This window comes from Microtus oregoni, unplaced genomic scaffold, assembly GCF_018167655.1.
Source record: "Microtus oregoni isolate MIOR12 unplaced genomic scaffold, Mior012 000026F_ref0000081, whole genome shotgun sequence".
NCBI classification, from domain to species: domain Eukaryota; kingdom Metazoa; phylum Chordata; class Mammalia; order Rodentia; family Cricetidae; genus Microtus; species Microtus oregoni.
The window spans coordinates 2361697-2433785 of NW_024543085.1; the positions used below are offsets into that span (position 1 = coordinate 2361697).

Sequence of the window (72089 nt, forward strand, 5' to 3'; positions counted from 1 at the left end):
GGCGTGTTACATGCCTGGAAAAGGAGCGCAGTCAATGCAGGGCTCCTCTGGCTACTACTCTGTACCATTCTGGTCACGTTCCACAATGAAAAATTAAAAGAAACAAAACTTGCTGGTTATCACCTGTATGAGTCTAATTATTGTAGTGGTGTTTCCAGCACACCAACAGAATGTCTCCTACCATCATCAAGGATGCAAACCCTGCTCAGGCAGAGGTTTCATTTACTTAGCATGAAAGAGTGACTTCTGAGGACAACACATTTATGTTCAGAGGAAAACAAAACAATTTCCCGTAAAAGCTACAGCACATGGAACATAGCACAGAAAATGCATTCCTGGTAAACACGGGAAATAAATCCTAGTACCAAGAATGGGGACACTGTGGCTCACTAAGGAAGACGGGATCATAGACCCAAATAAAATGGGCATTGAGATTGATGAAAGGAAACCAGTGCCCATCTCTCTCTTCGATTTTCTTGACTATAATCAGCTTTCATTCTTCATGAGACCAGGAGATGGAAGCTGCAGCTGAGTAAACCTCCGCATTGGGCTTAGTTACCCATCTGTGGTAAGGAGGGCTTCACTGAGAACGCAGTTCTGCTTTTGCCTTACAAGTACTCCAAGCAAGCAAGAGAGCGCCCTAAACCTACCTGCCTCTGCTTCTCTCCTAAGTGTGAAGGCACAGGCACCTGAGTCAGAGGAAGAATGTGAAGACACTGAGAAAGGCAGGCATGTGTTAATTCATTTGTGGAATCTAGAGAACTTGAGCGAAGCTGAGTAAAGAACTGTTATTGTGATGGAATTTTCTTCAGCAGCCACATCAAAAGTTTGCTTCATTCCCGTGGCGAGACAGCTTGTCTTTTCTCACATGATTCTTAACTCCCCTGTGCTTCCTGCCAGTTTCGTAGGTCCCCAGACATTCAGAGTCCTCAGTCTATATCCTTACAAGTGTGGTTTATTCCCCCCACTCTCGATAGAGTTGACTTTCATGAAGGGAGACAGCTTCGGACAAGCATTGGCATCTTTAATCAGTTTTCATGTCTCCTTCTTGGTACCACTTTCTTCCCTCTGGGTCATTTCAATGAAATTAGACCTTACCATGCCATTCTAAATGAAGGGCAGGGGGAGGGAAAGACTATGAATTAATGAAATTTAGGTAATGTAATTCTTTTAATGAAATTCAGGTTTATTGCTTTAAAGAACCAATGGTAATTAAAACTCGACTGAGAAGTGCTTCATTGAGATTCAGATTTAATAAGTAACGAGGGAAGATTTGCAATTAGAACATCATAGCTGGGCACGATCACAGAGGCTACCAACATCTGTGAATCTTATATTTTTTATTCATCTGTTCCATTCTTTCCTTCAACATCAACTTGTTGAACAGATACGATTTACCAGGCAGTATGCTCAATGCTCAGGGTATTATTGTTAACCAGACAGAATTAGCTCTTCACCTACTTGTTTTCTGTCTACTTGGAAACACTTTTCCTCCCATTAATCTTTGCCCTTATGATCCCATTGATATTACTCAGTGTGCTCACATAATCACAAATTCACTACTAAATCAGAATTAGTGAGTCTTTATTTACTTCTTTTCTGCCCTTTTGAAGAAACTGATCAACAACGCTTCTCTCTTTCTGCGGCTGTGCACTGAAGATAGGAAGCTGTCTAAGCTTCTGTCCTTTTCTCTTGACAACCTGAGTGAAATGGATGCCTCTTGACCAGGACGAACACAGACGTTCAATCTCTATTTCTGTTATGCCAGTTATTACAAGAGGGTAACCAACAGGAAGTTAGAGTAATACTGTAAAGAAAATACAGCACTGCTGTAAATATGCATATAAATATATGCAAATATGATATGCATATTTGCATATATTTATATGCAGATATGCATATAAATATATATATATATATATATGAGAAAGAAACTTGAAAAGAAAGAGTTTAAAATCACTAGCAATGCATAGCGACATAGTTGTCATGGGCGACAAGGTGACTGGCAGCTTAAGCAAACAAAAATAAGGCTTACAGTTCTTAGAAGAATGTATGGACACTTTCCCACAATATGTGAACCTTAAATGGCTCAGAGTACTCAAAGGAGAAATTAGTCGGATGGCCCCAGAAGTCAGTCTATCATGTCTAAAAGATATGGCTTACTCAACAGCTCTGGTTTGAAAGTGAAAACTCCTCAGGTTGTTAGCTATGCTGAAACTCATGGTATAAGTGGACCCTTCTCCCAAATGACGGATGACCTCAGCCAAAGGAATCTACCTTCTTTGTCTCTAGAATTACAATAAAGCCAGGAAATGAATTCCAAATAAAACACTTTTTAAAAACTGTCCCGAATGTCGCCTGTCCCCCTCGTGCATACTTTTCTTTTGGGGGAGGGGTCATCTGAGGAGAATGTGAGCCCATATTTACCCTCACCCTCAGTACTTCAAAGTTAGATCTTATTTGAAGATAGGTTTACAATTTAAAATTGGGTAGTTTGGGTGGACTGTAAGGCAATCTTAGTGTCTTTATAAAACAAGGAAGTTTGTGTACAGACTGATGTGAGCAGGGGGTATAGAAGACAGATGCCCTGTGCCAACTTGAGAGCCTAAGAATAGCCTCATCCCCACCCTGGCCCTTGGTAGAGTGCTCAGGAAGACCACGAGTGTACCAACACCTGGGGGTTAGAATTCCACCCTCTACAAGGGTGAGACCATGCATTTGTCTTGTTTAAGCCTACAGGTGTATGACACTTGGTTCGGGCAGCCCTAGCAAACTAGCATACCCAGTGAGTTAGTTTCAAGAAAGATGGGGTAGGTGGTGGCACAGATGAACTTATCTCTACCAAACACTAAAAAGCAGGGGCTTGAATCCTGAATTCACTACGTCTTCTAACCAGATGGTACGCTTCCCTTCCATGATTCCTTTGCCCAAGTCTTCCTCTTCCCACAGCAGCATACAGCATATTTTAACTATAGGCAAATAGGACAATTCTATGGAGAAAACTGAAGTCTTCCTTGTCCACGTTTCTCTGCCACCCCTTCTCCCCCCCAGTATATTCTTCTCTGTGGCTGTGCATCGTAGCCGCAGCCCCTTTTAGGCAGACTAGCTATCCGGATATATAGAGTCAGCAGCTGGAGTCTCTGAGACATTCTGAAGAAGAAACGGTGCTCCACGTAGATTGATATCAGCGCACAACAGGATGAGGAGATAAGGTGGGAGAGGCCGAGAGGGAATAATTACTGTAACAACTGAAGAAAGCAAAATGACCAAGTAATCAGTGGGCATACCGGCTCAGAGCTTCATAAACATCAGTTAGAATCAGACTCCATTAAACCTCAGGTCACTGAGTCTAACTCCGAAATCTCATTTTGATGTGTCTTGGGTTAGGTCCAGAATGGATAAGAATACTATCTTGATGATAAACAACCACACAAAGTTCTCTCTTATTGGGGGATTTTATAAATGAGAAACTGAGGCCTCAGATTCAAACCATGCATGAATCAGTGTCCTCAAATGTGGCTACCATCTTTACTTCAAAGTCTAAGAGATGTCTTTCCTGTTCTTCCTGTTGAGAAGCCCTGACTTATAATTTGCAAAGCCTTTCCACCTGGTTTTAAAAAAACAATTGATCAATTCCCAGGCGATGTGTGTAGGCTGATAAAACATTGCTCCTGATTCACAGATGATGCAGGCGATACTGCGCAGGGATCCTACCCTTCTCTCATCTCTGTTCTTGCCAGGACTTTCGTAATTTGTCAAAAGATTAATAACCTAGCTGCAGAAGCTACCACTTAACTCACAGAATTGGAGCAATAGGACACTGATCATTACATTTCCACAACCAATTTAAAGCAAGGCTCCACACAGAGTCAGTTAAAGACAGCCGATCAGAACTAACAGACTGCTCTCCATGATAAATGATGGGTTCGTCTGAATATCTATCGGATGGGAGTGATCAAACGTGCTTCTCTTCCTGTGTTCTTAAAATTCTCCTTATACACAGCAGCCTCACATGACAGGGTCAGCAGATAGTTCCTTACAAAATGAGGGTAAAAGACTTTCTCTTTTCTGATTTTCTTCAAGTTCAGGGCAAGAAAAGTACTGAGAGCTGTAGTTTCTATTAAATTGAGAAGACAGATGTGTCATAGGGAAAGAATTCTGTTCAACAATAGCAGCAGTGCCACATAGCTGACCAGCTGGAACCCTGCCTGGCCATAGCTCCACAGACCTCCCTTCCAAGATGAAGCCAGCGTGGCTCAAGAGGCTCCTCCCAGAGGAAGCTGGTGCTCAGCCTCCAAACCAGGACCATTCCTTGCAGGCATCTGAAAAACTCCCTCCCTCCCATTTCTAACTCCTCTTCCTGAATCTCCTCCTTCCCTCTTTTCCCCAGCTTCAAAATAGTAGCGAGTTAGTTCCACTCACACTATCCTCAGAAATTAAATTATTTTATTCAATCAATGGGGATAACTTTTACACTTTATGTGGGGGGGGAGGATATGAGGAGAGCAGGAGGGGGGTGAGAAGGGAAGATGGGAAAAGCAGGAGAGGGAGCAGGAGAGGGAAGGTAGGAGGAGAGCAGAAGAGGGGGAGCAGGAGAAGGGGGAACAGGAGAGGGGGGATCAGGAAAGGGGGAGCAGGGGAAGGGGGAGCAGGAGAAGGGGAGCAGGAAAGGGGGAGCAGGAAAGGAGGAGAAGAAGGGGGAGCAGGAGAGGGGGAACAGGAGAGAGGGGAGCAGGAGGAGGGGAAGCAAGAGAGGGGGAGCAGGAGAGGAGGAGTAGGAGAGAGAGCAGGAGAGAGGGAGAAGGAGGGGAGTAGGAGGGGGAGCAGGGAGAGGGAAAGAGGGGGGGAGCGAAGCCTGGTTTGCCATTCTACTCTCTCTTCCTGAGTACTATTTAAAGCACTGTTTCAGACCTGGAGAAAATGTAATCTATAGTTCCTCGGTGTGTTTAGTAAAGGACCTCATGAATCTTGTGGATTTCTCCACAACCTAAGTGGTTATTATGCTGACCTGAGGGTGTGCCATTCGGTGAACACTTCATCTTTGTGTCCCTGTTTATTTGTAGCAAGCAAGGTCAGTTCTGTAAGACACTGATTAGAGGGGCCATGGAAGTTGTTATCTGCTGTGAGTGCATAGGGCTTAGCTGCCCAATTGCTCACATAATTGAATGTGTGGACCTTCCTGGCTTACAGGTGACTTCTGGTTTGGGGTCTTCAGTTCTACCTCATTTTCTTTGTATGGCCACCACTTGCAAGTTTCCTTTCCGAAAACAACTCACAAATGGCTCTTCTTGAAGCTCGCAAAGCTCTTGCTGCCTGCTTTTCTCAACTCCATCTTGTGTTTGGCTATCCCAAAGCTTCTGCCTTTGTTTACACCAGATTTGAACTTTGCAGGGAACCTTAGTAAGTGGAAGGAGTCCTGGGGGATGGGACGGGAGATGGGCGAGTCACTTGGAGCACCTCAGAGCTGAGTGTGAGGCAGATGCTGAACTTTCTCACAGCTGTTACATATCAAGAAGAGACAGGCTCATGTAACCCTTTCTTTCCCTGCACCTCCCAGATAAACGCCAGGCACTCGCTTGGTTTTATAAAGATTTTCTTATGAAAACATACACACAGCGTAATTCTATGCAGTAATCCATATGTAGAAGCGATCAGTGCAGTGTGGTACTGTCTTGAATTATCACAACTAAGTGTGAGCACACAGAAGCGACACACTCTAGTTGTCCCTCGTCTTCCACATGGCATCACCACCTGCTTCCCTTGGAGAGAAAGCAACCATCCTCTCAAGAAGTGTAAGGAAACAAAACAAGATTCTGAAAAGCCGGAAAAAAAAAATAGCCCAGGGTTGCGTACAATCTATTTAAAGTTCTTCTCTGAAGGGTTAAATGTTGAGCACCTCCCAGGAAATGACAAATGGTCCCTCAGCCAAAGTTCTGCCCACTTCCCTGCCCCCATTTCCAGTCCAGACAGCAAATACTTAGAAACTGTTTGGTTTGAAATGATTCCTGAGATACAGACTCACAGACCACATTCTTTTTACCCTCCTCCCCCAGCCTAGCGCAGAGAGAGAAAGAGGTGGGGTGGGGGCGGGGTAATGCGCCTGAAATTCTAAAGATAGATTCTCTTAAAATTGTCCACGTTGCTTGCTAGAGGGATGTGGGTAGGGAGAGAAAAGAGGGGTGGTAGAGAAAAAAGAAGGGGAGGGAAAAGGAGAGAGAGAAAGAAAAGAGGAAGGAGAAAAGAAAACTCTATATCAAGTGATGGCTCAAAATGGTGTGTTTCAGTTGGAGGGATTTGTCTCCAGTTTGGTTTTTTTGCATCTTGAATTCTTGCCGTAGCTTTCATTTTATGATTTTCTGCTCCAACAATTAATTTCATTTTATCCCCATGGAGTTTTGTGAAGTCTGTGGTCCTTAGGTATCCATAACCCAGGAAGCCATTTTTATCATGCACACTCTCGAGTCCACACTTCAAAATTCTCATTGTGGGAGCTGAAGAGATGAGTCAGTAGTTAAGAGCACTTGTTCTTGCAGAAGACCCAGTTCCCAGAATCCACATAATGCTACACTGACATCCAGAACTCCAGTTTCAGGGAGTCTGACACCCTTGTTTGTAGTCTCATGGACACTGTAAACACAGATGTTGTACAAGCATACCTGCAGGCAAAACACTCATACACATAAAATTAAAAAATTAGCATATATTTTTAAATACATTCTGTAACTCTACTTTGGAAGTGTGGGAAGTTAATGCAGAGCAGGATTTTGCATTGTACACACACACACACACACACACAAAACTCCCCTTAGTGACATCATTAGAGAAGAATATTTAATACTGGAAGGTCTGTGTATAGGCCTTAGGGACCTAGCTCAATGTTAGAAGACTTGCTTAGAATGCACGATTCCTTCAATTCCTTCATGCCTTCAATCTCCAGCACCATAAAATGTTAAATAAATAAATAAGCAACTAGTTGTGTTTGTAAGTCTACTGTAGAGATGCTCAATTTCACTTTATTGCTAAACTCTTGAAAAAAGTGATCCTACTGCTCCCACTTCCTGAACTCACAGCTAATTCACGGTGAATGTCATCTGGCTTCCTTCCAATGACTCCTCTCTCAGTAAGTCAATGGTATCTTAATGCTTGTAATTTCAAGTTCTCTGTCAGTTCTTCTTCAGCATACAACATTTGAGGCTGTTTTCTATCTTGAAGCCTCATTCCTCTCTGAATCGTGGAAAGAAACCTGTATCTCTGTACCCATTCCTCTCTCTCTTTTCTGAAAGCCCCCAACTACCTTCTCATCAAATCTATCTTCAACTAATTTTAAATTCATCTTTACAAATTCCATTCTAGACTATTTATTCAGCCTCACAGCTTCAATGAGAATTTACCCCCCAACAAACCAGCAAACTCCAGATCACTATGTCTCTCCCCTACCTTCTCCCACATCCCATTTCTCTTCCCTTACTACTTGTAAGATTCCTGTAGGTATCTTCCCATCACAGCTCCAGAGAATCGTGTTCTAAGGGGACTTAGTCTTCCCTCTGAACCAAATTGCTCATCTGATGTTTCTTAATTCTACAAATGGTACAGCTATGGACAGCAAAGTGACCATGTCAACTCTGTTTATGCTGCTGGCATTCACTACATAAAACAGATATTCAAAGCTGTGAATTCGTCCACACGGATACTTCAACTCAGTCTTTATCTTTCTATTCCCACTACCAAACTAAAAAATGGCACTATCTTTCAAAAACAATGGAAAAAAATTTTAAACTAGAGAATCCACCAAAGAATTTAAAATACTCAGTGTGAAACTCGACTATCGGTGAGTGTTAGGATGGAGTCTGGTGGAAAAATAAAAATGACTATAGTCCAGATGTAGCACAGGTGAGTGCGATGAAAATTCATTTCCGTACAGTCAAGTGTGTTTATTAATCTTCAAAGGGCACTCGGTAATGAAGCATGCCTCCAGGTAATCTACTCTATAACCTGTCTTCTTGTATCTCAGTCAGCATTGTGTGTGTGTGTGTCCTTATCACAGGATACAATGGAAGTGATGATATCAAATTTCGAAGGCTAGGACTTCAGTCTTGCAATATTCGCTTTTCTTTCTTAAAGATTCTCTCTGGAAACCAAAGGTGGAGAGCTCATTTTTGTCTCAGAGCCAGATGCAAACATTTCAGTCAACGGTTCAGCTGAGCCTAGTCTTCTAGTTAGCCTTATGTCAGACATGTAAACAATCCATCTTGGATGCTTCCTCCCAGACCGGTTGCCAGATGATCCCCAGTGACCACAGCAAATGCAAGGTAAAGCAGAATAATGATCCGTCTAAGCCCTGTTTGAATTCCAGGGCCATAAACTAAAAGATATGATAATACTTCTTTTGTAAACCTCTTAATTTTAGCATAGTTCCTCTGCAGCAATAGATAATATAAAGCATTTTATTTAGTAGAAAATATGTATAGGCACATATGCTGATTCTAATTTCTATAGATACTCTCTACAATGTCAAGCAAAGAGACTCTTCTTGCTGATGTAGGACATAAGGAGCCAGTGAAAGTCTGTGAGCAAGACAATTACAACTGAAACACCGTTTGGCAGAAATGCATAAAGGGAATAGATGAATGATGAGGCCTTGGTAATTTGATTTGGAAGACATAGGGCATCAAGTTGGCTGCTTGCTGCTATTGACAAAATTGTCAAGCATATCCCAAAGGAACATTGTCGTGGCTAAATGGATAATGTATAGGACATGCTTTGAAAGATCATTCTAAACACTATGTAAAGTAAACACTTATCAAACGCCAAGGCAGTAATAAAAGTGGCAAGAGTAGCTCGGACGTTGGAGTGCCAGTTTTTGTGTGGTGCAATGCATTCCTATCATGGAGTGCTGATCTGCTTCTGTTGGAGCCTCATTTTCTGCAACTTTCCCTTACACACTTTCTACTCAAGCTGTGGTAACTGTGCGTGGAGGCTTCCTTTGCCACACAGGCCCTTTCCCTCTTTCACCCCCCCCCCCGCTTTCTTCTCTGCCACCCCATTCCTAGCCATCATTATTACTTAACTGGAGCTTTGCTTTTCATGTAAACTTTTCCTTTACTTCCATGACTTCAGTTGGTTCATCTTTCATTAGGACAGCCACTGTCTATCAGTTTGTCATTTTGCTTTCTTATTTGTCCTTTTGATAGTATTATACTTGATCACTTTTAAATATCTGATACATTATTGTGTCCTAATAAAATTTTTCTTTCCTGTTTAGTAACGATAGAGGTGGAATAACAAGGGTGAAACAAGAATTCATAAATAGAAACAAAATTATTTAATAACTGGAACTAAGACTCTAGAAGAATTGGAAGTGAGGTTTCACATGAGTGCCTCTAGAAAAACATAAATGTATTAAAAGTCCCAGAAAGGGCTGGAGAGATGGCTCAGAGGTTAAGAGAACTGACTGCTGTTCCAGAGGTCCTGAGTTCAATTCCCAGCAACCACATGAAGGCTCACACCCATCTATAATGAGATCTGGTCTCCAGAACAATATATACATAATAAATAAATAAATAAAACTTTAAAGAAAAATAAAAAAAAATAAAAGTCCCAGAAAAAAGAACAAGGACTATGAGTATTATGAAAGAATTTTGGAAAGTTAACATGTGAATATCAAGAAAGTGATGTAAACACAAATAATAATGAACAGGGATAATTCTGTATATCAGGCCAGCACTGATGGCCTGCCTTCTAGCCGTGGGAAATTACATGCAAGTATTTCTAACAAAATATGCCGCAAAGACAAGATTGTTTTTTTCAAATCCCTATATCTTCTTTTCCACCAGGATTCTTTGTTTTAAAAATGTTACCACAACAAGGCAGAAACCGAGAAGTCAATTCTGATTCATTCTCTGTCCTGATTCTCACATCCTAAGGCTAGTTAGTGTTCTTCATCCATTCCCACTCTGCAAGTCAGTCGGGAAGAGGTCCCTTCCTGGGGACCAAACCCATTGGCGCCTTGATCTTAGGCTTCTCAGAAACAACAACAGAGAAAAGGAACTGTCTGTTGTTTTAAGCTACCTGGTGTGTGGTATATTGTGCTAGCAGGCCAGCTAACTGAGATGCCACTGAGTTTGTCATTTCCTTATCTATCTTCTTTGTGTGCCATGCCTATGTCGTGTGTCCCATACCATCGTGCATCCTTACTGAAGGACAGTTCATCAGCATTTACTGCCCAGGCTGTTCAATGTCTGGTTTGTCTGTAGACTATGAGGTCATAAGGACAGGAACATTCTGACTAGATTCTCAATGCTTGCCACAATGTCTGAGACATAAAAAGCATACTTAATGAAAGAATGAGAGAATAATTTGATTGGAGCATATTACTGTGCTTTTTAATTTTCTTGATTATTTCCTAGATTGCAAACCCAGCAGATTGTGGCCTATCAAGATTTATCCTCATCCCTTGCGGAATGACCTTAACTCTCTGGACTAGTCTTATTTCTGTTTTCCCACGCAAAGACCATTAATACTAATCTCTACATGTTGCTTATTTGTTACACACTCACAATTATGAATAACTTGAAGGCAGTTCTCATCAACATATTCGCTATTCTATCAGTGCCTATGTTTCAATACATGCTTTGCTAGAGAAGAGAATGAATGTTTCATTCATTGGAAAACTAGGCTTGTATCTATTCTTTTTCTAAGCGATAGAGCTATCCTAACTATTCAGTGCTTCTAGGCTTTTGTTACTATAAATGAAAGGTTTATAAACATATAAAAATCAACATTTTTGTTTTTAAAAGAAGAACAGAAAATAAAAGCATAAATATTATCGCTCTGCATTGGGGATTTGTCTTCAACGGATTGTGGCACCACTCTGCCCTTCCTATTATCGTGCTGACCTCTCTCTCTCTCTCTCTCTCTCTCTCTCTCTCTTTTCTTTTTTCACTGTGTGTGCTGGGGATCTGAACTCAGGTTACACTATACTTTACAAGCTGAGCCATTTCTGCAGCCTCCTCCATTCCTTGTTTTTTTTTTTAAAAAAATAAGTTAGATATTTGAGAATTCTTATATTTTTCAAGATTAAAGTAACATTAAAGGAAATTTCAGTGATATCTTAACTTTGCACTTCTTATTTTTTTAATATTTTTTTAAAATTCTGTAATCTTACTTATTGCTGTCATAATTTGCCTTTGTTTTCTTAGGGATCTTGATCTTGGGGATCAAGGCTATCAACGGAGCAGATTCGAGTTCCAAGGCCTGGTGAACCTGCCTATTTAAGAGTTCAGCCATTGACTAGTCGCATGGCATTGATGGACTCACTTATGTCTCAAGAATAACTCCATTATGCCTCACATGAAGTGTAGCAATCAGCACCATAAAAATAGAGAAAATGGTTTCTTAACTCACTTCTCTCTCCGGCTCCTGCCAAGGCTTTCATTGTTGCTGGAGCTTTCTTCAGATAATTTCTCGGATTGAAGAGCACTGTCTATTACCAGAGACAATTAGAGATTGTCGCCATTGATTCGCTGCATTTTTCACTTGTCTTTCTCATCAGATCGAGTGCTTCCTGCAATAATAAAAGGAGAGGTGTGTTTACCTGAAATTCCAAATTTTTTTTTGTTATGTGAATTAACTATCTTAAACTATGAGAGAGTTACTTTAACATGTGAAATTCTGTGTTCTCTAATATATTCACAGTGTATGCTATCACAACCCCCATCTAGAGCCAGAATATTTTACCATTGTCAAGAGAAGTCTAATGTCCATTAAAAAATCATTCTCCGTTGTTCTTCTTCCTTGGCTCCTGCCCACTGTTAATGGTTTCTATATCTATAGATTTATCTATTCTGTATATTTCATATAAGTATGTCATTAAGTATCTTACCTTTTATAAATAATTTTCATCATTTGGCATGTTTTCAAGAGTTTGGTTCCTTATATAGTATGTATTTACTTCATTCTTTCCAATGACTCCATAGACTCTCTTTTACCAACACACTACATTTAGTTTATCCAGTAACCTGTCAATGGACAGGAGCTGTTTCCACCTTTGTCTATTGTGACAAGACTATGGACGTGGTGGCATTTTAAGAACTAGGATTATTTATATTGATATCCTCAAAGCTTAGTTAATGGACTAACCAAATGTCTATTGAGTGTGGGGACCTAAATTAATGCTTCAATAAATGTTCAAAAACAAATTCATAAACACAAACATACAAACCCTGATTTTCTTCCTGTCTTTTTCATCCTATATAATAATACCAATACCTAAGTCAAAAACCTCATCCTATATCCCATATTGAACTGATCACCAAGTCCCATCAATTCTAACTCCTTGCCATGTGTTCCCATAGGTTCTCTTTTCTCTGTCTCCACTGCTGACCTTAGGCCATGTTCTCTCTGGTGTCATTGTTAGCTTTAACTGTCAACTTGCCACATACCTCAGTCGGTAGAGCATGAGACTCTTAATCTCAGGATCATGGGATTGAGCCCTATGTCGGGCACCAAATGCAGCATGATTAATTAAAACTCAGAGACAGATATTAGGGTTCAACCTGAAGGTCAGAAAAGCAAAGCAGTCAATCCACTAGAGAACTTTTACCTCTAAGAAATCCTCAGACTGAAAGAGCCAGTTCCTTTCTCATCCTGATTTATAATCCTCTCATGCTGGGAATAAAGAAGTGCACCACTACGGCTTGGTTTATATGGTGATGGCTACTGGGATTAAAGGTGTGTGTCACCATTGTCTTGTCTGCATGGCTGACTAGTGTGGCTGTTTTGCTCTCTAATCTTCAGGCAAGAACTATTAAAATACAAATGAAATATTACTACACAGTCCAAGTCAACTAAAAAAGGAATCTCGACTGCGAAACTGCATTTATCAGGTTGGTATATGGTCATGGCTGTGAGAGATTTTTTTGATTGTTAATTGATGTTGGAGGACCATCTCTAAGTAGGTGATTCTAAACTATATAAGAGAGTGAAGTTGATGGAGGCAGAAAATGATTCCGCATACAACCTTTCTCAATGATTTCTGCTTCAAGATTCTGCCTGGGGTTCTTGCTTTGACTACCCTCATTGATAAACTGACCCGGAAGTGTAAGCCAAATACACCCTTTCCTCCCAAAGTTGCTTTTGGTCACAGCAAAAGAAAAGTAACAAGATCAGACAGTGGTGGTACATGCCTTTGATCTTAGCACTTGGGAGGCAGAGACAGGTGGATCTCTTGAGTTCGAGGCCATCTTGAAAGCAAGTTCCAGAACAGCCAAGGCTACATAGAAAGATCCTGTGACAAAAAGAGAGAAAGAGTGGGGGGGGGGGATGGAGGGAGGGAAAGAAAGAGAGAGAAGTAATTAGACTACCTTGCCTACAGAATCATAGTCCCTTACTAAGTAAATGCTTTGTCTTACGCTGAGAGCTCCTGTTCTAGTGGGAGATCATTCTAACAGTGGTGCTGAGAAGAGAGCAGTGGGCTCCTCCGTTGCTGCCTTGTTGCTTGCTAAAGCATAAGCCAGGTAGTCATAGTCTCCTGCACAAAACCCTCCAGTGGCTTTTCAGGGACTGACTAGACATCAGAGGATCCTTGAATGTGCCACAAGATGCCCTTCCTGATCTCTCTCTGTCTCGGTAACCACTTGATTTTTCCAAATACCCTTTCCTTAGGCCTCAACTTCTAATTCTAAATTTCTATTTTCTCCGATCTCTTAAAAAATGTCACCCGAGTGTCAACAATTATTCCAAACCTGACAGATGGCATAGACACAGTCAGGAATGACCCAGGCGAGGTCCCAGCCCTCAGAGTCTTCCTTCCCTGTGTCACTGCTGACGTGAATGGAGAAAGCTCTGTATCATTTCCCTCTGTGTACTAAAGGATGCTGAGCAGCATCCTGGCTTTTTACCCTGGATCCCACACTCCTGCTCGTACCCATGTACATCAGTAATGACTCCAAAGATTGCCAAAAGCTACCCATGGAACAAAATCACCATAAGCTGCGAGCCACTGTTGAGTGGGAAATCATCATAACAGTGGTTAGGTGTGCGTTATGAGAAACACCACCTCCTTCTACATGCGTTGTGCCATCTCCCTAGGAATATTACCCTTCCACCTCTTGAAGTCTTCTAACACTCACTTCCAGTACTTCCTCCTCCTAGAAGCTTCCTCCACGTTTTCAAAAAGCATCAGTTACTTCTCACTCTCCTTTCTCCTTACGAACTCCTTTGAGCCTTGGGAATACATTACTCACTACATAAACACAAAATCTCTGTGCTTTGAAATAGGAATGCATTGTTTTCTTGGGCTAGGCAAATTAATCTGTCCCCATTAGTGAATTACCTTCACTCTGGATTTTAGGGAACAAGGGACTTCAATAAAGGTAAATTTAGTTTTGTGTGCTTTCTCCCAGCCACAAGAAATTTCACTCCAATATATAAGAAGTATGAGTCCCTCCTGATGGGGATAATTAGAAAAAGGAAACTGGATGTTGGGATTAAAAACATAGAGTAAAGCAGATGGCAGGGCAGTAAGAGGGGGTTTTTGCCTCTAGGCTTTAGGAAATAAGGGAGTCAGAGGAAATGTAAACTGAGACCTGAAAATGGCACTCCCATAGCTGCTGAAGCAGAGAGAAGCAGTATTTGTGTAAGAAAGGCCTGATGGTGTGAGCTTTGGGGAGTTATCTGTGGGACTGAGCATGCAGGAGCTAACAATTCCAAATCATGAAATCTGAAAGGCATTGCACTCTTGGGGGAGGGGAGGCCAGATACTGGCAAGATGTTTTCACATGCATATTGTCTTCAGTAAAACAAAGCAAATTTATGGGCATTTCATTGTGAAATGGCAGGGAAGAAAGAGCCGGAGAAATAGTGAAGGAAAGGTCAAGCACCACAGCCATTGCTAGTGGTGGAAGGCACGAAGGGTGCCGGCTATGCGTTCTTTGATATGCTGTCTTGAACATTCTATCTCAGACACAGAACAATGAAGGATGATAAGAGTTTGCATTAATCCCTTCCTACCTTTATTACCTCTTAAAATCTTCAACAAGATTTTCCTTATCCTCAAAACTGGAGAAAATCTACTATGCAAGTGATAGTTTCCTGAGATTGGAAATTCCATCTTATCTCTCTGTCTCCACCTCCATTCCTGCCACACAACAAGACCTCCACAGTTGTTGTTGAACATACAGTTCAAACAAGGTATGGGGGAAACTGCCATAACTCATCCCCTTCTTCTCAGATGGAGATTCTGAGAGGAAACTGGAGATTGGGATTGGGATGAACAGAAATAAAGAGCTTCAGCAAGCAGCTGAAGTTAGAAGCAGGGAACGCATAGAGACCGCATACCAGGGCTATCATCAAAGAGGTCCTGCAAGGAGAAGGTGTTAGAACATACCCCTGAGCAGAGAGTCCTAGGGAAGCACTGTAGGTGACCCAGGCAGCAAATCCACAACAACCAGGGGTATGACACAGCATGACACTGAGTTCTAGGGGATTCCAACTCCCTGGATAAAAAGAAGCTGAAAGATTGGGAGAACTGCCAAGAGCATGTGTCAGTCCCAGTAATCCACACTGTGTCTTGCACAGACTTATCAGACATGGAGAAACCAGGCACACCACACACACACAAAAGGGGGGAGGGGAAGAAACTTAGCTATAACAACATGAGTTAGAAGATTTACATACAGTAAACTGTAAAACTGGGTGAATCATTTAGCTTAAACACGAGAAAGAGATCCAAAGAAACCTCTACCACACACGTGCGCACACATGCACACACACAGACACCTTTTTTAAGGTTCTGAAGTACTGGTTTTATTCAATTATTGAAACATGGCACAGAAATAACAGATTGAAGACATGCGTCTGTGAAGTATGGGCCTTGAGGGCATCCTGTGCAGTAAGTAATGGGTTTGTAGTGAGCCAGGAGTCTTCCTTACCTTACCTGACCTACTTAGTAAGGAGCAATGACACCCATGGTCCACAGTGTGCTGTAACGTGAGGTACACTGTACTAGGGAGGAGTCAGAAGGTCTGTGGAATTGCCGAGGCTGTCACCAGACTCAATAGCTCCAACTTCAGTATCTGCTCCAGTCAGTCAACCTGCTTGAAGTGGGAAAGTATGTCCTTAGGCACCCATTTCCTCACAGAAGCCACCTTCTCCAAATAATTCCAAACAGGTTTAAAATCAACAAGAAAAGTGTCTTCTTTTCACATTGAAAATTGAAATCCAGTAAGAAGCAATTAATAGCATATCCCGAAACTTAGCTTTTAATCTACATAAACAAAGAGAACCGAGCGGAATCAAATGGTGAAGGAGGACAGGAGACTAGAAAAACATTATCCAAGAGTAGAAAGTTTCGATAAAGAGGCATCAGCGTGGTGGCTGAAATTATATATTTGTATTTTAAAGTGTGTTACATATTTTAAAATAACTAAAAGAGAAGATTTGAAATGTTTTACATGTGACTGCATGGTGCTTATGTACTAATGTGTATACAGATATATGTGTGTGTAAAACCATGTTGAAACCAGAGAACAACATGTTCTTTAGATATCAAAGAACTTTTTTTTTCTTTCTTCTTTTTATGAGACTGGATCTCTCATTGACCTAGAACTGGCCAAGTAGAGTAAACTGGCTGGCCAGTGAGCCTTGGGATATGACTGTGCCACCCCAGCACAGGGCTTACAATTGCCACCACGCCCTGAGCTTCCTATGTGAGTTCACTTAGAAAATGTAGCAATCTGTGTAACTACTAGATGACTTCTTCATTACAGACTCTTGTTAGAAATATGGCAGAAACAAATCTTGACTCCATCTTTTGTACCGACAGTGATTTGGAAGTTGTTGAAATTATCTTCCAAAAGCTTCAAGCGTCTCCATTTGACTTAACAAAATAAAAGGTTGATAAAATATTAGGAAATAATAAGATGTTACTTTTCAGTGAACTAGCTTGACTGGCCCTCCATCAATATATTTTATTAATGTGTGGATTAAATAGTTTTAAAAAAAATCACTGACAAAAACAGCTAGTATTTATATTTAATGCCATATCCTCCAATTGTGTTATTTCAAGTCATTCTTCATTATTGAATAATTGTTAGTTGAATATCTTTAACTTAGCAGATACTTTGCTAGATCTAAGAATAGGTGAGTGCATTAAATAAGCAATTTCTGTGTAACAAAAGAAGCCACTAATGAATAATTTATCCTTTCAATTAATCAATCAAGTAGGCTTGTCGTAGATAGTAAGTATTAAATGTTAGGAGAATAAGGATGCTTAGAAGTGTGTGGCGCTGTGGGGAGCTGGCCCATTGTGGCATATCAAGAAAGTCTAAGTCTCAGTATTTTCCTTCTAAAATTGGAAATAAGAAAACATGCTCCACCAAGATTTAGATAATGATTGCTGGTGATTTGAGATAATTTAAAGTTTCTACCTTGATGCAGCACTTAGCATGAAGTATAATAGGTAGTTGTGTTGCTCATTATTAATTAGAATTTTTTATTAAAAAATTCCGCCTTCTCCCCGCCTCCCTTTTCCCTCCCCCTCCCTCCACTCCCCTCCCCCTCCCTCTCCAGTCCAAAGAGCAGTCAGGGTTCCCTGCCCTGTGGGAAGTCCAAGGTCCTCCCCCCCTCCATCCAGGTCTAGGAAGGTGAGCATCCAAATAGGCTAGGCTCCCACAAAGCCAGTACACGCAGTAGGATCAAAACCCAGTGCCATTGTCCTTGGCTTCTCATCAGCCCTCATTGTTCGCCATGTTCAGAGAGTCCGGTTTTATCCCATGCTTTTTCAGTCCCAGTCCAGCTGGCCTTGGTGAGCTCCCAATAGATCAGCCCCACTGTCTCAGTGGGTGGATGCACCCCTTGTGGTCCTGACTTCCTGGCTCATGTTCTCCCTCCTTCTGCTCCTCATTTGGACCATAGGAGCTCAGTCCAGTGCTCCATTGTGGGTCTCTGTCTCTATCTCCGTCTATCGCCAGATGAAGGTTCTATGGTGATATGCAAGATATTCATTAGTATGGCTATAGGATCGGGCCATTTCAGGCTCTCTCTCCGCTGGAGAGGATGTGGAGTAAGGGTACACTCATCCATTGCTCTTGGGAATGCAAACTTGTGCAAGCACTTTGGAAAGCAGTATGGCGGTTTCTCAGGAAATTTGGGATCAACCTACCCCAGCACCCAGCAATACTACTCTTGGGAATATACCCAAGAGATGCCCTATCATACTACAAAAGTATTTGTTCAACTATGTTCATAGCAGCATTATTTGTAATAGCCAGAACCTGGAAACAACCTAGATGTCCTTCAATGGAAGAATGGATGAAGAAAGTGTGGAATATATATTGCATGTGGAATATTAGAATACTACTCAGCGGTAAAAAACAATGACATCTTGAATTTCGCATGCAAATGGATGGAAATAGAAACACTATCCTGAGTGAGGTAACCCAGACCCCAAAAGATGAACATGGGATGTACTCACTCATAATTGATTTTTAGCCATAAATAAAGGACATTGAGCCTATAATTCACAATCCTAGAGAAGCTAAATAAGAAGGTGAACCCAAAGAAAAACTTATAGTTATCCTCCTGGATATTGGAAGTAGACAAGATTGCTAAGCAAAAATTGGGAACTGGGGGTAGGGTGGGATGGGGGAAAGGGGAGATGGGGAGAGAAAAGTTAGAAGGGGAGGATGGGGAGAGCTTGGGGGAATGGGATGATTGGGATAAAGGAAGAGTGGATATGGGAGCAGGGAAGTATATATCTCAATTAAGGGAGTCATTTTAGGGTTGGTAAGAGTCTTGACTCTAGAGGGGTTCCCAGGGGTCCAGAGAGATGTCCCCAGTTAGGTCCTTAATTGGAACTTTTAGATATTTAAAAAACTTGTTGGTACTACTGTTTAATCTGCTAGTTATTTTCAATAAAATGTGATTATATGACTACTAAATGTGTGATACCACATAAATTAAATCCTTGTCATTTTTCTATGTGTAATATATTAACCACAGAACATATGTCTTTACTCAACTTCATGTTTTGATCAATCATTAATATCTAGACTCTTTCTTGCAATTGCAATAGAAGTCTCATTTTCTTCCCCAGCCACTTGAAAAGAATTTTAGAATTAAGAGTCTGAAAATCAAGTCAACCAAAGTTCTTATAAGTCAGAGAGGACATCCAGAATGCATCAGCATTCTGGGACTCTTCAGCTGAAGGATGGCTCAGGCACTGCCTAAAGAAAGGCAATCAGTACCTCGTCTTCAAAAGAGGTAGACTTAATCGAAAGTTAAAATTTGTGAGTCCAAGTGCATCCTTCTGAGTTATGGGGCTGAGTATAGTCAATAACAAGATACCGCAAAACACCTATTTCCATGCAGCCTCTACAGAAGCACACGCAGATGTCAGCGTAAACAAGGGGTGGTGTCTACTCCATATTTCTAAGCTTGGAAAATGGAAACACTGCCGATGAAAACAGAATTCATAAGAGGTGGGATGAATTGTCTGTCTACTCGTTTGGAAGAGACTTCACAAGAAACACTTGATTATTCATTCAGTACCAACTTGGGAAGAAAATCCATATGCACTTGAATGTCCCTTGCCTCAATGACAGAAAGTAAATGCGATTATGTGAAGAAGCTGAAGGTTTCTCAAGTGGGGTTTAGCATCAGAATTACACAGCTACTCCTGGTGATTTTATTCTAAGTGAGGATAATCCCCAAGCACTTTAATCCAGCCTTACCCTCAACCTACACCTGGCTCTCCCCCAGCCATGATGGAGCTAAAGTCCTGTAAAGCCCTTGGTCTGTTTCCTCACTCCTCTCTCGCTCACCTTCCCCACACAACTCTCACTCCAGGAAAGCTCCTTCACCAATACCCTCCAAGGTGATGGTCTAGATATTTTCTTAACCTTGATTTTCCTCCCACACAAATAGGAAACTTGTCAGCCCTGCAAAACCTTTGCTCTTTCTCTCCTCAACAACCTGTGCCCTGTAACCTCGGTGGCAGAGATGTTCTGGGTCTCCTCCATCCAGGGCAGGGAGAGCTCGCCTCCCTCTTCATTCTCATCCTCACATGCTGGCGCTCACCGTTGTACTGTGCTTTCCATACACACATGCAACCTACAGGGTTTCATGGCATGATATCAGGAATCCCATGACTCTTTTCCCCATAAATCAAGACCAACACGAAGTGTGGACCTCAGACACTATCCATTTGCATAGCCCATACCTGGCTGAGTCTCCTCGTTTCCCTCCCTCTAATCATCCTCTTCTCAAATGTTCCCAATTGAATGGACCCTCGCGTCAGTCAGTTTCACCACCTGAAGCTGGCTGGTGCTTCTGGCACCCTCCCTCCCGCTCTGTTTCCACAATTGAGCATCAAAGCAGCGTTCTTCCTCCTGTAAAGTATTCCTGTGGTTCAGTCTCTGCTCTCAATTCTCACAGCACTGCGCTAGCCCAGGCTCCTCCAGAGCCCTTCAGATTGCCCCTCACCGCTTCCCCATCTCTGCTGTTTCTGGGCAGGATCTTGCTATATATCCCAGGCTGGCCTTGAACTTGAGACCCTCCTCCCTCAGCCTTCCAAGTATTCAGATCATAGGGGTTAACTTCAATGCTGGTTCTCCATTTTCCTTATAAAACATTTTTATGTGGAGACTTGATAAGACACTGCAGCTCCAGAGAAGCCTGCCTCGATCCTACCACCTAGATCTGGAGCTCCCATAAACTCAGAATGCTTCACTGCACTTTTTCTCTCCTCCAGCAAACCATAAGCCCCCCCCCACACACACACACACAGAGGGCAGTGCCTAGTCATTCGGTTTCTAGTGCTTCCAACTTGTCCAGTGCCCAGCACAATCCTAGACACTGCTTGAGGGACTGCAGCTCTGGTTCTCCTTAGACATCCAATGAAAGCTGAATACCCTGCTGGACATGATATACAAAGCTGCCGTCAGGCCTACTCAGCTCCAACCACCTGCTGAAAGCTCTCTCTCCTCGGAAAACGACACAGGGCTTTGAACATGGGAGTCAGTGTTCTAGCAGCAAAGCCATGCAAGGCTTTGATTATCCCCGGCTCCTTAGCCCGGTTACTCCATTTTTGTTCCTTCCCTCTCCCTACATATCATCTGGACCTGGACAGTCAGTTCAGTTCAATTGTTTGCTTCAGCTCTCCCAGTTCCCTCAGCAACCACCCCCACCCCTCAACTACAACAACAAAGAACTCACTAAAAACATTTGTTATTTTAATACACAGAATATTTAGACAGTATCTAGAGGCCAACATTAGAGAACAGTAGCGTGTCTCCTGATAGACAAAGACCGGGTCAAGGATGATCTGTTCCCGGTAGGTGATCACTGAGGGAGACTGTCCAAATTAGCAATAAGATGGCTGGAATTCCTCTCTCTTTCTCTCTCTCTCTCTCTCTCTCTCTCTCTCTCTCTCTCTCTCACACACACACACACACACACACACACACACAACACATATGCAACAGAGAGACAGAGACAAAGCAACAGAGGTAGGGAGACAAGGGGGGAGGGAGAATAGAAGGAGGGAGAGAGATTACTCTTTCCTCACTCTCTGCTCTGTCTAGGGCTTCCCACCCCGCGCTGACGCTGCCTGCTGCAAACCCTGCCACATCAGCAGGGAGGGAGCCCTGGAGCCTTGGTATTTGCATCAGTTTCCAGGAATGCCTTATGAGCTCTCAGTTCACTTTCCAGCCCTGGGGGAGGGGATTTATGTACTGGTTTCTCTAATTCTCAAAAATTTACATAGGGTTTTTTTTCTTTATTTATTTTTTCCTAAAAATGAAAATATAATCAAACTTTCAAAGGATGGTCTACCCTTGAGACTATTTTGACAATCACAGAAAAACCACAGAGCAAAATGGAATGTTTACGGTCTTGGGTAGCTATGGCAAAGCAAGTGATTTGGTCAAGTGGACCCCAAGAAGAGTTCCTCAATAACTTTCCTGAAGGACATTTAGGGAATTTCTTTCATAAACCTATTTTCTTACCTGCCTGAGTCTTTTGTTCAGAATTAATATCTAATTTTCAGGCACAAGCAACACCCTGTAAAAGCAAGCCAGCACATTAGCTAAAATGGTAACTTGTGCTTCTGATTAATGCAGGAAAACAATCAGATGTATAGTTTTGAAGTTTTTCTTTCCTGGGCGCTCTTTCAGAAACCTTTCGCTACACCTTATTTCAGAACCGCATCCTAACTTGTCTCTCAAATACGTGTTTTCAATTGGATAAAAATAACGTTATTGAAATTTTTAGTTATCCTTCCTTCTACTTCTAACTTTTTTTTTTAAGTTTAGAAAGAGAAGCCAGTTAGCAATACCCAGTCCCTCTGGTTTATAGCAGCTGCTGACTGAGTCAACCTACTTAGGCAGAAATTCTTCCTCACCAGGAAGCAGAAAAGGAGGGAGTGGGGGAAGAAAGAAGGTTTCCAAGGAGCCCACCCACCTCTGCTTCATGAAGATAAAGTTGGCCTAAGGATGTGATTTCTGGGACAGAATAGGTCTTAGACTAGGTTTCTGCTGCCTTGGGAAGGATGCTTGGCAGGCCAAGGGGCCCCCGGGATCTTGGAAGACAACCTAAGAGGCTTGGGGAAGGAGCACTCACTGTGTCGTTGCCACCACCCTGGAAAACCAAGGTCCTCTACTCCAGTGCCTCAGGATCAAAGTCTCATCCCAGAGCCGGTGTTATGAAGGCCAGGGAGGGGGAAGGGGAGTCTGTGGAGAGTTAACTTTTGTCCGGAGAAGCCAGTTGGGATGTACACCCTAGGTGCCAAATAAAAAGTTTTAACACTCCTTTTCACATTTTCTCCTCAACAGAATTAGGAGAAAGAGGTGTGAGGATGAAGGCAGAGAGGTACTGGGCAACGGCTGAAAGTGGTTATGAACGGGCAGCAAGGTCAAGGGGGCTGTATGCTCACTGACGCGTTATCTGGTTCAGGCTCTGAGCATGGCTGGAAATCCTGCAAAGGGTCTGTGGACAGAGCTGGAACTGGGAAGGGAAGGACTTCCTTGGGGGTTGAACAAACCAAATCTAATAGTTCAAAGTTTATCCTTTGGATGGGAATGTCCGCTCCATCACCATCAACAGGAGAGGAGAGAGGAGAGAGGAGAGAGGAGAGAGGAGAGAGAGAGAGAGAGAGAGAGAGAGAGAGAATGAGAATTGGGCAGGCAGGCCCCAAAGCAAAGCAGGGGAGGGGGCAGGGTGGAGTCAACCCCGGAGGGCTGCTCTAGACCTCGCCACGCTGTCGCCCTTCGTCTCTCAAGCCCCAACCCCCCTCCAGCCTGCCGACGGCCCGCAGGGCACAAAGTGAAGCAGGACTGGACAGCTCCTGCTTTTTCACCTTCGCTCCTCAGGTCCCTCAACACCTGCCTCTCTGCCCAGAGATCTGAAAAGTGCCCACGTAGGTGTCCTCAAGTGGTTCCAAACTTGGCAAGGGCGGGAGAGGGCGGGTGGCTGGGGAGGGCGGAGGTATGCAGACAGAGAGTCAGACTTTCCCCTCGAAAGCCTCAAAAGTGTCCACGTCCTCAAAAAGAATGGAACCAATTTAAGAAGCCCCGTGGCCACGTCCCTCCCCCCTCCGCTCTCTCCCCTGCGCCCCCGCAGTCTCCTCCCAGCACTGAGGCTGGGGCCCCTGGCCCCAGCTCTCCCATTGGTGGAGACGTTTTTGGAGGCACCCACCGACAGGGGAAACTTTTGCCATATAAATAGGGCAGGTCTGGGCTTTATTATTTTAGCACCACGGCAGCAGGAGTTTTCGGCTAAGTTGGAGGGACCGGTCACGATTGCATGTCAGCGCCCGCCAGGTGATACCTCCGCTGGTGACACAGGGGCTCTGTACACAAGGAGTCTGCATGTCTAAGTGGTAGACATGCTCAGCTTTGTGAATACGCGGACTCTGTTGCTGCTTGCAGTAACGTCGTGCCTAGCGACATGCCAATGTAAGTGTCTTCCGCTTGTTTGGGGGAGTTGAAGGAGAGAGGCAGGATAGGTGGGTGCCCTGACCTGTCCAGGGGAAACTTCGCCCATTTCCATATGCATCTTGTGAGGACGCTCACCGCCCTGTGGGGAAACACCCGGGCAGACAAGAGGAAAGTACTTTAAAAGGATGGAAACATGGAAGGCTTGACGGTTGCCAAGAGTCGGGAATGCTTACCCTTAACACTAGACTGCTGGTCTGGATCCCCGGGGGACTGAAAGTTCCCAAGGAGGCAACGCATTTTGCCTCAAGATGAGACAAACACTAACTGACAGAGTGAAAGAATCAAGAGTACCCCACTCTTCAATCCCCAGAAGTGTGTTCGTGGTCACCTTGTGAAACTTGAGGCCTAGTTTAGAAAGTCCTTTAATGTAACAATACAAAACTCACCCCGTCTCCATTTTCTTGTGGGCGTGGGCGTCGGGGCTGGTAGACGACGTTGATGAAGATAATGATGAAAAGGCGCCCCCTGGAGGGAGTAAAATGAAAGCACAGGGACGGGGCCTTAAGATAATAGAATTCCAGTTAAAGACTCCCTAGGTCCCGAGAGTGATTTACACTTCTAGGCCTTATGTGGAGGGATCAGTTGGAGTATATGAAGAAATGGGGAGTCTAGGCTTCTACTTTTGTCTTCTGAGTCGTTAAATTAACTTCCCCGTTCATTGCATGGTCATGGAAATAGTAATTCTTAACTAAAATCAGCTCTGTTTAGTTACCCCTCTACATGTTCCTACTGGTAATCAGACATGAAAACAACAGATTTGAGAAATGTCAACCTTCGAGAGCCTGGAATTCTTCCCATGACGCTCTTACTCATTTGCTGTGTGGCTTCGAGTATGGAAATTGAATGTGCCAATTTCAACGCCACTTTTCATTTCAAGCGTGCATGACTAGACTTTCACGTCTTAAGAATGAAAATCAGCTGGGTTTCGTCTTGCAAACTGCTTCATAACTTAACTAGTCGAAGATGTTGGCTTGATGAGGGTTGAGGGGTGCCTGGCCACATCCAGTGCTTCAAAAGCTAGCCCCACCCACATGTCGTGTGCCTACCATTGTCTCATTTGTGCTGTATGTATGTTCCCTTCATCCACTTTTATATACCCACTGAGGATACAAAGGAGAAACTGCAGTGAACAGTTAGCGGTATCACTTCGCTTTATATGAAATCAGAGAGTAAGAGAGTAGATTCCCACAGAAAAATATAATAGCCCTTGGGAAAGTAGAGATAGAAATGTCAATGCACCTTCGAATTAACACTAACCAGTGTGTGGAAGAAACGTTGCCCAACACACATTGTTCAAATGGTTCACAACTGAGTAATTAAAAGGAATGTCGCCAAAGGTTGTAAGGCTGGTGGGCTTCTCTTTATCAATTCAGGCAAACTACTCTTTCTTTAATGGACACAATAAACCAAACATTATTTAACAGTAATTCTCATCAATTGCCCTCAAATGTCAAGGCTGGAGGCAGTCCACCCTCCAAATGGTGACCATTGCAACAGATGTTCTCATTCCAAATGACATAGGTCTTGACCACCAAATTCAAGCAGTTTTTCGGGGTGAATCATCCTGGAGCATGTCCAACCACAATTATAGACCACATTACCTACAATTATACTGCAAGGTGGGAGCTCATCCTTTAAAGTCTCATAGTAATTGTGGAGAGGAGGTGGGCATTTATTGTTCTCATTATTTCTAAAGATCTTAATTCATAGTTTCCTCTTTTTATAAAATGATCCTTCTTAGGGAACAAATTCAATGCACGTTAATCAAATGACCTTATCTAATTTAAGTGAACTATTTAAAGCAAAAAAAAAAAATCCGATTCCTGAATCAATTTGCTTTCATGTATGTAAATTAGACCTTTGGGGGAAAAGGGCTAAGTCACTCCAATGTTTTATGAAAACAAAGTCTGCTTTAAGATGCATCCTCTCCTAAGTTTATTTCGATTTTTATGTATTAAAGGCTATCCAAGCCATGAATTATTTCCTCATCAATCAATCGGTGTGAGAGTCAACGATTTACCTAGGTCACTTCCACCATAGTTGCTGAGCATCTTAAATGTCCTCCAGACACATTAATGTTTCATAGTATTTATAAAGTAGTAAATAATTAACCATTTAATTCAAAATATATTTACATACTAAAACTGTAAGCAAATCATCTTGATGCTCCCTGGTGTGTCTTTGACCTGAGTAATTATGAAGTTATCAGTATATTCTTAAGAAGAAATAGAAGGGGTATTTTAGTCAGGTAATTCAATCTTATAAACCATGTATCATTTGTTAATTACTGTAACTGATAATGAAATGTTATCAATAACTATTTCTTATTTTCTTCTTTCCTTTATAGCTTTACAAGAGGTGAGTAAAATTATTTTCAGAAAAATAAGACGTGCATACTTTGATTGCCTTGATCTCAGCAATGTTTCCTAAGGAGCGAAGTTGGCCAGTTTGACTTCCCAAGGAAATTATGAAAGGGTAGAGTGGCCCAAACCCTTCTGGTTTCTACTGAAATACTACCACATTTTCCTAAGTGGGTGGAGCTACTAAGTAAGGCCAGTCTCATAAAATACCCATGGGGAACAGAGAGTAAATGGGCCAGATGAAGTTTGGCTTTTAGCACCAGCTACTTCGAAGTACAAGATCTCGCTGAGCTAATGAGGTTGTATTTTTCTCAAACAAATTCCTTTTGATTCATTTGTAAAGAATTATGAATAAATGAATAAATTCTTTGCTCATGAATTGAAATTGCAACATAGTTATAAGTATATATATTTGGTTTTGTAGACGGCATTTTGTTTATTGGTAAACTTTTATATTTTATTACAAAATAGTAGATTAAGATAATAGAGAATAATGTGGTAACATCTATAGATAAATTTGTATATAATTTGATAATATTTATCACCTTTAATCTATGAATGTATGCATAATTCTTCTCATAATAATCATTATTTACCTTTTGTTTTCTAGGAATCTGCAAGAAAGGTAAGAGTATAATATTTCTCCATAAGTATTTGATATTACCAGAATAATGTAAGTTTGACAAAGTTTAAAATGAACTATAGAAAGAAAGTGCTTTGTCAGGATTTTACCCATGAAATACATATTCACCAAACCAGAAAATAGAATAGTGTTAATGTTTGATGTAATTAAGTTTTATTATCTTCCAGAAGCATCTCTAATTATATTTATGTTATATAAATCGATGATTTACGTACTACTACTAAAAGACTTTCTAAATATTTGTTTATATTCTGATGGGGAAATGCATATTATATTAATTATAAGTAGTAGATCAAAGTTTATTTTAAAGATCTGACTCTGTTGCTGTGTGGTAAAGATGTAACAATATGGTTATTTTATCTATAACAATCATTTTACTAAAAACACAGTGGATAGTATTGATTTGACCACCAGAGACTATAGCATCCTCTAGTCCTTCAGTTGGAAAATCTTGCATATAGTTTTAACAAAAAATGTGCTATCATCTACTGCTTTATTCAGGTCTTTTGGCTTTTGTTTGATAATATTTTAGATCAGCCTTAACAACTCATTATTTTCAAAATTGGTTTGCCTGTTCACTGTAAATTACTTAGACATGTGTTCTTTTGCTGTTTTTGTCTTCTTTTAGGGCCCCACTGGAGATAGAGGACCACGTGGAGAAAGGGTATGTAATTTTTGAACCATTAAAGGGCTTTGGCCCATATTTGAATAACTACATATTAGGAGCTACAGAAGGCTGACAATGTGTAAGAATATTATGTATTCAGATAATTACACCACCTTTTAAGTAGATAATGTCCTGCAGAAGAAGTAAATGAACATTATTATATATAATCAATATCCCTTTTCAGTCAAGATTACCCTTTCATAAAAAGAAACGCTATTACAGACAGCCCAATTCTTTGCAAGTCTATTTTTCTTTGTTTTAATTTGACCTGCCCTGTATATGTATAATGGAAATGTATCCCCTACCACACAGATCTCTTTGTAACATGCTTTGTTTCTTTCGGAAGAAAAGAAGATCTTTGTATAGATCAGAAATAATTGTGAAGCAGTTGGCAGTAGCATGCTTGTCTGTGTCTGTCCTACCTGCACAGGCCATTCTGCCATTCTGTTTGCTATAATCTTGCTACATTGTTACATATGTGTAACTCCATGGTTTTGCATGATTTACATTTATATATAATTTTTACCAATATATAAACAACTGCATCTTGTATCTGTCCTGAAATGTGGACTTATACATATTCTATTCAATTTATTAGTGGTGTAATTATATCAGTTAATTATCCCAACAACATGAATAGTGTTAAAGCGGTGTTCCTATCCTGTCATAAAATGATCTTATCAGTTACTCTGCTCTTGACACACCACATACTGAAACAACTGAACGCTTTCACAAGAGTCAGGAACCAGCATCAATGTACAGTGTCTCTATGCACACGTGACATGCGAAGTTCACAGAATCAGCTGTTTCTACCCTGTATTAGCTACCACACACCAATCATTAAAGGTCTTTCTAAGTTAGACCTATGTCATGTCAATCAATGACCGATACAGCAAATTATATTTCCACCTATTCACAGAGACAAGTCTAAACCCCTGACCTTAGCACATGTGTTCTTAGGTCTCTTTTTACATACTATCCAGGTTTTGACATGGCTACTCTAACCGTGTCCTAAATCCTTTTCTTTATAACAGGGTCCAGCAGGTCCCCGAGGCAGAGATGGTGCAGATGGTCCCCCTGGCCCTCCTGGTCCCCCTGGTCCCCCTGGTCCCCCTGGTCCCTCTGTCCCTTCTGGTCTTGGTGGGGTAAGGTGTCTTCAGTAATTTTAACTTATTTCTCACTTTAGTGTCTTGCTCTGCTAGAAAAATATTAATTGTAAAATTTATTATTAGTAGGTTAAAGAAAAAAATCTTCCATTTGGAAATTAGTACATTTTATTTTATTTCTTCAGTTTCTTTGTTCAAGGTTTTGCTTTGCCTGTCCCCTTTTTGAGGCCTTGTCAATTACAGGCCAGGTCTTTGTGTTCACTAATGGTAGCTGCAGCCATCAGCGCTGTTATTTAATTTGGGGATTTAATATCTTTTATCAGAAAGGCACAAATAAGAGGCGTTGCATTATTAACGAGTTTGATTAGTAGACGGAATTTCATAAGTGAAGCCCCTGATCTGAAGCAATTTCACAAACATCCAACCCTCTTTATTCTCCTTGGAGTTGAGTCTGCTGCACCAACATTCAAAGCGGTTTTAGGTTTAATTTGCTTGAAACTAATCTAAGAAAAGTGCATTTCCCTTTTTCATTAATATCTTCTTTTAGCTTTATGTCTTTGACAATGGTATGAGTGCCAAATGGCCTCACTGCAGGAAGGAAAACATATTTGTTTAATTGGTTAGCACTATGAATCAGAACCCTGATTCTAATACCCAACTGTATGCCAGTAAAATAAGATCTTTTTCTCCCAAAGATCTTATTATGATTGCTTATCTACTGAGTGTATTGAAAAGCACCTTCTTTATACAGCTACCACTCCAAGGGAGATTGCTAACAGGGAGGTTATTACTGGGAACTATTTTTTAAAAGTTTAATCTTCTAAGGGGCATTTTAATTTTCCTATAACTTAAAAACTCTTTATATCCTTTTATGAGACTCCAGCCAGAACAAAGAAGTATCTTAGAGGTTTGTGGGCTAGAGTGGCAGCTGTTAGCACAGCCTGTCCTCCTGAGCTCTGCTTCACTTGGAAGGGTTTTAAGGGACTGTAAAGGTTTAGGAAGCCATCCTTCCTCACTCTAGAGGTAGGTGATAGCTGGGGGGGCTCAGTTCTGAATTCTAAGTCACTTCTATTTGAAACATGGCTATCAGGAAATTTATTGCAAGCAGAATGGAAAATTTAAGTGTATGACCACTGACATATACGCTTGTATGTGTTTTGTTCCCTGTAGAAATTTGCTGCTCAGTATCTTGACAAAGGAGTTTCATCTGGCCCTGGACCAATGGTATGCTTATCTCTTTTCCTCCTAGAGGGAAAAAGAAGCTTGTAGAGGGAATTTATATTAGACTTTACAACGAGAGTTAACACTCCATATTTAGAATACATGAAACAAACTCCCTTTTCTGCACTTAAATAACAAAACTCAAGTCCAGGTTAAAAGTTTCATTTTTCTCAGCAAAGATGCTTCATAAAAACACAGATGTTTATGTCTAAGAAATAATCTTTAGACATAATGACCATAACTTAGGCAGATCAACTCGGAATATTAGCTTCTATCCATTTCTCTATATACTTCCGTATCCCTTACACTGTGACGTAGCTCTGAGGCACACGACTACTAACTGTGCTTCCTGCACCTGATAGGAAGGGCCCAAGTTCCGTTTCAGTCCCTTCACCTTCTAACCGGAGAGTCTGGGGCCTTTTTACCAATAAGCAAGATGCACGAGAGGCAACATACGACTCGTGTATTTAGTCCTTGACTAGAACATTTCCTTCGTCACAAGTATTCAAGAGGTGTCCCCAGTCGGTTCAGAACTACAGCAAATGAAACATATTCTGGTGAGCCATGAATGAGGACTTGATCATAGAAGGAATACTTCTTGTTTTCTTCCATTCTGATGAAAATACCCTTTTTGTCTATTTCTTAACCAATATAGAAGAGAATGAGTCAAATTTAGCATTTATGTCACCAGCACACATTCTGCCATTTGTATAACAATTTATAAAGCTTCCCTGCGTATTAGAACGATGACCTAGCTAACAGATGAATCTTCTACCAAACATTACTGAGATGTAATAAAGAAAAAATAGACACAATCATGAAAAATGTGTAATAGTTTATTTGAAAGAATGAAAATGTTCCAGAAATAAAAACATTAGGTTGATTAACTACTATAGAATTTAATACACATGCATACAACTTGGTGATTCTAATTATGTTTTCCAAAAACATTTATCTGTTAGTTATCATGGTCTTTAAAACACAGCTTTTACCTGGGTCCATTATCAGTGCTCTGTCTTCACAAGATATTCTTCTGAAGCTAATGGGCCGAAATAGACTAATGTACTATAAGGGCAAGACAGTATTTTCTGTGAATTAAAGCTCTCACTTGTGAAATAATGGAGCTTTAATTGATGACTTCCAATTTCCTGATTTTTCCAGTAATTTAAAATGCTCATATATGAAATGAAAGATGTAGGCATTCTTTTAGCTTTGTTTCTATTGGACATTTAAAATGAGTTGTTTCTGCTAATGCTGGGCACTAGTCAGCTGTGAAGTAGAACCCATTTCTCAAGAAGAGGGAAAATGGGAAATAAAGCAGAAGTAGATATCATTTTATTTTTAAAATTAAGATGGCGGATAGAAGCTGGGGGAAATTAATATGAATTTCAGATTCTCTTGTCTTTAAAGCCTCTCTCTGGGGAGAATCAAGTGAATATTTCACTTTAAAGTATCAGCAAAGTATAATTTAAGTTTGTGCATCTCCATACTTCCACAGACATAAGCAATCAACAGACATGTGCTTAACAAATAGAGAAGATAGGCAGCAATAAAGTGTTAAAATAATTTTTCATGTTGGAAAATCAATAACTATAAAACCCCACAGGGTCCTTTTCTGAATTAATCATGGTTCATCTCACAGCCTTCACAAAATAAAATATCCTTATGTAAATGAAGTTGTTGCAAATACAGGGAAAGATGAATAAATATAATTAAAAATTCATGATGTCAAAGAAAATTGTACTTAATGGATATAAAAAATACTTTCATTGAAAAGCAACAACTTCCCTTTAACACTGAAGCAATTTCTAAAACAAAATAAATAATCTTCATAATGAGAACAATGTGCTTTATGTAGTGTCTTGCTATAGTCATTTAAAAGTAGGTGGACTCACTACAAGGTCCTCATGGTTGATAGACATCAAAAACAAATTACTCAAAACTTGTCCATGTATGAGAAATGGGTCCTGCAAATGAGCTTACATAAGCATTGATTACTACAGAGGCAAAATAAAGCTACATTTATCCCCCAAACTCATAGCATTCTGTTTTACCTTACATTTGTGTTCCCAAAGAGGAAAAAAAGCAAACTACTGTCATTTGTATTATGTTTTCAGTATCCTGTCATAGATTCTTCCAATAGGCTGCCTCAATAATAATTCATTTTTCTTTCACCCCTCATTACATCCACTTTTGCTTTACATTTTCATCAGTCACCAGCAACCCTGAAAGGGGCTTTAAGGTTATAATTAACCCCCTTTTAATCATTAAGGAAGACTTTTGATCCTTTCAAATTTATGCCCCTATGACAATAAAAAATCAATTTCTTAGCTAAACATGGCATGGAGAGATGGCGTACAATGAAGAGAATTTAGCCAAAATGCTGTGTCAGCCGTTAGATCTGTGCAAAGAGCTATTCTCTTCATCACCTTTGACAACCTCCAGATGCCCATTTCGGCACATCTTGAGGAGTCTGTGGCTCCCCCACACAACCCTCATCAAGTTCTGAATTTTCAGTTGGTGAAACAAGGAGAAGCGAAAGGCAAGAAAGGATGCAGGTGCAGGAAATTTGGGTTCTTATAAAAAAAATGCTTCCTTGGGCGGGAGAAAAACTATGAGGTAAAAGTAGGATGGTCTTGTTCGTCCGTCCATGGCAAACAGGCAATGGCTCAGCAGAATTGTTTCTAAATCCAGTTTTCCCAGTCCAAAATGACCTGAGTTCTTAGTACTCACTACGTCTATTCTCTTGGCAGGGCTTAATGGGACCCAGAGGCCCTCCTGGTGCTGTTGGAGCCCCTGTAAGTACCAACATCTTACAATCAGCTCATGTGGTGGGGATGATGACAAACTATTTGTGTAACATGTGCAGTGACCTGAGTTTGATTTCATAGTTTGATTCTAAATAAATAAATAAATGTTCCTCCTCCCTTACCTCAGGGCCCTCAAGGTTTCCAGGGACCTGCTGGTGAGCCTGGTGAACCCGGCCAAACGGTGAGAACATTTTCTTCCTGTGTGAAAAGCATATTTGCTGGGAGGATTGTGGACACCGTCTTCATCTCATAATGCATCTCCTATTTCCTTAGGGTCCTGCAGGTTCTCGTGGTCCAGCTGGGCCCCCTGGCAAGGCTGGTGAGGATGTAAGTGTTTATTCTCAGGCTCTTGTGAGACAACTTTTAAATGCTTCATCTCAACAGGAGCGTCTAGACCGAGATTTAGTTCCATACTGAAGGTTCAAAATATGCTTGACATGAGTCTCCCCGTATGGGAAATATTACATTAGTGAAATACTAATTAGCTTGCTTGTACTTGAGAGAGATAAAGTTTAATTAAACATGTATTTAAGCCCCCATTCTTATGTGTACCTTTCTCTTCTCATGGTTTACCAAGTAAAGGCTGACCCTATGCTGCTTTCATGTTTTAGGGTCACCCTGGAAAACCTGGACGACCTGGAGAGAGAGGAGTTGTTGGACCACAGGTGAGACATAGCACAGAGTTAGGTATGAGTGGCCATGCCTCTGATGCTGGCACAGATCCCCTCACACTTGTGGCCCTGACTAAAGGCAAGGGAAAGAAACAAGGAAAGAGTGCAGATATTTTATTCATGGCAATCAATCAAACTATAAACAACCAAATTGTTTCTATATCTTTTACGAATGCCATCATCTTAGTTACTCATATAATAGCTTGGTTTAAAAAGAGGAAAGCATTGTCTTTTAACTTCTAAGATAAACCTTATTCACTTGCTTCTGATTTTTTTTTTCCAAGGGTGCTCGGGGTTTCCCTGGAACTCCTGGACTCCCTGGCTTCAAAGGCATTCGGGTGAGCACCTTCTCCATCAAAATAAGGGAACATGCTCATGGGGTGGGGAGAGGTAAGAACTCAAGTGTATTTAAATTCCTGGGTGACAGACACATCCTAGCTTCCATGTCTCTGAATTCTGCTGGAAATTAAAGTGGAACCAGAACTCACCAAAAACTGGGATCAGTGCAGAAAAACTGTAAACTGTGGCTTATTTTTAAATAGGTAGAAGTATCTGAAAACCATGAGATTATTAGGATGACAAGGATGGAAGGGAACTTGTTCAGCATCCTTCCTTTCTTTGCTGCCTGCAGTCGTGGTGACTGACCTGGGGTTGTGGGACCAGCTCACTTGAGCTGGATGGAGCTCTGGACCCCGTTCTACCTCAGCAGCCACAGGCTCTGTCCATCAGATATAAGAACTGCAAAGACGGGGGACTCTCATCTGACTGAAATGACAACATGAACGCATTTTAAAAGTGCCCATTGCCTTGCAGGGACACAATGGTCTGGACGGATTGAAGGGACAGCCTGGTGCCCAGGGTGTGAAGGTAATGATTGAGTTAGGAACACGGTTTGTAAGCAACTCTTTTAAATCTTCCAACACTACCAAGAAGGCTATTTCACTGAAGACAATCCATATTTCAAAAGGTATCTTGTCTCCTCAACTATTCTTCAAATCCCTCAGTGGCACAACATTGAGGCTCAATGACAAAAGGCTAAGTGCTGAGACTTATTTAACTTTTATGTTTATTTTAAAAATCAAATGAAAAACAGGGTTAAGATTTCCTTCCGCCTTATTCTCTCCTCCCCTTACAATGTCATTCGATTTCTGCAGCCAAAACAAAGGTAAATAGACACATAATCAAATATTAGAACATGGTGTGCTGCTTAAAAGTGGAGACCCCTTTGCCTTGCACTAATTAGATACACACATTCATGGCACAATTCACTTTTCAACCTCTTTCCTCTGATTTATCTGTGCACACTCAAAAAATTTTTAATGAGGTAATTAAAGTCTCAGAAGTGTTTTATCTCATGGCTTAGCTCCTTCTCTGACAGCATTTCCAACCATAAAAGGTTCTCTTTCCTATTAAGGAGATAATGTGATATTAAAGTGAATACCAACGTAATTACAAATTAATGAGTAACAAATGCTAGCGGGACCAGAGATGGACATGAATATGGAGAATATGGTCTAGCTTCCCAGCTGCCACACAGATGAATAAGGTCAAATGCATTTTCCCATGAGCCCAGAATTATAGCTCAGACTGCTGTTCACAGTATCATACACTGTTGGAGTTAAAAGGCACTTCGTAGGTGTTCTCATTGTGTGGATTGGGAAAACTGAGGTTAGAAAGAACCAGTGACTTGCTCAAAGTCTAGCACCCGGTGGTTAACAAGACAAACTCGAGAAATCCCACGTCTCTCATTCCTAAAGAACATCTCCCCATAAACCTACAACTGGGAAAACAGCTCAGTGGTAGGGCACCTGCTTAGCATGCACCAAGCCTCGGATTTATTCCTCAGCATTTCTCTATAATCTAGAATATCTTGAAGAAAAGTTCTTTTACATTCCCCCAAATAGGAAATACCCAGCACTGCCTACCACTCGCAATAAGAAACAAATCCAATGGCTATAAAAACTATTATGGTACTTTTACTCTGTGTATCCTAATGAAAATGATAAAACTGAGCATTCAAACACCTTTGAAGAAGGTAAATTTGGCTGTACTGAAAGAAAATGTATTTTTTGTATTTTCTTTTTTAAAATAATATTTTTAATCTGATTCCAAATGTATAGAATGTAAAGATAAAATAGGAAAGGAGCATAATCAAATAACCACAACTTTTTAGTGTCTTAACTAAACAGAACTCTTGATCTTTTTAAAACACATATGTGTCTGAGATCATTGAGAAAAAAATCTATATGCATAAAAAGATGTTTTAAAACTTATGAATGGCTCAAACTGATATAAGAGGGTAAAAGATTGCGCAGACTGAAAAATGGTATATATAACAAACACGGATTCAATTTTTTTTTTCTGCATATAGGGTGAACCTGGTGCCCCTGGTGAAAACGGAACCCCAGGCCAAGCGGTAAGTACTGATCAGTTCATTGGAAACCCTTTGCATCTTGAAACAGCTTTCAAGTTGTGGTAGCTGCCATTTCTCTTGGCATTTTATTCTTGATGTCTTTCTTATGTTCCTCTGCATCTTCATTCAGCGTTCACCTGGTGTTAGAACGAGGCTTGTGTTCTTAATGAATCTGTGCATATGTTAGAAACTGAGCAAAGCGAAATGCTGCCTGTTACTTGTAGAGATTCTCGATTTTCTTAACAATATTTCTGCTTCTAGGGTGCCCGTGGGCTTCCTGGAGAGAGAGGGCGAGTCGGAGCCCCTGGTCCAGCTGTAAGTGATCCAGCTTTTTGCTTCGTTTTAAATCTTTTTAAAATGTCGTCCCATGGTGGTTGTTAGCTTCCACCTGACTGCTCATCTTTCCTTCCTTCCTAGGGTGCCCGTGGCAGTGATGGCAGCGTCGGTCCTGTTGGCCCTGCTGTAAGTTTTTGCACTGGGGAGTTGACAAGGCTTCAAGGTGTCGGGCAGGAGCTATGCTCCCTAATTTTTATGAATTGACATTGTTTTGAGCACTTTTGCCAAATGTTCCCTTTGGAAGTGTCCGTTTATGAGTAGCAGAGCTAGTTCAAATTCCTGGAGCTACTGAATGATGCATAAAGAAAAACTCATCCTGTGTTGGAAACGGCCAATGTCCTTCCTCAATAGAACTTGGTGCTTGTTTTCCTCATCCACTTCAGGGGAATTTCTGCTTTGATTTCAGGGTCCCATTGGATCTGCCGGCCCTCCGGGTTTCCCAGGTGCTCCTGGTCCCAAGGTAAAAACATCGGTTGCTGTCCCTGCCGTGATAAATTCTTTAGTGTGATGTGAAATATCAGTAGTATTTGCAGGAAGAGAGATAATTGCCTAGCAACTCCCTCAATCAGCCCCACCCTTTAAATCGTACAGTTTTCAACTGTGTGCTTGCATACTATTTATAGACAGAGCAGCAACCTAGAAACTGACTCGCCCAGAGGCCCTGTAGAATGTGTTTCCTAGCCGGGCAGGGGTGGCATTCGCCATTAATCCTAGCACTCGGGAGGCAGAGGCAGAGCCCCTGTGAGTTCGAGGACAGCCTGGTCTACAGGAGCTAGTTCCAGGACAGGCTCCAGAGCTACAGCGAAACCTTGTCTCGAAAAACAAAGCAAAACAAAAAACAAAAACTGACCATGCTTCCTATGTTAGCGGGGACAGAGTGGTGACAAGCATAATGTCAGAAAGTCAGAACAAAGCTTGCAAATTAGAAAGTCAACCTCAAATTCGTGTGATAATAAACCAGATAAGCGATCCTGAAGAAAATCCCTAAAAGTTGGTGCGGTAATAACGTGTGTGCTGTTCTGTGATTTAGTGCTAATTCCCAGTTGTTCCTTCTGTTACTTCCATTCCTAGGGTGAACTTGGGCCTGTTGGCAATCCCGGCCCTTCTGGTCCTGCTGGTCCCCGTGGTGAAGTGGGTCTTCCAGGTCTTTCTGGCCCCGTTGGACCTCCTGTAAGTAGTCATTGAAATTAACACCATTGAGTAGAATAACTGAAGGTGGGCTCAAAAAAGGTAAGAAACACTCTAATTCTGGGACTCTTCCTTCCCCCTTTCACACCCCACCCGCCTGCAGGGCAACCCTGGAGCAAACGGCCTCACTGGTGCTAAGGGAGCTGCTGTGAGTACCTCTGAGGGGTTGACCTTTGCTGCTCTGGGTTTAGAGGCACTCACCTAGGGCGCCTCTGCAGCCTGCTTCCTCCTAAGAGATGCTGGGGGTCTTTTCTTCCCACAGGGCCTCCCTGGCGTTGCTGGGGCTCCTGGTCTCCCTGGCCCCCGTGGCATTCCTGGTCCCGTTGGTGCTGCTGGAGCTACTGGTGCCAGAGGACTGGTTGTAAGTGTTTTCTATCCTGAGATACTAACTCTAGTATTTCATATGTTCTTTGACTTCTTATTATTATTGTCTTCCCTCTGTAAGGTTTTATAAAAGTTTGTATTTCTTGTACAGCTTTGTTATGTTCCTGCATGGTCCCTTTTCTGCACTCACACAAACCCCTGCCTTCTGCTATCTTAGAAGCTTGTGCATAGGTAGACGAGGAAACTCCCTTTCGTCACTACCGGTTTCCTATGGATGGATTTTTTTTAGATGGCTTATGCTTACACATCCCAAGGACTTGTCTGCTGTGGAGTGTTGGCCCCTTTTTGTCGTTTGACCACTGTTTCATTTGGATCTTAGGGTGAACCCGGTCCAGCTGGCTCCAAAGGAGAGACTGGTAACAAGGGTGAGCCTGTAAGTGGTTTTATAATCACAATTTTGTTAATTGGTCCTTCTCAGCTTCCAATTCAATTTCAGGTGCTAGATGATATATAAAAATGTTCTTCTACTCTTATTCTTTTTTATTAAACAGGGTTCTGCTGGAGCTCAAGGCCCTCCTGGTCCCAGTGGTGAAGAAGGAAAGAGAGGGTCCCCTGGTGAACCTGGATCTGCAGGCCCTGCAGGGCCTCCAGGGCTGAGAGTAAGTTCTGAATACTCAGACACAGCAAGATCATCATGCCGCCCCTTGACTGGGAATTGGTCAGAATTTCTGAGTGTATTTCCTAGATGAAAGAGCATCTGCCTTCCATCTGTTTTATTAAATTAGTGACTCTCAGTCTGGTATGTTATTAAATGGGTCTGGAAACAATGTTGACCTATTTTCGCCGTATGCTCATCTGTGCATTCCCTCGGCATTTGGGTAAAACATCTTGGTTTGGTGTGTAATGATATCTTCCTCTTTGAAGAAATCATGCCCCAAGTTAGTAAACTCTGCCCTGTGGGATGGAAAGTTTCTCTAATCCCACTGCCTTGTGTCCTTTCCTTACAGGGCAGCCCTGGTTCTCGTGGTCTTCCTGGAGCTGATGGCAGAGCTGGTGTAATGGTAAGATGTCCTTCACTCAGTTGCCAAGAACGACCTTGACAATGCTGGTGCAGGTTGTGCCCTCAGCATACCTTACTGGGCCCCTTACTCGGCCTCTCTCCTATTAACAGGGCCCTCCTGGCAATCGTGGTTCAAGTGGTCCTGCTGGAGTCCGAGGTCCTAATGGAGACGCTGGCCGCCCTGGGGAGCCTGGTCTCATGGGTCCCAGAGTAAGTTTCAGATAAAGCCTCATAAAATCCTGTCTGGAATTGATGTCATTTTAAAGGGCTGCTTACCACTGACAGTAACAACCAAACAATAAGCTTGTTAGTCGATGAGTTGATGTTGGCCTTTTTTTATTCAACTTTGTCAGAGCCCCAAAGAAGTTTCTGTGTATTTGGCTAGTTCACAGGTTTCCTGGGTGTTGCCTGAAGCAGTGACTATGAAATTTTAGAAAACTAGATCTATTTAAAAATATCGAAATTAGTCTGGCTCTCTTACCAGCACGTATCTTTTATCTTAATTTGTGAGTTTTAGATAAGGTATTCATGAAACATATTAAGGCTATACATTATTACTTTATTAGATTTCTAAGTGAAACCATTTTTTCCAGCAATCATAAAATGCTGTAATGTATTCAGCATCACACCCAGCTACAGAGACCTTTTGATTCAGATACACTCAAATCCATAGCAATGGAATCGTTTTCTTCTCCATTATCTCTTATGGGTGAATATCAATGGCAACTTTGTGCCATAAACAAGTAATAAGGAACACCATATATAGTAATAAAAAATTTCACCTTGGAAATTGCTTACCAAAAGTATTAGTTTTCTTTTCCTCTTCCTATCATGGAGGAAAAAATATGGTACATTTTGGCCAAACAGTATGTTGCTTAACCCTTTCTTCTGACTCCTAGAAGTGGATCAGATACACAAAAAATAAAATACAAAGGAAGACAAAAAATAAGAGAAAGATTTCAGAATTCTTTTTCTACTTTCCAGCAAGGCTGATATTTCTAATGATTCCCCCTTGGCAACAAACATGAAGTGAGGAGAAAGTGCTGTGTGAGATTTCAATTAATATTCAAGCCTTGAGTGTGGGAGCTACGGGAACAATATGAAAAGGCCTCATTTATTTTGTAGGGTCTTCCTGGGTCTCCTGGAAACGTTGGCCCATCTGGTAAAGAAGGACCTGTCGTAAGTAGCGCTCATTTTCCATTACATTTTCAAGAACCCTTATCGCACCCTCATCAAGTCTATTTTTGTGGCTTATTTATACATGAATACATTGAAAATAAATATCAGCCACCTCTACGTCATTTGGGAACAGAAGGTAATAGATTGTAATTCTGGAGTCTAAATGGATGCAGGACCAAAAACAGAGAAGGGATGAGAAACCATAACTAGAGAAATTGAAACGGGTGACAGGGGCTAGAAAGGGAAGGAAGGGGGCAAATTGCTTACATCTGAGATTGGACTGAGTGTCTCTGTACTGGCATTCTGTTTAGGACAGGGAAATGGAGTCATAATTGATTGACACCGTACAGGGAAAGCTTTGTGTGCTCAGAAAACATCATCTGTTTCAGCATCTGAAAACATGCTAAGCTTGCTAGCAGGAAGCCATTGGGTGATGAGTAACTTGAAACTCTGATTTCAGGGCCTGCCTGGCATTGACGGCAGACCTGGTCCAATCGGCCCTGCTGGAGCAAGAGGTGAAGCTGGCAACATTGGATTCCCTGGACCCAAAGGCCCCTCTGTAAGGATCGTGACCTCCTCTCCCTTAATTCCTGTTTACTGCATCTCAGCCACTGTCAGGGATTTCTCTCCTCAGCAGTTTACCACAAGACCGGGCCTTTTGACACAGAAAGCTGTAGAACCCTCCTTCCTTTAAACCTTTCCTGTCACTGTGGCCTTAGGCTGCTGGAAGCCAGGCTTCCTGAGCCGCACCCCTCCACAGAGCGTCACTGTGGCCTTAGGCTGCTGGAAGCCAGGCTACCTGAGCCGCACCCCTCCACAGAGCGTCACTGTGGCCTTAGGCTACTGGAAGCCAGGCTACCTGAGCCACACACCTCCACAGAGTGTCACTGTGGCCTTACACTGCTAGAAGCCAGGCTACCTGAGCCGCACACCTACCTCCACAGAGCCCTTTTGATACAGAGCTTCTTGGTGTTGGAACATGTCTTAGATAATAAGTTCAAAGCTGAGTAACGTCAGAGAAATACACAAACAGACAACAAAATCAACATTTCAAAACTGTCATGGAAAATTGGACATAAAATCTTCTCACGTTCTTTTTATTGTACATCATTTTCTCTTTGCCTTCCCTCCTTCCAATCCCTCTATTGTATCTTCCCTCCTTCCAATGCCTCTATTGTATCTTGGTCCCCTCTTGAGATTATGGCCTCTTTTTCACGCATATGTATGAAATTTTTTTAATAGGGTGATCCTGGCAAAGCTGGTGAGAAAGGCCATCCTGGTCTTGCTGGTGCTCGGGTAGGTATGAACTTCTACAGAAAAATCACCCCAAAAAGGGCTTTGTTTGAGGCTGTCTTCTGGTGTCATTGTTACTTTCCAAAGTAGCATCCTAAGAGTCTTTTTGCCATGCTGGAATGTCTTTATTTTGAACTACATGGAGAAGGTAGTGAATTATAACAAAGCAGTCATAAATAACTGATAACAAATAACAAGTTAATAAATAACTGGTCTTTTTTATTCATGTTATGATTAAGAGGATATGAATATGTGCTGGTATTCTCTGTCTTCCATACACCGCCTCCTATTTGTGGACTTCTCCTAAACTGCATCAAAGTTAATAGGCAGCATTTGGAACTTGGTGAAACTCACAATGAGTTACTTTAATTCTAAAATGATAAATCCTAAAATGATAAATGTGTCTTGAGGAATTGGTTCTCAAGGCACTTTGAAGCATATTAAGCTCTCTGGCTTGTGTGTAACTCTGAGCTTTCTGTTTTATTTAGGGTGCTCCAGGTCCTGATGGGAACAATGGTGCTCAGGGACCTCCTGGACCCCAGGTGTGTACTCTTCCCACGTCCCTCTAAAGCAAGTGAGCCGTGTCCTTCAGAGTAGCCATTCTTTCCATAGTTCAGAGCAGACCCATTGGCAGCAGTGCTAGCTCTTCTGGCACTGGCATCGATGCTGTCTAACTTTGCTTTATGGTGCTATTGTTTTTAGAAATTATCTCTAGCCTCCGACATATGTGGCAACTAACAATGTAATGGGATACTTTGATTAAAAATAAAACACCATAATCATTTTAGCTATGCTAACATGCATAGACAAATAAGTAGTTTTTCCATCAATTAACTTGACAAATGAATTTAACATTAGACTCTCAACACCAGCACATGTTTTTATGACACCAACAGGGCAGGCATTAACATCAGTGCTACCTCCTCTGTTACTTCAGGGTGTCCAAGGTGGCAAAGGTGAACAGGGTCCTGCTGGTCCTCCAGGCTTCCAGGTAAGTCAACAAGCATGCAACACTCTGACTTTAACCACAGTGTTCCCATCTAATTCACTGTAACATCATCACCCCCACAACAACAACTCGCAGAATATGATTTCAGACCTCAAGCAAAGGGCACAGTTACTCAATGCAAACATTTCTAGAGTGATTTAATAAGACAGAATAGTGTTCATGAAGTTATTCCCTTTGCAAGCCCAATTATGAGTGTTAATATGGCTGTGAGATTGAGATTTTTTCATGTCTCTACATTTAGGGTCTTCCTGGCCCATCAGGTTCCGCTGGAGAAGTTGGCAAGCCAGGAGAAAGGGTGAGTTCGCTCTGATGACTCGATCAAATCTATGCATCTCCTTCTTTTTAAATTCCCTATTGCCATGTAATTACAATATAAAATTTTATATTTCACATACTAATTATACCAGTCTACATTGTTGGTGTTGAACAAGGGAATGAAAGAACTTATTTATATTTTGTTCAAATTGCCTTATTTTGTGCATTGACTGAAATATCACAATATGAAAACAAAACGTATTGACTATTTCATGTAATAGCCTTACTTTTTGTGTGTTCTTCGCTATATTAAAATACAAATTATTTCCTTCTCCATAGTGAAAACATAAATGCACCGATTTCCCATCAAACCAGAGCCTGAAAAAAATTGCTTTTAATGTTTTGCTTTGCATTCAAACATGACACTGCTCTCCACAATCAGAGTAGGAGTTCTGAGTCATTTTCTCTAATTGTGATGAATGTGCCTCAATTTAGTTACATTCTGTAGCCTGGTCTCTTTTGTCAACAGTGAACCACATTAAAGAGACAGCTGGACAGTAATAAAGGAGATACACATGGGTATACAATTAACTAGGTAATATAGAGAATATGATAATTTCTATTAAGAAGGCAGCCCGTTATATAGCTAAAATGTGCAATGCCTGGCTGTGTTTGTCACTGTTAGCACATTATCAAAAAAATAGCCTGCTTTGTTGCTTTTTTAAAAAGATAGAAAGCTGAATAATAGGAAACAAATATTCTGATAGCAGGTCTGCCTCGACACATCTTTGATAGCGGTGGTAGTCTCTTTTTATATTTTTCATAGAGTCAAAGGTTTTGTTATACAGTGCAGCCCATATGCCAGGCTTTTATGTGAGTGGACCCCATACAGCCTTATTTTGTAATTCAGCAAATTTTAGATACCTTAACCACAAGTGAGTGTAGGAACAACACATAGATTTCATGATTTATTTACTGTTGTGTTTTTACCTAGGGTCTTCCTGGTGAATTTGGTCTCCCTGGTCCTGCTGGTCCAAGAGTAAGTGTTTCTTAGTTAAATTTCTTTAACTTTTGACTTTTTATTTTTTAAAGAAGTAGTGCTTCTCCCTAACACCACTCATGACCTCCCCTAAAGGACATTCCTAACCTTTTCCATAGATATCACTGGGCTTCCGAGTGAATAGTAAAAAGTTCTCATGAGCTGCTCATATTTTCTATTTGACAAATTTATGGTTACAAGAAAAATAAATGAAAAAATATATGTGTTGTAATAAATAATTTATACAGACAAATGTGATGTACTTACTACAGTTGCCGGTTTTCAGCCAAGAAAAGTGAACCGAAGATCTAAGATGGATATTTGTTGTGTTGGTGTTGAGAGTCTAAAGCTAAATTCGTAATTCCAGTTTTATGAAGGAAAAACTACTTATTTGCCTATGTATATTGGTACAGCTAGAAAGATTGGAGGGATTTTTTAAAATCAAAGTATCCTGTTATGTTGCTATTTACACCATAACTAGGAAGCCAGAAGTTAATTAAAAGAAAAAGAAAAACAGTGGTATAGAACAGAGTTAGAGCAAGGCCCTCCAATACAATCACAAAGTGGAACGTGGAGCAAAGACGCAGGGCCATGAAACGTTACGCTGTGGTGCTAGATGCAAAGTCAGAGGCATGCAGCTAAGTAAACACAAATGAGCACCTATATACATATATGTAACAGAATATGTTGACTATTCTGTCACAGCATTACTACAGGGGGCAGTGATATGAAAATATGATCTTACCTGTTCATGGCATAGCCGTTCAACTCCATAATCTTTCCTTTTGATTACTAAGCATGGCTGGCATCTTTGCCTGTGGATGCTGCATAGAAAAGACCACCCCCTTGAAAGTAAATGGATTCCAAAGGTCGACTATATTTTCAAAGCAACAAATTGTGGAACTGAGTCCCAGAACATTGAAAGTATATGTCTTAAGGATTATCTCAAGCCTTCCCTTCATTATATGAGGAGAAAAACGAAAAGTGAAAAGATGTATTAATTTTCTAAAATGTGGTATAAGTCAATCTAAAACTCTAAGCAAATAAGAATGTGTTAGAAAGTGCCTGAGAGTGACTTCTAATTGCTCTCTTACAGGGAGAACGCGGTCCCCCAGGTGAGAGCGGAGCTGCTGGCCCGTCTGGTCCTGTTGGAAGCCGTGGTCCCTCTGGAGCCCCAGGTCCCGATGGAAACAAGGTAAAACTACAGTCTACAAGGTAGATGCAGTGGGGCCCTGTGTTCCAGAATAAGGAGGACCGATGGAAGAGTGGTTGTTTTTGCAAATATTTACTTAGTTCCAGTTGTGTTGTGATTTCTACCTCCTAACAATATGATTCCAGCTAACCTGGAGAGGGAGGAAAATCTTTTTCTAGAAGCCGACAAGGAATTAGTATGCTTTTGCCATTGTCTGATTACACTCTTTATGCTTTTGTTCAAATCTAAAACCATCCTTTACATTTCTAGAAAACAGTTTCTGCTCTATCAACAGGCAACCCCATGCAGGAAAATTGCTAAAAAGTAGTCTAAATTTTAATAATAGGATTTATAGTGATTGAAATTTTTACCCCAAAGGCACAAAAGTCTACAAGTTTGTGTTCCAAAGTAGATTTCCAGTTTTTAAAAGATAAGATTACACATCTCTAAAAAGCAGGCAGCTTGTATGTCAGACAATTCCTACCTTCAAGGGAAAAATATGTAAAGAGTAGTTTCAAGAAGCTATGTCATTACGTGGACGGGTATTAGAGGGGAAAATGAAAACAGCATAAGAGGGACAAGCAGTAAGGAATATGGTGACATTCTGAGGTGCTGTCAAAGGGATCCACTCATCTCAGTAGCTGGCCAACAAGTTTGCTGTGCACAGAACTGTGAAGCTTAATATAAAAATGGAAGCCACAGAGCTACTCTTGAGGAGACAATCATCTCCCAGTCGATGTGGTCTCTTTCCATGTCACTCACCTGGGCTAAGAGACTTATCGTTGAAAAGGTTGTGGACAAATATGTTTTAATCTCTCTTTCCCATTGTCCTGTCTTCTTCCTTTCCGTGCCTGTCTTTCTTAAGAGGACGAGATGTGGGCTGTAGAACAATGGCAGCCAGCCACTCTCGCCCTCTTCTCTTCCGTCATCGCATCATTAATAGCGACCCCTGTTCCATCCTTCCTCCCTTCAATGACACTCCTTTGAGACTGCACATAGCCGAGAATGCCATCTATTCAATGTTTAAATTGGAATTCTTCAAGAGTTTGAGTCTTGGCTTTCTTCTTTAGCTACTGAAATAATTGATTTCACATGGTTTTGATTCCAGGGTGAAGCTGGTGCAGTCGGTGCTCCAGGCAATGCTGGTGCCTCTGGCCCTGGTGGTCTTCCAGGAGAGAGGGGTGCTGCTGGCATACCAGGAGGAAAAGGAGAAAAGGTACCACTTGGGGTTGGACCCTGACACAGAATGTCCATGCACTCCAGGCAAGGATGCCCAGTTGTTTACCATCCTTAGCAGGTGTTCTGGTGGCATTTTGACATCTACGTGCATTCCCCTCTGCCACCTCGCCCCTACTCATGTCTAAACCCACTAATCTGGCAAAATTTCTTGCTACCATGGAATTTCATGCAAGCAGATGGTGTTGAGTAATACATGAGGCTCATTTTAATGCCACTAACAATAATGCTTCATCCTGCCCTAATGAATGGAGGAAGCTCTATTGAACAGCTGTCAACCGTGCTATGGCATTCATTACATCGTGTGAGTGACCGGGCACCACAGCCCTTTGCCATGCTGCCTTCTTATTCTAGCCTCATCCATTTGAAACTTGCTTCATTAGGAATCAGAGGGATATTTATTTTGTAATCTTCAATAGTAGTCTGAAAGGGGGCTTAAAAATGAATTTCATACAGCTTTCCTGATTCAGTGTCCTATAGAGTGGTAGGAAATTGTAAAACACTAAAATTCTTAAATTATGGCAGGCATAAAACCTTCTGTAAAAAAACATTTACAGTTCATTTCCACCCAAAAACTTAGACAGAAAGCAAAACATGGCTCTTGCCTTGTATTTCAGGGTGAAACTGGTCTCAGAGGTGAAATTGGAAACCCTGGCAGAGATGGTGCTCGTGTAAGTAGAATCTTGTTGTTAATGTTTGTGTTTAAATTCCGTTTTTATATTTTACTCATTTTGAATTCAGCAAATTTCCAAAGTAGAACTACAAAAATATTCAATTTTAGTAAAACTGGAATCCACTACTTCTTAGATCACTAATAAGATCATCGTATATGCTCCAAAAGAAAATGTAAACATGACACACTTTAAAAATCACATGTTGACTTTTTCTACCATCTTTCATGTCCAATATGTCAACTCTAAACTGCACACCAAGCTGTAGGATCAGAAGAACATTGATTGCTTGTTTTAAGTGATTAAAAGGACTTTTAGAAAAGCAGCAATTCTCTTACATTTTAAAAAGCCACAGTCCCCAGTGATGCCCTTCTCTCCATTTGTCTGCCCGAAGATTGGATCTAAGGGCAGCTGTGACTACCCTAAATGTCACAGATGACGCTGAGGAAGGATAGTTATCTTTCCAGAGCTGCCAGAACCGTGAGGCTTCCTGTTTAGACGCTCTGTCACCTCTTCCCCCAAGGTGACAGCCCACTGGAACCATCTCTGGTATTCCTTGCCTAGAGTCCTGCAGTCCTCACAATTCCAAACAAGGCTACTTACTTGCTTCCCTCCAGGGAGTTTTCAAGTGAGGGAGAGTTCAGAACTCCCACATCCTGCTCCTGCTCTCTCTAACCTTTATCAGGTCTTTCCTCAGTGGTCCTGTAGGGCTTCCTGAGCTGTCTTCCGGTCCTTGATAAGCGACACCAACATGGATCCAGGGCTTTCTCTTTTCATTATTATTATAAATCAATCTCTCTGTGTGTCCTCTCTCTGTGTCTCTCTCTTTCCTTCTCCTCCTCCTCCTTCTTCTTCACCTCCTCCTCCCTCTTTCTGCTTATGTATGTTTGTATGTGTGCATGCACCCATTAAGAGACTATATGCCTGCCTAATGGCTAAATGTGGAGGTCAGAGGACAAGTTATTAGTGTTGCTTGTCTCTTTCTTTCATGTGGGTCTCATGGATCAAACACGGGTCATCAGGCTTGACTGCAAACCCCTTTACCTGCTGAATCATCTTGCTGGGTCTCAGGAGTTTTCTTAATGTCCTACCATAAGCAATGCAGGTTTTGGACACTTCTTAAGGAGAAGGATAGAGTTCAGTCTGGATGGTGTGTGTTGTTTTCAGTAAGCCTGCTTCTTTTTGGGTTCTAGGGTGCTCCTGGTGCTGTAGGTGCCCCTGGTCCTGCTGGAGCCACAGGTGACAGGGTAAGCATGCATCTGAACTTAGTTGTACACATTTTCACTGAGTTGTAGTTCTCTGAGCTGATAGAACTATTTAAAATTCCCTGATTGCCCTGGACTCAAAGAGCCCCAGCTATTCATTTTTTATGACTGGGTCTAAAAACCATAAAAAAAAAAAAAACACCTAGTTGGTGTGCGAGACGAGAGTAGCAAGAAACAAATGCTGCTGCTGTGCTCGCTTTCCGGGCCTCCAGCTGTGCTGGCTGTCTGATCTATACCTTTATCCCTATCATTTGTTTTAAAGACTTTCCCTGTTGCCCATTAACAATATCCTAATGCACTAAGCCTTCTCAAAGCCTTCAATTGTAAAAAGGAAAGAAAATCAATAAAATACATAGCGTGCCCATTTCACATTGAACAGCCCATTTAAAATAGAACTTATTTATTGTATTGCAAAGATTGCAGCAAATAGATCAGCCCTGTGTCCATCTAAAAATTAAAATGTCCTCCTCCTGGTATTATGGGGACTGATTTATAGTGTTTCTGCAAGTGAGCAACCATTACCACTCCGCTGTTTAAAATGAAACCAGCCTTAAGCAGAGGAAGAATTCGCCTCATTTTATTCTCTGAAATGTGCATTAGTCTCTTCCAAGGTAACTGCAAACGCTAAAACAGCCCTCTGTCTGCTGGCCTCTCTCCTCCTCCCACCATCTATGAGAGGCACATTAAGCAACTCATCTCTGGCCTTTGTACATTACAGGGTGAAGCTGGTGCTGCTGGTCCTTCCGGCCCAGCTGGTCCTCGAGGTAGCCCTGTAAGTAGAAATCAGAGCTTTCTGGATACTCAGAGTACACGAGTTACAGACATTCATGAAACTGCGCATGTAACAACTTTACCTTCCTCCTAGGGAGAACGTGGTGAGGTCGGTCCTGCTGGCCCCAATGGATTTGCTGGACCTGCTGTGAGTGTCACCTAGGGCAGATTAATCTGACAAACTCACAGTGAGTCCGAATGCCAGTGCTCACTGCTGGTCTTCCAACAGGGTGCTGCTGGCCAACCTGGTGCTAAAGGAGAGAAGGGAACCAAAGGACCTAAGGGTGAAAATGGTGTCGTTGGGCCTGCTGGGCCTGTTGGAGCTGCTGGGCCATCTGTAAGTTGAATACACTGCTATCCAATATACTCTAGCATTTATAGACCATTACATGACCATTAGGGACCTACTGTCTACTAAGCATTCCAGATAAAAGACATTTTTAACCCTACTAAGGGGCCTACTAAGGGGCCTACTAAGCATTCCAGATAAAAGACATTTTTAACCCTACTAAGGGGCCTACTAAGCATTCCAGATAAAAGACATTTTTAACCCTACTAAGGGGCCTACTAAGCATTCCAGATAAAAGACATTTTTAACCCTACTAAGGGGCCTACTAAGCATTCCAGATAAAAGACATTTTTAACCCTACTAAGGGGCCTACTAAGCATTCCAGATAAAAGACATTTTTAACCCTACTAAGGGGCCTACTAAGCATTCCAGATAAAAGACATTTTTAACCCTACTAAGGGGCCTACTAAGGGGCCTACTAAGCATTCCAGATAAAAGACATTTTAACCCTAGTAAGCATTCCAGATAAAAGACGTTTTTAACCCTACTAAGGGGCCTACTAAGCATTCTAGATAAAAGACATTTTTAACCCTACTAAGGGGCCTACTAAGCATTCCAGATAAAAGACATTTTTAACCCTACTAAGCATTCCAGATAAAAGACATTTTTTTAAGAATTCACATTTAAACACCACTTGAAAGTTTTATAAATGTCTTATTTTCATTCTTAGTAATCTATAGGGTTATTAGTACTGAGAAAAGAACCTTTATTTCATGTAACATAGATAATTGTGTTTCGGTTCTAAAGTTTCCTCAAGGATAGAGGAAAAGATAAAAATGATCTGTTGGAAAACAGGAGCAGCATTTGTAAGAGTCACTTGTTTTGTGATTTCATGCCTCCTTTTTGCTTGAATTTAGGGTCCAAATGGCCCCCCTGGTCCTGCTGGAGGTCGTGGTGATGGAGGACCCCCTGTGAGTATTTACAATTCACTTACCATTTCTCTTCCTTAACTACGGACTAGTGACAGTTGGAAAGTTTTAAGATCCTGGGAAATTTGAAGCTGGGCTGTTGGGGTGCCTTTGATCTCAGCACGCAGGAGGCAGAGGCAGGCAGATTTTTGTGAGTTCAAGGCCAGCCTGGTCTACAAGAGCTAGTTCCAGGATAGGCACCAAAGCTACACAGAGAAACCCTGTCTCAAAAGAAAATATCCTGGACTGTAATAAGTGGATGCCTGAGAGTCATATTCATTCTAGTCAGAAGAATCATGAAGTTAGACAGCAGCGAGATTACGGTCAACTACATGGGTATTACCTCAACCCCTGACGCAACTTACGGCCTCAGATGTTGCTACTGCCTCAGTCTAGGGAGTAAGCAGAAACCCAGGTAGTTTAACTGGGAAGTAGCTAAGTATTTCTTTCGTAACCTTTTTCCTTTGGCTAATGCCTCCCTTCTTCTGTCTGACCAAGTCTCCTTCCCATCCTGGATTACTGTCACAATATTTTAGAGACCAAGAGGTCCCTAGGAATGAATCCCTCTTCCTTTTCCCCAATTTAGTCAGTGCTCTGGCTTATTTTTATACTTCCATCGATAAACAACAGTGCTTTTTCTCTTGTCTTTTCCCCTTGACCCAGCCTATTTGTCAATAAATATTCACATATCATAATGAAAATACATTATGTTCTCCCCTATCACCATCAGACAACCTGTTAGCATTTCAAAAGCTACCATCGACCTTAATGGGCATTACAACCAGTAGCATACTGACAAATGTGTAGAGGGGAGACTTCAGGACCCCAGTTAAGTGATGAGTGCTCTCTCTTCCGTGGCCCAATCTCTAGTCCCAGGATGATTTTCCAGAGATAATGGTTCTCTTATCCTAATTTGTGGAGTTGGTTTGACTGTGGAGTTGTAATCTGCTTGATTCATAGGGCATGACTGGCTTCCCTGGTGCTGCTGGACGGACTGGCCCCCCTGGACCAAGTGTAAGTATATCACTCCAAACATATATCTGCATTTACGCTTACCGTAAGACCTGGCGGCCTCTAATACGAAATTAGAAACAAAGTTATCAAAACAAAGTTTTGATCTTTGCTAGTGCTTCCTGATTTAAAATTATCCTTGATGAATGATTAAGGCAAAATCATTACAGATTATATTTTAAAGTATCAATTTTAGTAGCTGCTATTCATGCAAATACCTGCACAATTTCTTTTGAAAAGGAAAAGAAAAAACAGGAACTTTGGTCACATATCTGATATTTCTATATCTAATTACCCTTTTATAGCTAACATTCTGCCTCCATTCTTAAGCTATAATTGTTTCTGAATTTAAAGGTGGTTTGGCCCCTAATTTAATTCTAATTCAGTCCCTCCTGTCAGGACTCAAGAGAATTTAATTAATTATCAAGGTTTAAGTATTCTAGTTAAGGTTTAAGGAAAAAGAAATAGCAAAAAATATTGGTTTTTTGGAATCTTTTAGAGATTCATAACAGAAAAATCTTTCATTCCTTGTAGGCATTTAATTAAACCTAGTCAAGAGCATATTCAGTTCCTCAGAATGAACAGAATGCCAGGGTTGTCTTTGCTTAAGAAGAACTGGGCAGAGTCTGCAGGAATCCAAAGTCCCTTCATTTGCTGCTAAGACTTAAATCTCTTCCTGGTTGTGATTCCACTAACCAGGGTACCAGTGACACGACATGCATTGCATTCATTGCTGAAATTCCCTGCTGACTCTACCTTATCAGTTGGCTTTGCCTGTAGGCAGGAATAGTTTCTACCTATGAGAATCTTAAAATTTACAAAAATGGCTGGGATATTATTTTTCTGTCTGACATTGTTTGAGTCCTAACATCAGGAGCTGTGCAGCTCTTCTCCAGCTTTGGAGCAAATAGAAAGTAAATGACCTTGTATATTTAATCACAGGGTATTACTGGTCCTCCTGGTCCTCCTGGTGCTGCTGGGAAAGAAGGGATCCGTGGTCCTCGTGGTGATCAAGGTCCAGTTGGTAGAACTGGAGAAACAGGTGCATCCGGCCCCCCTGGATTTGCTGGTGAAAAGGGTCCCTCTGGAGAACCTGGTACTGCAGTAAGTGATTTCAGATTTCTTTTTCTTAAAACTTATGTTGAGTTAAAATAAAGCCCCTTTACCAATGCTCAAGTGGGATATGTCTACTAGTAAGTAATGCAGGCGCTCAAGTTGAGCTGGCCTGAGCCGGGAAATCTGTCCAGCACACAATATGGTGTCGTGGTGTTAACCGGTGCGTTGAACGCACACAATAAGATTGACAGAGGATGCAGGAATGCCGCTTCACTGCAACAGCCCTTTCTGCTCTCAGGGGACCTAAAATTTTGAACAGAATCCCTTGACTGTGGCCATCCTTCTGTCCATTAATTAGATGTCTTAAGCAGCTGTTCTAAACATCCTGTCTCAAAGCTACTGCTGCTCCACAAGGTGCCCACGTCAAACCTTAGGAGTCAAGGTCAGAATGTGCTTCCTGCATATTCTACAAAAATTAGGCCCCTCCCCCTCTGTGAATGGCTGCTACTGTCAACTACATATATACACACCAAAATGTAAACTTATGGTGATCTTTAGAGAAAGGATATCCAGGGATGTATTGCATCGATTAGAAGTCACTTGCCTATTCCTAAACACAGGATCCCTCATTTTCAGAATCCTCAAGCTAATCTACATTATGAGATAGAGTCTTACCAGTAATAATCAACAGTTCTTTTTCTCTCATCTAGGGACCCCCTGGCACCCCAGGTCCTCAGGGTTTTCTCGGTCCTCCCGGTATTCTTGGTCTCCCCGGCTCTAGAGGTGAACGTGGTCTGCCAGGTGTTGCCGGTGCTCTGGTGAGTGTTTGACACCATTCTGGTTCTCATTAACACAATAAAAGATTTTAAAAGCTGCCACTTCAAACGTGACAGATTGATCACTGAATAACTCCACTTAAGGTTTTTATTCATGGCGCTTTCTTTATACAGATCCCATGTCACTTATCTAGGAAGCTTTAATACCACCTTACTTCGACACACACGATAAAGGCGCAGCTTTGCATTATGCAGAATGATCTTTGTTCTTTCTACATACTGAAGAACGACACAAGCTCTAATTGCATTTACTTCTCTGCAATGTGAAATGCTGGCATAGTTTATCCGGCAAGAAAAATGAGACTCTGAAAGTCCATGAATCAATCCATTTATATATGACAGCAGCTGGGAACTATCTTTTATCCAGAAACAATCAACTTCATGAATTAATTTTATTTGGGATGGTGGAGCCATCAGACCTCCCCCACACACACACCTTGCACAGAGCCGCATCCACACAAATGGCCCATAGGGGTAGAGACAGTGCGAGCATGGTGCCAACGGTGCTTCCTACATGCTCTGGACCATCGACATTCAGTTTTCCTTCTCTCTCAACTTCATTTCCCTGGGCCTTGTTTTGGGAGGGTGAGGTTCGCATTCTCTTTTATGATAGTGATATAATTTTATCTTCTCTGCTGCTCTAGGGTGAACCTGGTCCTCTGGGCATCGCAGGTCCTCCTGGGGCCCGTGGTCCCCCTGGTGCTGTGGGTAGCCCTGGAGTTAATGGTGCCCCTGGTGAAGCTGGTCGCGATGTGAGTACAACACTTGGTTTGCAAATAAAACCAAACAGAATTTCTTTGGGGCTTAACTTCTAGCTGAGATGAGGTTTCCTAACTAGATAATCTACTTCCCCATATAGATTTTTCTTTGAGTAAAACTATGGGTTTTACTTCATTTTGGAAATGGTCTTTAACTAGCATAGTTTCAATTGGGGACCCAAATATTTAGAATAATTTTCAAAAGATTAAATTGGGAGGTTTCTGCTCCTTTTTTTTTTCTTTTGACTGTCTGAACACTGGGAATAATAAAAGTGTAGTAACAGAGACAGTGGGGCTAATAGACCACAAAACCTTGCTGGGAGTCTTAATGTGCATTCTATTCTCATAGGGTAATCCTGGTAGCGATGGTGCCCCAGGTCGTGATGGTCAACCTGGACACAAGGTCAGTATACTTTTTCATCTTTCTCTGATTTAAGAGTGATTAAAATACTGGTAGATTAATGCTAAGTTTCACTGTTGCCTCTGGTAGGGAGAGCGTGGTTACCCTGGCAACATCGGTCCTACTGGTGCTGCCGGTGCACCTGGTCCTCATGGTTCTGTGGGTCCTGCTGGAAAACATGGAAACCGTGGTGAACCTGTAAGTATATTAATGCTGTTAGCCTCATGGACTTCTCTATGACTCCATACTTGGGGGTCATCAAGAGAAGGATTTGGACCTAATTGATGAGTTCTGTTTTTCTTTTCTAATTCACAGGGTCCTGCTGGTTCTGTTGGTCCTGCTGGTGCTGTTGGTCCAAGAGGTCCTAGTGTATGTACATGGTCATAATTAGCATTTAAGAATTAAGATGAATAATTCTGAACAATGTACTTAGACAACAGATGCTATACAGGCTAGACTTCAGTATTTTACTCCACGCAAAGAAATTATTTTATTCGCATGATTTTACTTTTTAAAACCGATTCTGCTTGTTTATATTAGTTAGTCATCAGGACTTTATGTGCTGCTCAGCTAAAGGAGATGACCAGAGAAGACAGCAGTCCATTTAGATCTTTGTATGCCTTAAATTTCCTTTTTAAATGAATTAAATACCTTTTGAAGAAAATTGTTATTGTTCTAAAGGGGTAGAAACCCATCTCTTTCTCTTTCTTTATAGGGTCCTCAAGGCATTCGAGGTGACAAGGGAGAACCTGGTGACAAAGGGCCCAGAGGTCTTCCTGGCTTCAAGGGGCACAACGGATTACAGGGTCTTCCTGGTCTCGCTGTAAGCAAGATTTGACCCTCCTGCATGAGTTCTGACCTGAATGACCTTCATCTCAGAAGACCCCTGATCAGATGCCCACTCTGCTACTATCTTAAAACACCATGCCTCCCATAGCCATTCCAATTCTCTAGCTAACTCCTTCTCTCTCAGAGAGGATGGTATTTCATGTCCCAACACAATGAAGTGAGGGTTAAAAGAGAAAGAAGCATACATATATTAACATCTCCTGGCAACTGTGTCCTTCAACCCCACTTAAAATAAATATAATTAGAGGGATGACTAATACTGCACTGTTGAAATAGCTTGTAGAGAAAAATAATTGAACATAATAGATATAATGGGAGAAAAGAGCCCCACTTCACATTCCCAATTTTCTCAATCCAGAGTCCATTGAAATTGAAGTCTTCCAATCAAGTTGGAAAAAAAACAAGCTATCTCCTGACATGTGTTCTGAAAGCATGATTTTTCTCCATTCTCTCTTTAAAGGGCCTACATGGTGACCAAGGTGCTCCCGGCCCTGTGGGTCCCGCTGGTCCCAGGGTAAGTGAATCAAAGTGAAAGGTCCATCTCTTGAACTAAAGAGTTGCCCAGCCAATGAGCCCTGAGCTCCTGTCACCTGCAGGGTTTCCCTCATTGACCAGCTCTTGGTACCCTTCTTCTTTAGGGTCCTGCTGGCCCTTCAGGCCCTGTTGGCAAAGATGGTCGATCTGGACATCCTGGATCAGTCGGGCCTGCTGGTGTTCGTGGCTCTCAGGGTAGCCAAGGTCCCGCTGTAAGTATTACTTGGAGAGATAGTTTAGGGCATCCCTGACCAAAGGGACGCTTTCTTCAGAAGATCCTGAGGATATTTTAGTCGCCCAAAGGAGTATTTCTACTCCAGATGCTCCTTAACAAGCTTTTTACTCTCTGTATGTGATGAGCTTTTTCAGCCAATCTCTGTGTCAGAGATCAAGTTGTTTGTTTACATAAGCTTGTTTCTATTTCTCGTTATTAGAACATGTTTTTATACGAAGCACATCTTAACTTTTCTTGTCCTGGTTACCTCTCCTACCATCACCATTTAAAAAACCCTTCTTCCACTCTTATTTTCACAGGGTCCTCCTGGTCCCCCTGGTCCTCCTGGCCCTCCCGGTGTTAGTGGAGGTGGCTATGACTTTGGTTTTGAAGGAGATTTCTACAGGGCTGACCAGCCTCGCTCCCAGCCTTCACTCAGACCCAAGGACTATGAAGTCGATGCAACTCTGAAATCTCTCAATAACCAGATTGAGACCCTTCTCACTCCAGAGGGCTCTCGAAAGAACCCTGCCCGCACATGCCGGGACCTACGACTCAGCCACCCAGAGTGGAATAGCGGTGAGTCAAAATATTCAAACCACACAGATCCCTCACACAGCTGAGTTTCCCAAAGTCAGTTTTCATTGATGTAAGGATGAACATGAGCCCCAAAACATGGACACTATCAAGACTCAGACCTAGTTAATGAAACACCATTTTCTTCCCCCATCACACACCCACTCTGAAGTTTGTTGAGTTTGTGTTTATTTCCTTGCAGTCCTAGGGATTAAATAGAAGGTCTTAGACATGCTAGGCAAGTGTCCAACACAGAACAACATCCCCAAGACACGTTTTACATTTTGTTTAGAGGCAAGATCTCATCAAGTTGTCTAGGCTGGCCTTGAATTCACTCAAGTTCCAATAGGCCTTTAAGCTTTGATCCTCTTGCCTCAGCTGGTAGTGAAAACATCCTAACTGGATGTTTTATGAAGAAAAGGGGAGTCTTAAACATAGCTACCCTCTTTCCATTAAATGTGGAATAGGTGATGGAACGGCACCATTAAAATGTTCTCATGGGGATCAGTATGAGTAGCAAATTATTATTCAATTTTCCATTTTGTAGTGAGGAATTTACCAGCTGTGTTTTCTCTTTGAAAAGATTACTACTGGATTGACCCTAACCAAGGATGCACCATGGATGCCATCAAAGTGTTCTGTGATTTCTCTACTGGTGAAACCTGCATCAAGGCACAACCTGTAAACATGCCAGCCAAGAGCTCATACAGCAGCGCCCAGGGCAACAAGCACATCTGGTTAGGAGAAACTATCAATGGAGGCAGCCAGGTACAAAATTCTCCAAATACTCCTCCTTCTACTAAAGGATTTTCTTTGGGTCGTTTGTTTTTTAATTACTTGTACTTTAATCCTTTACCCACATGGGTTTATTAAAACAAGTCCCAATTCTATCCTAAATTGCACATTAAAAGACTGGACACATCCACCTAATTCAACATTATTATTCAAATTTGACTTAATGGATAATCATTGGAGAAACAGCTAAGGCCATTTCATGTAAAGGTGCACTGGCCAGCAGCTAGCTCCCCAGCTATGTATGTGTATTTCAGAACATGGGCAGATTTCCTGAATTTTTAATCAAACTTTTCCACCAATGTTACTGAATGACATTAGAACTCAGAACATTTTAGAAACAGAATGAGCCTGGCTGCATCTCACAGTCGCTAACTCCAACGAAGGAACATTCACAGACACGCATAACAACCTGAGTCAGGTGCCCTTTCCGATGACCTCACCCTCAGTGGGTAGATCCTATGACCCTCAATGCAGCTCAGATTTTAACAAGTGCATTGAGTGTTTTTAAAAAGCTCCCTTTTCCTCAGCCCCAGCTACGACTTCATTATTTCTCCTTACACCACACTGTTTTTAGTTGAGTTTTAATGAGTCAACTGGAGCTCTCTCCTTCCTCTCTGTAGTTTGAATACAACATGGAAGGAGTAACCTCCAAGGAAATGGCAACTCAGCTCGCCTTCATGCGCCTGCTAGCCAACCGTGCATCTCAGAACATCACCTACCACTGCAAGAACAGCATTGCATACTTGGATGAGGAGACTGGCCGCTTGAACAAGGCTGTGGTGCTGCAGGGTTCCAACGATGTTGAACTTGTTGCTGAGGGCAACAGCAGGTTCACCTACACAGTCCTTGTTGATGGCTGCTCTGTAAGTAACGGGGAAATGTAGGGAATGGGATGAGGGAGTCTAGGTTTGACTATTAAGTGAGTCGAGGAATGAGAGACCTAACTTAATTGGCCTTTCTTTTATAAACACATTCAAATTCTTCTGACAATTCTCTGATAAATACAGAAATTCTTATTAGATACTGCCTTCAAGAAACTCTGATATACTGAGCTGACTCTCATGCCTACACAGTCATTGCTTTCCCTTCAATATTTCGGGTTGTTAGATATCAGAATTGAAAACTTTTTGACATTTGAAAGACCTCAGCTACACCTTAGACTATGGCCTACATTCAAGTTTGTGTAGATCACCTCCTTTATACGGAAAAAGGTGTGTAGCCGATTTTATACAATATGTTGTAAGTAGAATAAAATTTTAAGTGTAAAATTACTACATACCTACCCAGCTCTCTCTTCCCATACACAGACACACAGAGACACACATACATACCATACATATACCTTGAAAATGGCATTGTAAAAATGTTACTGGGATGTATGTCCAGATACATTGAAACTTATTCTAAGTGAGAACCCTCCCCTGAAAGACACCCTTGACACTGTAATGATGCCAGCAATGAACTTCTTAACCAGGGACACGTAGCTTCGGGAAAGTGTGGGCCGGCCAAACAGTAGCTCTTCTCAACTCTGATGCTTGGCTATAAGTCAAATGCGGAGGTAATGCCACCTTATACATTCTCTTTCTTTCCCATTTTTTTTTTAAACAGAAAAAGACAAATGAATGGGGCAAGACAATCATTGAATACAAAACAAATAAACCATCTCGCCTGCCGTTCCTGGACATTGCACCTTTGGACATCGGTGGCGCTGACCAAGAATTCAGTGTGGACGTTGGCCCAGTCTGCTTCAAATAAGTGAACTCAACCTAAATTAAACAACGAAAAAAAAAAACCCTGACAAACTTTCTCTTAGCCGTTTCTCCCCTTTTCTAACTGAAAGCTGAATCCTTCCATGTCTCCTGTGCACCTACATCTTCAGCTGTGGGCAGAGAGAAGAGAGGTCAGAGCAGTGTGCAATATGATCCGATCAAGACCCCTCCTTTGTCCTTCCCCAAAATATTTGCAATGTGGTTTTTTTTTTGTTGTTGTTGTTTGTTTGTTTTTAAATCTGACACCTGTTGTGGAAATTTTCAACCTTTGTAAGAAATCCAAAATAAAAAATTGGAAAATAAAATAAAAAAAAAAACCATGAACATTCGCACCACTTGTGGCTTCTGACTGTTTTCCACAGAGGGAAGTTTAAAGCCCGAGCCTCCAAAGGGTTAAACTACCTCAAAAGAGTGTAGGCCCTCTATGAGAACTGACCCTGACAGACATGAATTGAGGTACTCGCTTTGTTTTGCTTGCGATACAAAGGTGCTAATTTTTCAGATACTTGAAGAATGTCCACGGTGCTAGAAGAATTATAGAAGAAATACTCCTCCATATTGAGGTGTATTGTGTGAATTTTTAAAGTTTAATTTAGCAGTCCCTTATCCCATCTTATCCCCAACTAAAGGGATGCAGATCATTTGTCCAACATTTTTCTCTTCTTTAGATTCAGCATTTGTTTTCTGCGAACCTCATTTTCATTCTCTTTCATAGGTCCAAAGAAGTCTTGTTTCTTGGACAAGCAAAAAAATTAAATTGTACCTATTTTGTATATTGAGATGTTTAAATAAATTGTGAAAAATGAAATAAAGCATGTTTGGTTTTCCAAAAGAAAATAATATTGAGTAAAATTCCTTGCTTTGATACTCTTTGCAATGCGAATATAGATCTCTACCAGTCATTAGATCAAGGGTGCTCATGAGGAAGAAATTACTACCAAAAAAGGTAGAGCAGAGAACAAGGAAGGACTTGGGAGACCTGAGCTCCGGTTTTTGCTGCATTCCTTGGAGCTCATAACCTTCAGCCTCTGAGCCTGTGTTTCTGCTTCCAGACTGATAACACGGGGAAGAATTCTTTCCTGTGAGGTAATGCATTTGTCCTTATTGGGATATATGGCCTGATACTGTTGACCGCTGTTTTCTATAAGGAAAGGTCCATAGAAACTTTCAGTTTATGATCCATCAAGCATTTTGTAGCCATGGCTGAAAATTGGTCTATGCACAATTATTATTAAACTAGTTTCAAATATTCGGTAAAAATTCCACACACTTAAATATGATGCAACTGAGTACAATGCCTATGAAGAGATGATGTGTGCGCTGTCAATCAACACAGACAGTTGTGGATAATAGTACCATACACACCTACCTGCCAAATCAAGTTCACTTTCCTCCCCTGCACCTTTCAATGACATCGTTAACACACTTAAACATAGTAACGTGTCAAGTAAAATGCTAAGATTCATTTAGAACTTATTCCCTGTTGCTGAACATAATTGTTATTGTAATATTTGCCTCCAGTTAGAAGTCATCTCAAGACTCAATTAGTTTAAAAGCAAAAGACTGAACATGAGGAAACTAAGGAAAGGGTAACATCATTGAGGCTTTTCTCCCCCACCAGCATCTGAGTGCTGGGATAGTTCCGCAGGTACGGGTGTTCATTCCTCATCCACCAAGTCCAGGTCTTCGAAGGAGTCAGTGCTTGTATTTACTTCTCATTCTCTGCTGAGTGGGAAACCATTCCCTAAAGTCTCTGCACACCTTTGATATCGCTAGCATTCTATGTCTGGTGAGAACGAATTGACACACCCAACCACACAAGATAAAGAAAACTAAAGCCCCTGTCATCCAAATGCCGGGACTCCCAGATTAATAACTGAAAGATCAGAGCAAGGGCGTGAGATAAAATGGTGAATGTAATTATGGCTTCTGCTTGTGATCTAAAGAAGAAGACCAGTGTCTCATGACTAAGAACTATGGCCCAAAACCCTGTTAGAATTATCACATCCGGGTATCCTCTGCCAACAGCTTCTAAGCTCACTCTGAGCAATGGCTAAGTACTCACACCATCGCCACTGTATCACAACATAAAAGAGGAAACAACAAGGTAACACATGCAATAGATAATGATGAGAAAATGTTATATTCAAGATAATAACACAATAAATGGCTAAATAAGTTTGGATGTCCTAATAACAATTATGTAGACGGATAAACAGAAGAAACCCTACTTTAAAAAGCCCATCTTTACAGATATATTAAATGTGTTTATTAAAATTGCTAAATTTTCCAAATTTGCTATAATATTGTCTTATGACCTGTATCATATATAACAAATTACCTTAAAAGAAATTCGTAGTCAGCAAACCGTAGCAATCTTGATGGAAGAGTGGTCATCTCTAGAAATGAGGTGTCCACCTTCCCATTCAGTGTCTTCTGGAGGGAACAAGGAATGCTTGCCTAGTTTCTAGCATGTACCCATCCCTCTGGTAAACCCTAGGAATGATGAGCAAAGCTGAACCTGACAGCAGTGTACTCAAGGCCTGTACAGCGCAGTTGCTGAGATGAATTTTAGCGTGGATGGACGGATGGATAGCATTTGAGACAAGATGCCAAGGTAGGGATAACAGGACACTATTGATAAATTGGAAGGTCTCTTGGGAAAGCAATCTCTGTCTCAAGCAAAACAGTGGCCAACTGGGTCTCTTTAGTAGAATTTATTTTACTTATCATCCATCTCTGGCCAACTGTTTCTGCTTTAGAAGCTACATTTGAAAACAATCCTCTATTTATCAACTCAATTGGTCCACAATGAATAGAGTCTGGACTAAGAAAATAGCCATAGAGTTACGTCTTGAAGTTTTGAACCTCCCAAGATCAATCCTCTCTTCCAGGCTAATCTCCAGTTCTATCAGATTCTATACATGACTTTCTCTGACCCTTTGCCAAATGAAGGTTAACCACCTCTACCTCACGTAAGTGTGCAACACAAGGAGAGTCCTGGGAGGGAACATTAAGTCATTGAAAATTCTAAAATTAATACTAATGTTCTGGTAAAGAGGAGACATCTGAGCAATGCTGAATGCCAAAAGACTTTGTTTTTAATGCTGTTCTACCTAGTATCACTGAAAAGGAAGCACAGGAATTGTATTACAGGTGAAAAGCTGGAAATGTCATTCTGGGTCAGAACACCAAGCCATGTAGACCATCTACCTTCCTAGGGACAGGCTTTGCCTTTGACAGGGGCACCAGAGGAAATTTGGAAGAAAATGGTTGGTACATCTCTTGAAACCAGCTTTGAAACTCTCATTTAATTACCCAAGTTATTCAGCTTTGTAGATAGATGTATCTAAACCATGCCAGAGCCCTCTATTTTGAAATATTTTTGGTTTTACAGTACCAATGGGCAAGAGCTAATGCTGAGTTGATAGCTCTGCTCCCTGCCGCTCTGATAATATAACTAAGTTTCCAGCCCTGTACAACAGTTCTGTGCCATCAGGGGGCGCCAGTACCTGCAGCAGTGCTGAGCTGTAAACAGCCCCAAATGACGGCCTCACCCCTGACGGTCAGGAAAATGAGCAGGTAATTTGTGCTCAAGAACATCGGTTTACTAGCCTGCAGGCCTTGGCAAAGCCTATTTAGTTAGGAGAAGATGGGGTTGGGGGACTGGAAAGACTGCTCAGAGGTTAAGAGTTCTGGCTGTTTTTCCAGAGGTCCTGAGTTTAATTCCCAGCAACAACATACTGTTCATCTTCAGTGAGATCAGATCTGATGCCCTCTTCTGGCCTGTTGGCTGGATACTATAATCAAAATCTATCCATCGCTCCGGCTTTTGAACACTTCCACGGGCACAGCTATTCCGCCCACGTCAGAGGACCGTGGGAAGCCCTGCAGCACTCATGGGGGTACTGTGTGAAGTGTAGGTGACACCATTTGTCTCCCAGTCACCCCCAGGAACCTCTTCTTCCGTGCTTCTCCTCTAAGGTGTAAGGCAGGCAGTCAGCACCACCCAAATGAAAGCAGGGTTTCTTTTTTGTCATTTTAGTCCCCTGGAGTGAGACCTTTGTCCTAAACCTAGACAGGCTTGGTCAAGCCAGCCTCAGACTCTGTGACGTAAAGACGAACCAACCCCTAGAACCTCTAGAAAGAAAAGTGAATAATGATCAATCATTAGTACATCCCTTTTAGGTAAAATAAATATTTGTTCATTATGTAACTTTAAATTACATACTTAATCTACAAGAATACTTCAATGTTGTAAGAACCAAGCTTGTAGTTTATGTCTAAAACTCAAAAGAAGAAGAGGAGGAAGGGGAAAGGGAAGAAGAGAAGGAAGAAGAAGAAGAAGAGGCAAGAACACCAAGGGTATTCTGTGCTACATAGCAAGATCTTGTTTTTTATAAGACAATAATTGCTTCCCAGGGATTTTCAAATGTTTAGTCACCATGTCTCCTCATCTGACCGCTCCTAAACAATACTATTATTCTGAGTCCAAGATATAAAGGAAGTTTTGGCCAGAATTAATGACTTTGGTGGAATCTAGAAAGATAAATTTCAAAATGAAAATCATCAGGTATTAAAATAAATTCATAAATACAAAATGTGTTTTATCATTCAAGCAAGGGCTGTTTTCGAGTGTAATGTTCCTCGAGGTGACCAGTATCTTAATTAACCATTAAAAAGGTGGCAATATTTTCCGAATGGAACCTGTTTATGGGAGGGAAGACGGACATGAACAAGGACACTACCGAGTCGAGGAACTTTACCCACAAGACGGCGCTCCAAGTCCATTACTCCCCCTGCTGGCTGGATACTAGAATACCCCGATGCGCACCCTTTGAAGGGAGAACTCGGTTCCTACACGGGGAACAAAAATTTCTTCACTACCGTGTCCCAGATACACCTTCTTTGTGCAGCTTCCTTTCTGGTGTACTTCCACGCGATTTTTCCCCCTAACTTTTACCTATCCCCTCTTTCAGGAGCCTTCTCTATCTATCGTCAAGATCTCTCACAGGGAACTGATAAACAGGAAGCGGCGGATGTCCCAAGGACAACAGCCTTCTAGGTGCAGAGTTGAACAGCTCTGCAGAAGCTAGCTGCCCCCAAGTTGTGGTGAGTTGAAGTGAGCAACAAACTTTGAAGATTTTTAACAAGGGAAAGGGATAGAGGATGGAGGATAAGCTACAAAGATTATTTTGGAGGGAAGAGAACGTCGAAAAACCAAACCAAGGGCTTCAGACATAGAGCCGTCTGCGTTGTAATCCTCTTCATGATCTTCATCTGTAAAAATCTGGCACACTGCCGCATACAGCGATGATGGCCGGGTGTGACAACAAGACAGAGCGCCACGGAGCTGCTGGTCAGGTTGGGAAAGACTAAGTACTCACGCCACCATCAGGACCCCACAAGAGCTGAATCTCCCCCTACTGACTTTTAACTCCATTATCAAAGCTAGTAAACGTCCTCTCATGTCATACTACAGACACCGGCTCATTTCTAAACCCTCCCAAATCTGCCAAGTTCTGTTCCACCATCTAAGGAAAGCACACTTGACATTTATTAACAGTTCCAAATATTGGATGCATCACAATATATTAGCTATCCCGTCTTCACAATTTAATTTAAAAGATAAAATTTCTGACAGAAGGAGGGACTTGCTGTAGATCGACTGCTGCTACGTGCCACTGAGCACATTCAGTTTTGAAAAGAAGGTCCCTGAACTTAGCCACGGCCTTTGTGTTTCCTAAGGACTAGCCCTTCCACACCGTGCATGCGGCACACAGGTCTGCTGATTGACTGACATTCAGGCCTTACAATTGGATTTTTCTAAAACCATAGCCATGGAGATACTAACTCAAGTATTATCAGCACAAGCTACGATCATAATTATTAAACTCCTATCCTTGGGGAACTCTCTCATCTTATATGACTTTCCTCAAGGGCTTTAAACATCATTAAATCACCTATTATCACTGGTGCTTGCATGGCTATATGAGTCATGTTATAAACGTATCCACTTCAAAGAAACATAGATGATTTGATTATAATTATTTCCATCATGCTTTTTTTCGATCACTGATTATAGATCTACTTTCCCTTATAATACAGAGGTCTGGAATGATTTCTAAACTGTTATCAATGTAACTAAATTAAAATTTCCATTTACTACTTTGCTCATCACCATAAGATTTGTTCCTAATCAAATGAACCTTTAAAAAAAACTGCCTCAGATAATGTCTACAAAATTTCTCATTTTATAAGTTTCTCCAGATTGCTAGCGCTCAGTTACTGCTCAGCGTGATATATTAAAATATTAAGGTCCACATGTTTTTCTCAGATTTTCCTCCAGCTAAAATATCACAGTAACATCCAACTGAACACTATAAATTACAAGAAGGAGCCTCAGTTCTTCTGCCTTAAGCAGGAGAGTGCTATCTATCACAAAATCCTTCAAGGCTTTGAAGAAAGAAACGCAAAGTCCTGCCCCAAAGTGTGTTTTTTCACCAATGCACAAATCAGACCCCTACTTTGTAAGGTTGGTGGGGCTACAGACCTTTCATCATTCTCAGCTTAATGAGGAATTTGCAACTTGAGACAAATTCTGTAAAAATAGTTTGATAAATTTGGGGATAGTTAAAAAAAAATCTCTAGTCTCTTTTTCAGGTTAGAAAAAATGCAAATGGTTTAACTTCTTTGTATTACATATACTAGAATTCAATTGGTCCAAAAAAATCCCCTCACTGGCAAAGTTAGCTATATGCCTTTGCTCAACAGTATGTAGTATTTTGAAAAGCTTTTCCAGACCCCTCCAAATACTGTCCAAACCAGAATTTCTAGAGTGCTCAGGATACCTGCATTGATAATAAATATACCAAGGTAATTCTCACGTACTATCAAAGTCTGGGAACCATTCTGCCACGTTGTTGTCCCCACATGTCCCTTGTCACTCTCCCCAAAGTGAGCACTTAGGACTGCTCTCAAGCTGTGGGCTCTCTAAGCATCTTTGAAAAAGAAGATATAACAGCTCATTGAACATGTGAGCAATTCATTTTGGAACAGTTGCAGTATCACAAATGTGATTACTTGCTGCAAACCCAATTAATCCAGTCAGGAGGAATGTTAATTACAAAGGAGTATGAAAATCAGCACGAGTGCATGACTGAGTGCTGAAATTTAGGCTTATTACATGTCTGTCTGCTAATTTACTTTCAGGGTTCTTCTTTGGGAAGTCTCATGTATGTCCGTGCATGTGAACAATAAGGTGACATTAGTCCTCACTCTCGGCTTGATTAAGTCATCTTGGGAAAATCCCAATCAGGAAACTCACAGCTTTAGAAATGGCTAGCCTACTTATTTTTTTTTTAAGAATTACTGAAATTTACATCCAAGGATGTGTTCATTTATATCAAATATTTAGAAGTACCACTTTTTTTTTAATTCAAATAATGGTCTTGAAGATACCTGGCTGGCTGAGAGCCACTTGGTGCAGCAGAATCATCCTTATGCTGGTCTGTTTGCAGCAGACTGCTCAGGAACAAGACCTTCAGGGAAAGCTACAACTCCTGTCTCCCTCCCACATCCAAAGGTCCCTTCTCTTCACCTAAAACCCTTGAAATGGCTTAAAATTAACTAAAAAATGACTCCAAGAAACTACAAAAAGGCAGGAGGTAGCCAAGAAAATGACACACAAAGCAAATCAGGGCTTAATTGATTTTTTTTAATGAAATGAAACAAAGCTCAAAACAGTAATCTTGTTTCTTGTATGAGCAATGAAATACAAATTAAAATGAATCTAGATATAATAGAAAACAATTGGGAAGGCCACCAAGCTCCCATGAAACCAGTCCTCGATGGAAACAGACAAATGTACTAAGTCTGCGTGTTCATGACTATGCCCTCCCAGGCATAAGGCTGAAACAAGCTTAGCCAAGTTAAATCGCTCAACTTCTCTCCTGGAGGGGAGAATGGCAGGGAACAGTGGAGCGCCCAATGAGAAGGCTCTCCCTCAGCAGCTCTCCACAGGCGACTGTCAGCCTTCACACCAAAGGTCTCTGAGCACCACGGGGCTTGGAGTTGTTTCTTAAACTATAGAATAATTTGGGATCCTTCTATTAATTTTCCTTTCTGCTTAGGGAAAGATTCCCTGGTATTGAATAAAACAAAAACAGTTTTAAGGTAAATAAAAAGTGGACTACAAGGAAATATTTCAGCAAGCAGATACAGAAGCCAACCTTTGAAATGGTCGCAAAGATAAAAGCACCCAGAGAAAGAGCTTTTTTTTCCCCCCCCAGAGATAATTATCCCTGGGTGTTTGTCATTTCTTCATTTACTGCAAGCAGGGGCAGGCAGCACTGACGACAGCTTTCCTGTACTATCTGCTCAAAGATGTTTGTATAACGATAGTGAAGAGCCTTGGGAGACAGAGATAATGTTAGTCTCCAGAGCAAAGGACTAGTGACCGTCCGGTGCAGCGAAGATAAGGCCCTGCTTCAGACCCCTAAGACAGGTTTGCTTAGCTTCAGGGTGAGGTGTTACCCAACTGTGGCACGTCCACTTGGGTTACTCAACACTGTCCCCATGGAACATGGGGGCAAAGAGGCCTAAAGCAAGCACAAAAGCCCACATTCCCTGTCTTCATGAAATAAAGTCCTTCAACTCCGTGACCCCCTGTAGTCACATGTCTATGCCAGCATTTATTAAACTGTGGCAGTTTAATATCTTAGTGTTCAAAGTCCAGAAAATGTCAGACCCTTCAGTTTTTATAAGCATTTCAAAGAAGAATTCATCTTAGAGTGAAGCTGCTTCTGCTCTAGATTGCTGTCTTTCAAGTTGCCTAGCAACTCGTTGGTCATCATTGATCTGACAATCTGCAACCACCGACGACTGTGCTATGTAGAAGAGAGTGATTCAACTGTATGCTTCAGGAGCTTGCTTTGATTTATCTTCGTTGCCTAACAACTAAATACAGACATTAGTGTGTACAAGGATTTTATGTCGAACTATTGTTAGCTGGAAGAACTAGCCATGGAAATGACAATATAGTAGCATGTTCATAGAGTTCCACTGATATCCAAATCCATATCCAATTTTTCCTTAGAATCATTTTGTTTCATTAGGTTTACGGAATTGTAGATAACAGAGATCCACTTGAGAAAGTTCAAGTGACAGACCATACATAGGGAAGTGAACTGGGGACATCCTGCCAAGCCTGGGGCTGGAGCATTGCTTGTTCTCTGCTTCCAGTATGTGATGGACCTTCAGGGATCTCCTCAGCACAAGCTTGTGTCTTTCAGCCCTTTGTTCTACAGGCTCCACGTTTAATCTGGTTCATCCACCTTCTGCGTATTTGTTCTTTATAATCTGCTATTAGTTGATAATTTCATCCATCTTCTAATTCCTGTGAAGAGGATTTGATCTCAGCTCACAGAGCCCCAGGAGCCCATATGCTGGTGTGTTTTGAGTAGACACACCTTCATGGAAGTCCACGGGTTACGAGGTAGTTCATGGCTCCCTGCACATCAGATGCTGTGGGGAAAGCAATCTTCAAGGAACTGAGGCTATAAAAGTCCTGAGTGAAGTGGCCTCACTAGTACCAGCTAATACAAAAGCCACAATGTTCTAAATAAATCAGAAACACAACTGATTCAGACATGTCCTGTGTGACTGCCTGCAGCCTGTGTGTCCCTCTCACATTCTTCCCACCTCTTCCTTCTCCTGAACAATGCATATATAAACATTCTTTCTTCTCATAATGTCTTAAAATATGAACAAGTCTTAGATGGCAATTTTTAAAAGAGCTTGCAGTAAGACAGGCACAAAGAACTTGAAACAACATGAGAATAGGGAATGCTAAAATACAAAAAAAAAAAAAAGAAATGTACTACTTTAGTAAAGTAATAGAACAAGCCATGATAGCAGGGAACACTTGTAATGTCAGCACTTTGTACACTGAGGCAGGAGGATGGCAAGTTCAAGAACAGTCTTAGCTACATTAATGACACCATCTGAAAAATATATAAAAATAAGACAGAGAGGATAAAAGAGAAGGATACAAAGAAATGACAGAGAAAGGAAAAAAGAAAGAGAGGGAGGGAGAGCGAAAAGGAGGGTGGGAGGATAGGAGGGAGGGAGGGAGGGAGGGAGGGATGGAAGGACAGAAAACATGATTCATGTGACTATACTTCATTTAAAGAATAGCCCTGGTAAGAATTTTTTAAAAGGTGTTTTTGTACACAATTGTTAAGTATAAATTGGTTCAAATTGTTTGGAAAGGAAATTATCAGTGTAGAGCCTTAGAAGTCTTTACACCTATACCTTAGGTTAAGTGGTCAGTCTTTGCTTTTCCTAAAGAATTTTGCCCATGGGACCCACATGAAGAGCTTGGCATAAAACTGTGTGACTCTGGCTTCCCTTCAGCTGCCCAGATCAGAACTGTCCCAGCTGAGGGCCAACAAAGCTATCCAAAGGCATCCTACACTTCGAAAGGGACCTACACATGTCCACAGAAACAGCACAGAAATTACAGGCATCTTCTAACTTTGGGAAATGCCATGACGATTTGTAGGAAAAAGCCAACAGAAAGAAGTAGGGCACCCCAGCTCTTAACCCCCATCCTCCAGCCCACAGACACACTCTATGCTGTGACCAAGTACTCGTCAAACACCTAAGACGGCAAGGGGTCTGAAAAATAAAAAGAAACAAAGTTGAAATTTAAATGAAAATACATTTTCTTGCTCTGCTTTCATGAAAGACAAGCTAATGGGCCGTAAGGTCATCATTCACCCCCTATATGTTCTGAGCAGTAGAGAGGTCAATTGTCTCAGTGAACGACTGCAACAGCCTCAAGCTCTTGTGCAAAAATAAGATCTGCCCCTAACGTCACGTCTCAGGCCAGCTGTCATGGCTTTATTTATCCCAACCTTTTGGAAATTAACCAAAGGCCTAATAATAGTGAAGCATTAAATTAGATGGGGGGAGGCCATGTGATGGATGGGAAGATAGTTGTTTTGAATGCTCTCAAAGTATGGCTAATGAAGTGTAAAAATTTAATAACAAAGTTTTAAAATAAACAAGTACAATGTAATTGTTTCACTTGCAGACATTACACTTTCAAACCAGTAGATGATTAGGAAAAAAACTATCATATCAAGCCAGTCATTACAGCTGAAAATCTCAGAGTAGCTCCCGGATGCAAGACTTCCACATGGTTCTCCTCACACTGCACAGCCGCTTCTGTGGGTGAGCATAAGAAAACACTTGGTTTGGACTCAGGGACATTCCTATCGTCGTCACAGGACTGTAAGGCACATACTATGACAACCGCAGAAAGTGGAACTGGTTTGGAAAACACCAAATTTCAAAGCCCATCTCACACTTATTCTAGAGCAAGCATTCAGTCGCAAAATGAAAGTAGAATTTTAAAAATGTATTTAAATCACCTCGTGTACGTGGCATCTGTGTGAATGATATATGGTGATTATTTGTATAACTTGTTATATGTCATGCAAGTCCAAAACATTGTTTAATGCAGATGTGCATAAAAACCCAGAAAGCATATGTACAAAAACATTTATATCCGTCATTACTAATGACACAAAGGATACTGCCAGACAATGAATTCTTTTATCTTTCTGTAGCCTTCAGAAGCATTAAATGAATATATATTACTTTCATTACAAAGAAAAATGATTATTTTTAAATAGCATTCAAAAACATTGTTTTATCTTTAACATTAAGCCTTATTTTATTATAAATGCTTAATGCATAGTTTTAGTGGGCCAATTCTCTATCAAAAGAAAAATGACATAATTAAACTTTTACTGCTTAACAAAGGCAAAAGAATAAGAACACATCTGTGATATAGGATGTTTTCATCAGTGGGATGGGTATTATTTTACCTTAGAAGGACAGAACAAAACAGGAACAGGAAAACCACCACTTATAGAACTGGACATTAGCTTAATGTCTATTAACTTAGTCCTTGTTGAGGTTTAAAAGATTGTTTCTAGGTGTGCGTTATGTAAACAGACCTGTGGAGTCTATGGAAAATTGCTTTGGAGTCTTCCCAGGCTCCCATCAATTCCTGCCCTTTAGGTGCCTCCCTCAAATACCATTAAGACATGGACCACTGCAGTACTTTGTCTTCCATCCGTAAAAGATGGACAGACGCGCTTGTCGTATAAAAGCACATTTCTTGCTGGAACACGTAAGGTACCCTAGTAGGTACATTTCCATGATTGGGAAAAATAAACCCCTCCTATGAGAAGGATTTAAGCAATGGATCAGTTAAAATTCTTCTTTGATTATGCAAAATTAGTGGTAGCTGAGCCATTGTGTCAGATGCGCAATGGAGAGTAAATTGTAAGAGTGAGTTTTAAATTATCAACGTTAATTGGAATTAATAAATTGAGCAAAGACATAGTTCAAGTAAGACTGAGGGTTCTGCAGAGACCAGGCTCTTTGGAGCCATTAGCAACACAGCTACAAAGAAAGTATATTCTATCAGAAAGCAGTGGAGGTTGTGGGAAATTAATAGAGACTGCTAGAACCCAATCTCGGTGTAAAATTACACGGAAGGGATTAGGAAGTGAGGGGAAGGTAATTACGTAAAAAGAACAGCCGGAAAGAACAGAAAAGCAAAAGATCAGATGGTCCCAAAGTTGAGCCCCTCACCATCTGTTGGCAATCATCAAAATTTATTTGATCTTATTGCATATTTACTCTGTAAAGGAAAAAAAAAAACCTTTTTCCAATGAATGAATGAATAAGTGAGGTGAAAGGAGAATATCATCATACCTGAGCTCATTAGTGGAGCAGGAAAAATCTCTCCCATTGCAACAGGACAAATACAATTAATACAGCCTAATTGTTTCCATCTTTGTCCTTGTCCCTGATAGCCACTCCACTAAAAGGTCCTTTTGTGATGACGTTGGAGGGCTCTGTCTGTCCTTCTATTGTCATTGTTTATTATGTGTGTTTGTCTATACAATCTACTCTTACGAAATTTCTGGGTGACAATGTGTATCCATCACGAAAGTAGGTCAGCCTGCCACTTAGGTTTCCCCCGTCTAATTGACATCAGCACCTGTGATTTCATTATCAGCTAAGGGTTCGCCTGCTGCACTAAGTGATTTTCTAATGCAGAAAACTCAATTCTTCCCTTTCTTTCTGGTCTTCATATCCCATCAGACCCTATATTCTCCTGTTTTCCTTGCCTTCTTTGTTGTAAATATTTGGTGGCTTCTCTTGCTTCCCCTGAGTCCCCAGGTCTTGTTCAACTTTTCTTCCGAATTTTGATGTCCATAAGGACGGTCCCTCTCATTCCCTCCAGAT

The 72089-nt window shown here is 41.3% G+C and overlaps 1 protein-coding gene across 1 annotated transcript; it reads left to right on the forward strand.

The window, feature by feature from the left end:
• Nucleotides 1-23669: 23669 nt before the first annotated feature.
• On the forward strand, nt 23670-59074 carry Col1a2 (collagen type I alpha 2 chain). Its single transcript, XM_041675574.1, has 52 exons — nt 23670-23951; nt 26341-26351; nt 26964-26978; nt 27625-27660; nt 28698-28808; nt 29940-29993; nt 32744-32788; nt 32928-32981; nt 33074-33127; nt 33412-33465; nt 33756-33809; nt 34285-34338; nt 35843-35887; nt 36146-36199; nt 36302-36346; nt 36627-36680; nt 37292-37390; nt 37512-37556; nt 37671-37769; nt 38112-38165; nt 38284-38391; nt 38740-38793; nt 38904-39002; nt 39918-39971; nt 40432-40530; nt 41214-41267; nt 41753-41806; nt 42202-42255; nt 42515-42568; nt 43523-43567; nt 44664-44762; nt 45868-45975; nt 46613-46666; nt 47860-47913; nt 48650-48703; nt 48797-48850; nt 48932-49039; nt 49909-49962; nt 50920-50973; nt 51913-52074; nt 52737-52844; nt 53507-53614; nt 53970-54023; nt 54111-54218; nt 54336-54389; nt 54736-54843; nt 55330-55383; nt 55508-55615; nt 55938-56196; nt 56777-56961; nt 57609-57851; nt 58597-59074. The coding sequence occupies exons 1-52, from the start codon at nt 23882-23884 to the stop codon at nt 58741-58743; spliced, it is 4119 nt and encodes a 1372-aa protein (XP_041531508.1). The 5' UTR covers nt 23670-23881; the 3' UTR covers nt 58744-59074.
• Nucleotides 59075-72089: the final 13015 nt, after the last annotated feature.

What these genes read in the sequence shown, in the direction of transcription:
- Col1a2 (XM_041675574.1), top strand. Translation starts at nt 23,882, where the DNA reads ATGCTCAGCTTTGTGAATACGCGGACTCTGTTGCTGCTTGCAGTAACG. An exon ending in GAGGACCACGTGGAGAAAGG is followed by an intron (nt 27,661 to 28,697) that starts GTATGTAATTTT and finishes TCTTTATAACAG; the next exon opens with GGTCCAGCAGGTCCCCGAGG. An exon ending in CCACCCAGAGTGGAATAGCG is followed by an intron (nt 56,197 to 56,776) that starts GTGAGTCAAAAT and finishes CTCTTTGAAAAG; the next exon opens with ATTACTACTGGATTGACCCT.